This window comes from Cupressus sempervirens, chromosome 2 (genome assembly GCF_028749045.1).
Source record: "Cupressus sempervirens isolate cs-2001-9-10 chromosome 2, ASM2874904v1, whole genome shotgun sequence".
NCBI lineage: Eukaryota > Viridiplantae > Streptophyta > Pinopsida > Cupressales > Cupressaceae > Cupressus > Cupressus sempervirens.
Genome location: NC_143119.1, coordinates 644291193 through 644363281, shown reverse-complemented (window position 1 = coordinate 644363281; position 72089 = coordinate 644291193). Strand labels below are relative to the sequence as shown.

The 72089-nt window shown below is 34.5% G+C and overlaps 1 protein-coding gene across 2 annotated transcripts; it reads right to left on the bottom strand.

Moving 5' to 3' along the window:
* Positions 1–57529: 57529 nt before the first annotated feature.
* On the bottom strand, positions 57530–64365 carry LOC149575023 (ferredoxin-like protein). Of its 2 annotated transcripts, XM_089814882.1 has the most exons (3): positions 64162–64365; positions 63840–63892; positions 57530–58445 (listed from the first exon to the last, which is right to left on the bottom strand). In XM_089814882.1, the coding sequence occupies exons 2-3, from the start codon at positions 63865–63867 to the stop codon at positions 57859–57861; spliced, it is 615 nt and encodes a 204-aa protein (XP_089671008.1). In that variant the 5' UTR covers positions 63868–63892; positions 64162–64365; the 3' UTR covers positions 57530–57858. The 2 variants fall into 2 exon arrangements, with proteins under 2 accessions (XP_089671008.1, XP_089671007.1); XM_089814881.1 differs by lacking the exon at positions 63840–63892 and having other exon boundaries at positions 64162–64362.
* Between the last annotated feature and the right edge of the window lie 7724 nt (positions 64366–72089).

Below are 72089 nucleotides of genomic sequence, written 5' to 3'. Positions count from 1 at the left end.
CACCAGCTTAAGGTGTCTGCTACCTTATTCTCCTTGCCCTTAATGTAGTTAATTTCAAAATTGTAATCTACTAGAAATTCCAACAATCTCCTTTGTTTGACATTAAGGTTGGGTTGAGTGAAAATATACTTCAAGCCATGGTGATCTGATCAAAGTTTAAAAGGTTTCCCTATCAAATAATATCTCCACATTTGGAGGGCATGCATAATGGAGGCTAATTCTAAATCATGTATGGCATAATTTTGTTCATAAATTTTCAGCTTCCTTGACTCATATTCAACAACTTGATCTTCTTGCATCAACACACCTCCTAATCCTTCCCCATATGCATCAGTTATAACCACAAATTCCTTTTGGGGATCTAGTACTCTAAGTATTGGTGTAGGAGTTAACTTCTCCTTCAAATACTTAAAGTTTGTTTGACATTTCTCATTCCAAATTAATCTTTCCTTTTCTTTGAAGCAAGGTGATATGGTAGGCGATCTTAGAAAAATCTCTAACAAACTTTCTATAAAATCCTGCTAGACCCATGAAACTCCTAACTTTTGCCACATTCCTAGGTATAGGCCATTCTTTGATTGCTTTAATCTTTGTAGGGTCTATAACTATCCCTTGAGCTTACATAATATGTCCTAAGTACTGGATCTCCTTTTGATAAAATCACACTTAAATAACTTTCTGTATAGTTTATGTTCTCGTAACCTTTGTAGAACTATTTCTAAAAGCTCTTGACGTTCTCTTTCATTTTGTGAGTAGATAAATATGCCATCAATAAAGGCCAATAAAAATTTATCCAAACAATCTTGAAATGTGTTATTCACCAAGTTTATGAAGGGTACCAAAGAATTGGCTAGCCTGAAAGGTAGTACAATAAATTCATAATGTCCATATCTATTTCTGAACGTAATCTTGTAAATGTCTTCCTCTTTGATGTAGAGGTGATGATATCCTAATCTTAAGGTCATTTTTTTGAGAATACACTTACCCATCTCATTTGATCAAATAGATCATCTATTCTAGGAAGCGAGTACCAATTTTTAATGGTGACCTTGTTGAGAATCTTGTAAGCTATGCATAATCTCATGGTCCCATGCATCCCTTTTCCTGAAAAGCAACACCAGGGCTCCCTAGGGTGAGACACTGGGTCGAATAATTTTCTTATCTAGCATATCTTGTAATTTTATTTGTAATTCCATCAATTCTGTGGTGGTCATTCAGTAAGGAGCTTGGGATATAGGTTATGACCCAAGTACCAAGTCTATAGTAAACTCAAACACTATAGATGGAGTTAGTCCTAGAAGTTCTTTTGGAAACACATCCTGAAACTTATTGAGGTATGGATATGTCTCCTTGAAGGATTCCCTCAAATTTTCCCTAATTTCTCCATCTTTAAAGATGTAGTCATCACCATAAGTAGTATCTATAGGTTCTCTCAAGTCTTTAATCTAAATTGCAAAAATATCTCATCCTTTTCTTGCACATCTCTTGAGTTGCATGATAGATATCTGACATGGTTTGATTTAATGCAAAACTCCCTTGATGCTTACATGATTGCCTTGGTCATCCAAAAATTCTACTATTTTGGTGAGACAATAAACCTTGGCCCCGTGAACACTAATCCAATTGATGCTTATGATGATATCATAGGATCCAAGAGGTGCTACATATAGATTCAATTCTATAGAGAAATTTGGAAAGTCAACCCGAGGCTCAAACATACACTAGTCTACCTTAGCCCTTGAATGGTTTGCATACTCGATTGTCCATGGTTTTTACATTAAACTAGACCTTTTTGGAAATCTACTTAACAACTTTGGGGATATAAAACATTTTGTGCTTTCGATATCTATTAATATGGAAATCAATTTTCCATTAATCTTACCTGGAGTTTCGATTGGACCTAGCTGTTGTTCTACTTGTCGATTGTCTAGTGCTACATGAATTCCTTGTTGGTAAATGTTATGTTGTGGCAGTAATGGAGGTTAGGGTGGCTGGTTGGTGCTTATCTTGTTAGGGAATTTTTTGGCATAGTGATCCCCACCACAGTTGAAACATCTTGATGGTCGTCCCTTCTTCTCGTTTCTATTACTATTCCCGTTTGCATTGAAATTGCCTTTGAATTCTTTATAATTGTTTCCTTTCGGTTATGGTTTATTGGGTTTGAAGTTCTTAAATTCATTTTTTTAGGACCCTGAATCTATTCCCTCTAAGTTCCAATTAGTTTTCCTTTTATTATCCCAGATAGAATCATCTCTTTTCACTTTATGTTCTGATGAACAACATTTTCTAGGGCTTCCTCAATGGTTCAAGGAGTAAGAACATCCACTGCTCCTCTAATCCTATTATTTAATCCCATGATAAACTTTCTAAATTTTAGGTTCTTGTCTCGCTAATATAAAGGTATGCACTCAAAAAGTGAGTGAATTTTTCCCAGTATTTGTGTATAGACATATCCCCTTGTTTAAGGTTCTAGAAGTTTGAAAACTTCTAGTCATAGAAGGTTTGGGGTAACCATCAGTTGTCTTGATATTTAGTTCCACCTTGGTGTTTCCCCACCAAGTAGCTGCTTCACCTAAGAAATGATATATTCTCCAAACCACCTTAGAGGTTTATGAGAAATTCCTAATCTCAAACTATTGTTCCATTTCTATTAGCCAGGCTTCTACATCCTTGCCAGATTCAGAACCTTACAAAATTGGGAAGTTTGATCTTTTTGATATTTGAGAAAAGGTCATTAACTATCTTAAGTTTCTTTCGGTTCTCAGTTTGTGTGAGTGAGGCTGGAGCATTTCTCTCACTGTGTTTAGATTTTTAGGTTCAATCTGGGAGGAGGCAAGGATTGCATTTCTTCTCAACCTTTCCCTATCTAGGCTGCTAAATCATTCATTCTCTTTTCCATATTTTCTAGCTTTGTTTGTGTGTCTTGCAAAACCTGAAGCAATAGATCCGAGGGAAAGGGTGGATTGCTTTCATTAGCTATTTCATGGTTTGCAGTGTTCCCATTGTTGTTCATGTTTCCTATTTAATTTGCCTGAAACTAAATACAAGCTTTGAGTCAATTTCATGTTCATGTTTTTTTTTGAGAAGAGAAGAGAAGAAAAACACAAGAATAGATAGGAATTCAACTAATTATTTATTTATCTTATTAATTTCTTAGCTACATTTGTAGCAGATTTTATTTACAAAACTCCCTCTTCTAAGGGTAGTACAATGAAATACAAATTTGATCATTTCGATGTCTTATTCTGGGGTTTCTTCTTTAGTTTAAGATTTGTGCATATCCCACACCATCCAAGTTTTATGGAAGAGCATAAGGGGGTTAGCCTGGTGGGCATTTCATGCTTGGATGAGCTTGTCCCTATAAGTTGCCTTCCTGGCAAGAGTCCATCTGACCCTTTCCTTCTTCATTCATTGCAGTGCTCATGTTAAGGTTTCATCATCCTAGGGCATGGAATAATAAGAGTAGTCATACTTTGGCATGTTCTTAATCAAGTAGGAAAATATGGGATGCTGCACTTTTTTGTGAGGAGTATTCTGTATATACATCCTACTACATTTAGATCTAAAAAATTTCAAGTTCATTGATTTGCTAATTGATGAGCCCAAGGTTCAATGTTGAAACCAACACTTTGATACCATATGAAACATACCATTTTTTACTAAGTTAAAATTAAGTACATATTTTAGGGTTTATAACTGAACATTATAATGGAATGATAGTTGTGAAATAATACATCATAACTATATTTTAACAATTAAAACCATTTCATATGATGATAACTAAAATAAATTTCTAAATCAAATTCTATGATAACTAAAAATAAATATATTCATTTCAATCTCTTCTACGACTATACAATAAGTAATATAAATGTACTCACAAGTAAAAGATTCAAAATACATACTGAGCTAATTGAAATAATTGACGGCGTTGTTCAAGCCTTAACATCTGGTAAAGAGGAGAAGCATTGACATAGGATTAACCTCCCAACCTCAGACCTTATAAATCCCCACATGATATTTTAACAAGAAAGGCCTTACCTACCCCAGGTTAGGCTTGGGGCACTATAGTCCAATCATCCAAGAATATCAGTATTTAGAGTGTCTGCTTAGTAATAGGCAAGTATGTTTGATTAACTGGCACCACTAACATCTTGTGATCAAAATAGGAAATCATGTCTCTAATCAACCTTGGCCAAGGATTTAAATGGGTTTCAAATACTCAATCACCACTGCTTGACTTGACAACATAATACTATTTGGACAATCATGAGCTGACTTGGATTTTTTTAATAACCATCTTAAAGTTAAATGTTCATACATGGAAGTTTTGATTTTGTTGTTACTTTTCTTTTGCAAGAACCCTCTCCTCTCTACCCTCGTTCATTGGCTTCACTAGCCCAGGGCAAGTCCTTGGAGACTATTACATCATATTGAGATTTTACCACATGTTGATCTTGGAATGATTTACAATAGCTGATATAAAACGAGTACTAACATGTACATTCGTATATCTTGCTTTGATAACCAGACTTTGTTACACAACTCTCTTAAAGAAGATACTTAATTTTTAGAAAAAGGAAAATATATGAGGTCTTTGCATATCGAGCCTCAGAGATGTACAACTATAAATATTGACAGAGATGTTTTCAATGCAACCATAACATATTCACATAGCTAGAACACTATTAAAGAGACTTAGAATGTAAAGAAAACATAACTTGATCGAAAGAGTCAATGTCTATGGTAATTTTGGTTCTGTAAATGCCACCAATGTGTGGCTTCAAATGGCCTAATATTTGATATAAATGTGAGAAGGAAGAATGAGGAGGAGTCGATTGGTAGTATTTGCTCAGTCTATTGTATGCACATAAGGAATGCTATTCCACAGAGCCTTGTAGCTCCGGACTCAGTTTCAAGATGATAATTTTTTTTAAAGGATCATTGGTTTTATAAAGGTTTTTGATTTGAAAGGAAGGCACCAACTGGAGATGGCTGCCTCTCAACAAATGAAATTATATGAATTAGATTTATGATAAGTTCTATTTCTTTAAGATATATATATATATATATATATATATATATATATATATATATATATATATATATATATATATATATATATATATATTCAAATTTTAAATATAAGATATCATCATGCCATTGTTATATCTAAAATTTTACCTATAAGTATACATATATCTATATACATGTGTAATTTAGAGAAATATGGTTTATTTCTAGCATCATACTCCCTTTGTATACACACACGTATATGTATATATATAATAACTCTTGATGATAAGATTGTTGGTGTCTCATAACAACAAAGAGGTACTAGTTTTAAACAAGCATTTTAGATTTTTTATATATTTTTAAAAATATTTGACCAAATAGCTCATGACTGTCCAATGGTGTACTCTATTGTTGTCATGCCCACTTTTTTCCTACCAAAAACATACTTAAATTTAAGATATAGAAGATAAGATTTAGATTCAATGTTTTAGATCTATAATAGATATTTTGATAACATGATTTTGAATATTAGTTAATAGTCTCTAAATTAAACCATCTGCAAATTTTACATCCAAAACAATTTCTTAATTAGCAAAAGATCAACTAAAAATATCATAAATAACAATAGCTTTTTTAGAAAAGTTTTACAATTCCTCACATAACAATAGCATCATTTCTATATTTTTTTTATCACAAACTTCTCCTCTCATACACAAGTTTAGATCTATTAATAAAAACTTTAAGATCTAATCTCCATTCATATTTATTTATAAGATTACAACAATAATTATTAAAACCATTCATACAAGTCCCTGTTTCCACCCTACCATAATGGCATCATGAGGCCTTTTGTGCCCTAGCCATACCCTCGGGCAAGAGACTCGTTTCAACCAAGAGATCATGGATGCAATCCTAAGAGTTCTCTCTCTAAAACATTATGAAATAATCCATCTAACATTATTTCATCTCAATCAATAAAAACTACTGTAGATGCATATAAGTTACTTATCTTTTCAAGAGCTCTCTCTTTAGATAGATCTTCATCTTCAATCAAGAGCCATTCCTCCTCCTCCTCCTCCATCTCCTTCTTCCTCCCATATTTCTACCATTCTCCCTCCCATCAAAAATATGAATCCCCCCTTCCATGTCTTCCTACCTTCTTCTTAAAATCCTAACTATCACTTTCTATCTCTATTATTTTAATGATGGCACAAGGCTCTATGTCCTCCATTGTCTCCCACTCAAATGTCACAAATTCTAAAAAGGGGAGAAGGCATGGATTGTGTCTCCCACTTTTCATTTTCGTCACTTTTGGGAAGTGGTACCTTTGAGGTGTCATAATGAAAGCTTTAACCATGATTTGACCTTCAACTAACCCCCAACTCTAGGTAGTATAAGTGGGTTAGGTTATTTGAACCCAAAATGCACTTTATGGTCTATTTTAACCCCTCTAAAGTCCAACTTTAGTTTACATCCGATTTTACAATAATTTTGCATTGAGGCAAACTTTGATTGTTGTACAAGAGTTGGCATAGATTCTTTGAAGGTCTTCATAATCATCCTCTGCATAATTCAATTTAAACATCAATAACCCAAACATACATACATATATATATGATTGTAAACATTAATACATATTCCTAATTAAACCATAGATCAATACATTAGATCGATATCATATTTCAACATCATTTTCGTATGATCATTTGCATATGAAAATCATTAACAAATATGTATCATTCATTTTACTATAACCCCTTCTTTAAGTACAATCTTTTCATGAGTAGTAGCCACATTAATAATTCATAACATGTGTATCATAACACCTTACACCTTACACATACATTAATCAAATTCTTACAATTGAGTCTAAGTCTATAATGAGGTGGGGTATTACATACTTCCTCCCTTGTCCTTGACTTCCTCCTGGAAGTCACCAATGTTTATAACATTCCTATCTTTAGATTATTATTCACATCAATGATCTTTTTATTTAAATTGATTGGTAAATTTTTACACATTTATAATTTCATCAGGCATAAGTACTTACTCTCACTAATTATTGGATTCAAATCATAACATCCCCTAGAATAAAATAACAAGTGTCACTAATATTCAATGTGTTATCTACATTCTAATATTTTTTGTACTTCTTTATTTTGAATTATATGCTACTTAATTCACTTCAACACAATAATCACATACCAAGGAAAGATTTATAGAAAATCGCAAAGAGACTCTTCTTAATCATGTTATTGCATGAGTCATGTAATGTTTTCTAATGACAAAATAAATATGATTACTTCTAAACCAAACAAATTATATTGAAATCAAATTAATATTTTTTTAAAGTTCTTACTTGGACAGGACCTTACATTCCCCTCCACTATTCTTTGACTTCCTCCTAGAAGTTAGCAATGTTTTATGTATTTTTCTTTATCTATCAAATTGTACTTATGTAAGTGATCTTTCCAACATTTATCAATTTATAATTGTATGAGCATACATAAACATGATATATTAAACATAATTGAAACACTCATCTTAGTTCATAATTTTTTCTTTGAAAGTTACATACTAAATCCATGAAATAAAGAAAGGTAGGAAATATTTATTTATTTACTATATTAATAATTTCTTCTTGTAGCCATAAAATAACTCACACTATCCACATGTAAAATTTCACTACTAATTTACTGAACCCAACAATATAAATGTACCAACACATATACTTTCATTCATTGAGACTTCTACCACATAATTTTGACAACTAATTATTTATTTATCTACAATAATAATTTTGACAATTAATTATTTCTTTATCTACAATAATACTAGATATGCACCCTATACACTCATACACAAGCCACATCACTGGGATAAATACATCACAAGGTTCAGGAATGGTCATAGAGGTAAAATGTTAATCTCATCTTGGTCTGTAGTCCACTATACCATATAATTGTCTGAAATCCATATACATAACCATAGTTTATAATCCATAGTCCAAAATCAATAATCTATGATCCAAGCCTCACTTGGTGGTTTGATGGTAAATAGACCCATCAGACTAAGAGGTCATCCATATGAAACCACGTGTCATATCCCTTGTTTATGTAAGGTGGTTAGCCTCCAAGGAATATACACCACACACATAGGAAGGTAGTGGATAATAGCTACATAACAACCTCACATACCCCCATCCTCAAGGGTTCCCTACATTTACTTCCTCATATACACTCATCATGTTTGTCCCCACCATCCTTGATGAGGAATCACATTACAACACAAGACCAATATTCAAAAACACCAAAGAAACTAGTCTAGCCACATAAATTTTCCAATAAAAGAAGCTAAATCATATATTTCAACAACAATAAAATAAGAAATTTTCAATGTATTGCAACAATAAGCTAAGTGAAAAATGAAGATCAAGGTTGTGGCTAAACTATCTAAGACAAAGTAAATAAACTTATTAGTCTACACAATAAAATAAATCATAAGGTGCACATTACATCACTATGTGACTATATCTAGCCAGCTCACAAGGAAGGAGGGAACAACGTCTGCCTAGTGCAATAGCCCTTCATCTGGGCACTCTAGGTGCACTAACCACATGGCATGGGGTGTTCACCTTGGCAACACCTCACATTGAGTGGTATATACTAAGCACATTGACTCACCCGGCATGACCATACACCAAGTGGATAACACACACTCTGGTCATATATCAAATGGCAGTGTTCCTCATGGAGAAGGCACGTGTAGGACACACTCCACATAGCGATCTTATGTTAGCATCATCATAGCTAGAGGTGTACATGGCTAGGGTCCACCCATATGCACTTTCACGTACACATGACTAAGCATCCATGGGCACCCCTACACAAAATGCAAGCATCTCCCATATGCTCTACATCAAGTGGAAATGAAAACATACAAAAATAATAGAGTCTTCATGTAACTATGTACATGGCATCGTGCTCTTGAGCTCGGCTTGCTACCATCAGCAGCATGACATCATCACCCCATATTAGGTTAAACCATTAGTAGAGTGTGGCATCAAACCCATTACATCAGGTCAGAACATGTGCGAGAATGGTATCTATCACAACATGGGAAATCCTTCCTCCACATGTTGGATCTCATAGGAAAGTATACATAAATCTATCTAAGGAATCTCATTCTGAGTTCTGTTTTTTTTTTTAAATTATGGGAATTAGTAACAATATTATCCTTTTAGGTGGTACTTAGTAGGGCTACATACAAGAAAGAAACACATATGAGGTATGACTTCCACATACTTATGTACAAACAATTTCCAAAAATGTTTATTTTTAATTCCCCATGGCACACATGAAAATTACTGGTTTTACTCAACCCTTTAACACAAATGACAACATTGGTTTAATCACATGGATGAGGAAATACAAGATGACATGATCCATAGCTTCACATGGATTAGCGACACCTATTAAAGAAAAGTATTACATCTTTTATTGCTTCATGAACCCATAAGCTTGCATCAACATAACCACATATAATACCAACAGTAATCACTGTGCTCATCTAACCCTCCTTAGATGAGGATATCGAACACTATCAAGATATTCCCACACTACCAATCTTGTCAACACAAGAACATATTAACCCATGAACATTGTTGCATGATTTTATTTCCCATTTGATCTCTACTCCACTCATTATTTCAGCTACTAGTTTATTATTGAAAAAAAATACCTCACATTGTTATTACCATATCGTACAAATTATGCAAATACATATAAATTTCATCTCTTACAAAATTAAGCAAGGAGAATCTATTGGGAACTTGCATAGCCAACATTTTAAATCAATAATATAAGATGCTACACATAAATATTCAATTGTTGAATACCCACCTAAATAGGGTAAATAGAGAAAATAAACCAAGTAACATGGTATATCACTAATTAAAATGCGAGAGTGAAAATGACATATAACTTATATTCCAATTTCCTCTATAGGTACTTATTATCCTCATACTAAGGCCTTACTAAAGGTTTTAAGTACTTTTAGCAATCTAATTCCTATAAGAAGTTTCTTAATACATCCTTCAAAATTCAAAAACTATGAACGACTATATTAAAAAAAAATGATGTTGGTTTTCTATAGTCTTAATCCTTTGGTCTAGAACCCCTTTATATCTATCACAAGAAAATATCATAAAGCTTTATTTATCTTGTAAATGTACCAATCCTAATTTAATTATACTCCTTGAAATTATGTTTCTTAGTAAAACATGAAAAGTGGAATTTTCTCTCATAGTTTAGACTTTTACCACTTGAACTAAAGTTCTCATGATATCCACTATTTTTGATAATCTTGTAGGTTAAACATGGAATCTTATATTCAGTAGTTGCTTGAATATAATAGTGTTATTTTTACACTAACCTTTTGTTGCATAAGATTATTCTTAAAACATTAATCCTAGGGTTTTATTTCAAAGAAAATAATTTAATAAAATTCACGCTTGACTAATTTTATGGCATTCAATAACTTAAAATTCAAACAAACTTGAACATCTAGTGTCTTCACTTCCAAGTTCTACTACTTAATATAGGATTTTATTTTTATTTAATTACCAAATTTTATTGAGTTTAAATTTACCTTCAAAAGTAGATGACAAACCATTAGATAATATTGTTCAAAGAAATGACCTAAACAAAATATTTGCATTTGGCATAATATGAGCTTTATTTCTTTAATTCCTAGATGATGATTATACTTCAAGTATAAAATGTTGTCCTAATTCATTGTTTCCTCTTAATGTAAGAATGAAGCAAATTGACCACTAATAGAATTACCTCTCTACCATCCATTCAAATGTCCTATGCATTATCAGTACAATATCATGTAAAGCTATAAAAATAAAGTGAAAGAGCAACAACTATTACTATTTTAACAATATAACATAATGAATGCTCAAAACAATTAAGTTGCCAATTCATATATATATATATACATACATAACTTACACCAGAGTTACCATTTACACAAGCTTCTATGCAAGGTCACTTTATATTATTTCCTTATTGATAGCTCCCCATTACTTTGTTCTACAACATAGCAATAAATTTTCATTTATTGACTTTAGACTAACTTTAATAAGGTGAAATAATATTTTTATTTGCAATGCTATTTTTGTTTTATTTTGAGACACATGGTGGATCGAGACATACGGGAGCATGAGATGAAACAATTCAAAGATGAAGTACCTATATATATTTTAAATTATTTTTTTCTATTTTCTCTAGGGATATGGTACTTTTTCTTTTAGTAATCGCTAGTAGGGCTAGCCACAAAGGCTTTTTGTCTTGGGCTTATCTTCACATCTCAAGTGCTTTATGGTATTGTATGAGGAATAATTTTACAATGACTTGTCAATGTCTCCATTAACTATAAGATGGAAGACAAGGTACAAGGTCATTAATGATAATCTCCATGTTATCCTAGTATAATCTTGCTACTATGTACTAATCAAATTCTATAGAACATTCTCTGAAGAATAGATTTGCAAGCAACTCTATTGTCCAACTAAAAGAATTAATTGAATTCTCATAAAAGAAAATCTAACTTGTTCAGGATTCCGATTATACAGAATCTTCTTATGTAAACCCCCTTGTAAAATCACCTCTAAAGTTTAAGTAATATTCTTCATAGCATTTTCTACCCATATTAGGATATCAATAAGACTACGTAATTCATCATAATGTCATTTTCATAAGGTAAGAAGACAATATTACCTCTCTTTCTTCAATACAATATAAAATTATATTAATATTTCCTCCAAATTTTATCTATTGTCTTTAACATCCTTCAATAACTATCTTTATATATATTAGGTTGGATCTAAAAATGAATCTAATGTCCATCTAGAATGCCTTCAAGGGAAACATTTAACATTATTAATACCTCAATCATTTTGGAATAACTCATATCATACATAACCACTCCTTATATATATATATATAACAATATATATTATTATTATTATAAAATAAAAATTAACTTTTTTAGTTATTTCTTACATACTGAAATCAAATCATAATAACCCAAATTCTACGGAACCACTAAAGATAGAAATTCATTTTATACTTATACATCCCTTTTCTTATGCTAATAAATCACTAATGAAAATAATTTTAACCACAATTTAAAAATAAAATATCTTAAAAAAGAAGTAATCTTAGTTAAAATAAAATATCCACTAAAAAAAAAAGTGATGAGAGTGGAATTTGAACACATAACCTTTTATCTACTAACATTTTCCCCAATCCATCTAACCAACTTTCTCTCTTTAAGTTCATGCCTTTAAATGCAAAAATTGCTAATAGAGGGTCCCATTCAAAATTGGGTCAAAGAGTCAACTTGGATTTTCCCTCCAAAAGGGTGATCCAAAGTTAGTTCGAATTAACTCATGGGTGAGAGGGTTAGCCCTTAGTTCTAATTAACTCATGGGTGAGAGGGTTAGCCCTAACCCTAATTCGAATTAGGGTTTTTTAACCAAATATAAAATAGTTGTTTGTCATTTCAATTGGGTTTCTTGTCTAGTTTTCTTCATTGGTTCCCAAACCTTATAATTTTCTTTGTTTCTTATTTGTTTTGTTGTAGGTTGAAAGTGGAGCTTTGATGAAGGATTCATGGTTTGCATATGCTTCATGCATATTTTCACATGCGTTCAGTGTGTATATATGCATAAAACATATACATCCATTTAGGGTTGAACATCTGAATCAATGCATGCACTCTCTTGGTATTTCGTCACATTATAATGCCCATATTTTCTTGTTTTGTAGAGATTTATTATGCAAATTTATTTATAGTGTACATATGTGTTGTTTGATATTAATTTTCCTTGTCATGAGGCTTCAACAATAGATCTGGTTATTGTGCATTTTGTTTTAATTTCTTCATTCATCTCGAATCTGGTGTTTGCAGGGATAAATATGGAACAATGTTCTTGAGTTATTCTTTCATTTTGTTGTAAACTTCCTTTCATTTTGTTGTAAACTTCCTTAGTCCTACCTCTTAGTTAATGGCAGCTTCATCAAAGATTTTTTTTTTGTTATCCTTTACAGTTGCGGGGAGAGTGTTGTGTCCTCTCCTCCCTTTCATGTCATAACCATGAGGAAGTGTGGCGGGTGGCTGGGTCAATGCCCATTCACCTCCTCACTACCCTATCGTAGTAGAGAGAAAGTGTGAAGTGGCTGGGCTGTTGCCCATTCTTTCCCCCCTTCGGGAGTGTGGGGTTGTTGTACTGTCACGTATGTCATTCGTGTACATATGTGAGGGAGATGGGGTATGGTTTTGACCCGCCCCCTCTTCTTCAATTTTTTTTTTGCCTTAACATATGTTGCAACTTTTGTGTCATGGTGAGCATTTGAATGCATTTTTGGAGAGGATCTACATTTTTGTTATATTGTCTTATGATCACGACCCCCCTGGCGTTTCATCTAACTATATGATGGAGGTTGCAAAGCTGTGGACTGTCCTCTTTATTGTGGAGCAACCAAGCCGTAACTCTACCTTCCTCTAGTGTAGATGGTGATGATCACAATCTCGCGCCCCCACCCCTTACACTTGCGATGGGCACCATAGGTTGTAACCACAGCTCCCTATGGTACACAGGTCTGTCACAGGAGTGGGAGATGAGGTCCACACCTGACATCTCTTTATTTTTTTATTTTTTCAAAAGAAAGTAAATATAGTTACAATATTATACATGTTATATATATATTTTATCTCATATATAGTCTTTCTAATCATGTATGAAATGCTACATATATATATATATAATATGTTGCAGTATTGTAACCATGTTGAGATTTGTCTTTAAACAAAATTTTAAATTGCAGGTTATATATTTCTGAAATTATATTATAAATTGACTTATTATGGAAATTAATTGTATGCACTATTAATGGTACCTTTTAACTTGGAGACTTCATATGTTCAAATTAAATTTCAGTCTTATCTCATAATACCCTTTTCATAGGAATAGGTTAGGTTCTATTTTCTAATCTTTAAATAGAAAGGTCCATTGAAGATAAAATATTTTCCAATTGTATAGTTAATCACATGTAAAGTATGGATGAATGATAAATCAAAATAGTGATCTATTTTAAATGATTGGCTATCTTTTCGCGAAGGAAATCCTTGTAACTATTAACAGTTCTATGTTATTTTTATGTTATGTAAATTCTGAAATAAAATAATAAATCAGATTTCTTATATCTTCTACATGAATGTAGTAATAAAAGTTACAAATTTACAACTTTTGTTTCATTTCCCCCCTTTTTAAAAATAAAACCAAAAACATAATGAACCTAGGTCCTAGTATTGAGAACCTGGCTCTGATAGCAGATGTCATGCCCACTTTTTTCCTACCAAAAACATACTTAAATTTAAAATATAGAAGATAAGATTTAGACTCAATGTTTTAGATCTGTAATAGATATTTTGATATCATGATTTTGAAAATTAGTTAATAGTCTCTAAATTAAATCATTTGCAAATTTTACATCCAAAACAATTTCTTAATTAGCAAAAGATCAACTAACAATATCATAAATAACAATAGCTTTTTAGAAAAGTTTTACAACTCCTCAAATAACAATAGCATCATTTCTATATATTTTTATCACAAACTTCTCCTCTCATACACAAGTTTAGATATACTAACAAAACTTTAAGATCTAATTTCCATTCATATTTATTTATAAGATTACAACAATAATTATCAAAACCATTCACACAAGTGTTTGTTTCCACCCTACCATAATGGCATCATGAGGCCTCTTGTGCCCTAGCCATACCCTCGGGCAAGAGAAATCATTTCAACCAAGACATCATGGATGCAATCCTAAGAGTTCTCTCTCTAAAACATTATGAAATAATCCCTCTAACTTTATTTCATCTCAATCAATAAGAACTACTCTAGATGCATATAAGTTACTTATCTTTTCAAGAGCTCTCCCTTTAGATAGATCTTCATCTTCAACTAAGAGCCGTTCCTCCTCCTCCATATCCTTCCTCCTCCCATATTTTTACATTCTCTCTCCCATCAAAAATATGAATCCCCCCTTCCATGTCTTCCTACCTTCTTAAAACCCTAACTATCACTTTCTATCCCTATTATTTTAATGATGGAACAAGGCTCTATGTCCTCCATGTCTCCCACTCAAATGCCACATCTCCTAAAAAGGGGAGAAGGCATGGATTGTGTCTCCCACTTTTCATTTTTGTCACTCTTGGGAAATGGTACCTTTGAGGTGTCATAATGAAAGCTTTAACTATGATTTGATCTTCAACTAACCCCCAACCCTAGGTAGTGTAAGTGGGTTAGGTTATTTTAACCCAAAATGCACTTTAGGGTACATTTTAACCCCTCTGAAGTCCAACTTTAGTTTACATACAATTTTATAATAATTTTGTATTGAGGCAAACTTTGATTGTTGTACAAGAATTGGCATAAATTCTTTGAAGCTCTTTGTAATCATCCTCTGCATAATTCAATTTAAACATCAGTAACCCAAACATATATATAAATATATGATTGTAAATATTAATACATATCCCTAATTAAACCATAAATTAATACATTAGATCGATATCATATTTCAACATCATTTTCCTACGAATCATTTGCATATGAAAATTATTTATAAATACGTATAATTCATTTTACTATAACCCCTTCTTTAAGTACAATCTTTTCAAGAATAGTAGCCACATTAATAATTCATAACGTGTGTATCATAACACCTTACACCTTATACATACATTAATCAAATTCTTAGAATTGAGTCTGTCTATAATGAGGTGGGGTATTACAATTGTGAAGTCGTTAAATCCTTATCAAGGTAGTTAGAGGTCATACCTAGCAATTGGACAATGGACTAGGATAGTGCCTCATTCCTTGAATCTTGTTTAGCAATGCTTTCTCCCCTTCATCTGCTCCTGCAACCACTAGAGCAATATTTCCACAATAATAACAAGTTCCTCTATTTAAATCAACATTGGAATATATATTACTGATAAATGTAACAACAACTAACTACCATTATCAATAAACAAGTAAACATGATAATTAGTTAACCAATTTCTAATATACAAAATTATAAAAACCATTTTCACTTGAAATAAATGGTTAACTATAATTTCCCTTTCCACATGACCATGACAATGAAAGTTTTAACTAATCATCTAAATGTTTGTAACTTATTTTAATTAGCTCAAAATTTTGGTATGTAATAGTAATTATATGTGAAGTACAAAAAGAACGAGTGTTCAATAACATTGTTACATGCACTTTGTCTGCATCGTTGTTTCCAACTTATATGTCAAATATATATGGGAGCCTAATTGTCATCTTGCAACTACTTGTGCACCTAATGTTCCAATGGCATGGTTACTTGTGCTCAGGAGTAGCTATTTGATTTTGGTTTTCGATATGAATTTGTATTCTTGATAGAGTTATGGTATAGTTTTAATGGTGGTTGAATCTTTAATATTAATATGTAATCATAGGCACCATTTGAAACTGTGATATTGAAATGGATGTTCCTAACACTTTTTATCTTTATATTGTTGTACAAGATTCCCTGTGTTGTTATTATCATTTATGCTACGAAGTCTGTCAATTTTGTTTGCAACATTCCTTGTGTTTTGTTTTCCTTATCCAATGTTGTTGTATATATGGTAAGGATATCTCCTTCAAAAGTGACACCTTCTTTTGTTGCATTTTAATATTTTAAAGTATTGATAATCAATATTAGGAGAAACAATATATGAGTTTATGTATTAATGGTCCACTCTGTATTGAATATAACATATAAGAATTACTAATATTTAAAACAAGAAAAGATTATTACCTTTTTGTTGTTTAGTCTTGCCTAATTTGCATTCCTCTTCTAGTTCTTTTGCTTACTTCCATTATTTTGCTACACACAAGTTGTAGAATGTTGCAATATGCATCATTAAGTTAGAATTATTATTTTGGATGGGAAAAGCCATCACTTGTGAAATGTATTTGCGTTATTGTAGATTTTTTTTTTGATTCGTAAATGACCACGACCTTGATTATATTGATTAATAAAAATTAATAAATTACAATAGAGTACCTCCATTCAAATGGACACTGATAAGAAATAATGGAGAAGAAAACTTCTAATCTAGCCCAGGATGTTACTCCTTTATTATTACACCGTAAAAGGGGCATACCCCAGTCAAATTACCTCAATTTCTATTATTACAAAAGAGAAGATTGTAATTCAATTGAATAGAATGATCAAAGGTTCTTAAATGAAACTGAGACCAATTATAGATGAACCATTCCAGCCACTGCAGTTTACATCCTTCCACTACTGAGTGATACACTCATCCCTACCTTGCTAACTTAATAATTAGATTGGTTAGTGATAGTACTGCAATTATCTTTCTAAATATAAAGGATACCTTGGAGAAAATAACTAATTCCCTTTCTTTTGATTTATTAATACTACCTCCTACAATACTTAAAATAAGGCTTACCGTCTCATCAAAATAATTATTTTCTATTTCTTTATTAACAAAATCCTTAAAGTTATCAACAAAATTGTTAATATTTAATACCTGCCAAACAATTACCTTTTAAACTATATTTGAAATTAATACTTATCTTAAATCTTCCCTACTATACTAAGCTATATTAAAATTTAGTTCTCTCATTATAATTCCTATACTGTTCAAAGACAAAATCTAAACCTCCACTTCCTCTAAAGAATCGAATGAGTTAGTCTAAACAACCAACACCTTAAGCTACTATTGAAAAGATTACCAGAACTTAAACATAACTAACTGGATTAACCTCTACTTAATACCACTCAGAACCTCTGATACTCATCTCCTCAACCCAGTATACCAGTCTCGATCATCTGACAATTGAGCTAAAATGAAGTTGAATCCTAATCCATCAAACCCTTCCAAATAGGGATTTTAAAATAGAGTGCCCTTCTAAATGTGAATATTTTTTTGCCATACAGATAATTAGTTTTTGTGTGAAGTTTATTAAACTAGTCATCTAAGAAACAGATTGCCATTTCTAAATTTCTAAAACAATTCTAAATGAATATATAAAGTTACATTGCTTAGATAACTCATAACGAATTGCAAATCTTGATAAACATATCACAAAAATTGTACTCGTCAAATGTATAAAATAAAATATACTATTCATTATAATCTGTGTTCAAACTGAGTGCAAAGAATTATAAGTATGCACAAACACATTTTCATCCAAAGGCAACTAAACTACCCATTCCTTGACCACATTTTTCTATCGACCTACTAAAACTTTACATTCAAACCAAAACCCTAATGTAGACTAACACAAGCTTATACAGGATAGTGTTAAATGAAACACAAACTTATAGACCGATAGCTTTTTTGAAAACAAAATAAACCTTTTACAAAATCTCCCAATTTCTGAGGGAGACTATACATCATGGCCCAACCATCTTACTTGAATAGAGCAGACAAAAAACCTAAATCAACAAATCCTTGACACACCTTACTTCTTCCAAAACATTATGATTACTTCTACAACATCATTCAGGTTTTCTGATTGAAAGTAGGGAGGAAATTTGAAAGAAGACCTTTCTCTGCTGGACTTCTCAATATTGGGGGTACAAAAATCCAACATGTCTAGATTACCAAATCCCACTCCCGGGTGAATATAAGCCTTAAAAAGGTCAAGGTAATTGCTGAACCATTCATGTCCACCATCCATCATGATCTTTCTCCAATGTAAGAGGAAGTGAAAACAGGATTCCATCTTGGGCCAAACCATATTGAAATCTGCCATATCCCTTATTATTAGGTCAAGTCTCATGGGTAAATTTTCCACAAGAAGGCTCCTCAGAGGGTGATTCATGTACATCTCAGGAAGGGGCACTCTCAAATATTCATCCAAACTCATGATGGCTTCTATTATGCCTTGAAACCAAGTGGAATAAAAAATATTCAAACAAAGTCTTACCATGGCCAATTTGTTGATCTTAGCTCTGGCCATACATCTGAGGAATGTGTCTATGATGTCACTATTCATCCTCCAAGTGTACTCATAATTGATAACACCTTCACCAATTGCCCTGCTAACCGTAATGCAGGTCATCCCATCAACTGACCTGAGAATTCAATTCCATTTTTAGGTTTGATATTGCCTCGAAGGGCCATAGTATAGGCCTTGACGGTATGAAAAATGCAGATATTTTGTCCATCTCTATAAAATAGCAAACCAAATGATAGAGACTAGAACTTTCATTAGTATGAATAAATCCAAATGGAAAAGTCTCTAGAAGCTCCTCAACTATCCTGCATTATTGAAGAAGCTTGACATCACCTAAGAATAATGACGGGAACATGCTTCAGTTGAGAGACAATACATATATCATTATAAGGAATGACATAAACTTAAATATCTATTTCAATCCTAGATATAATTATTAGAGATGTTTTAGAATAACAGAGGGGGGGGGGGGGGGGTGGTGAATCAATTATTCAAGGTCCAAATGTCCTATTCAAACTTTTCACTAAGTATAGTGAGCTCATTCAATCATTCAGTCACCCAAGCTTTGACTTATCTAATCAACAAGTTGTTGTAAATCAATATGCAAACATAACACATAACACAGTGATTTACATGGAAACCCAATTTGGGAAAAACCACCAGTAACATGCTACTCAATTCTCACTCTTCTGAAGTGATGCCCTATGAAAGCCCTGCTCTGTTAAAGGCTTACAAAACACTGTCAAATGTGACCTTGTTAGAGGATTTATCCACCTTGTTAGAAGTGGACCTGGTTAGAGGACTTTAGAACATTCACTTGGAATGCCACCCTGTTATAGGATTTACAAATGGCTGTTAGGCCAACCTAAGTCCATAGGATTTTAAGATCTAATACAATTTCTAGAGAGTATTAGAAAATCTTGACCTGACTAAAACATACAACTTATCCTGTAGATCTCAGATCACTTCTCAACTCATACCCTTGCCTGGCCTTCAATCTTTGCAACTTTGACAGCTTGCCCTCCTTTCAAGCTTAGTCTCCTTGAGTCTCCATGCTCAATGTACTAGTGCAATCATCTCTTCATGACCACTCATAGAAGCAGAGCCTCTATGCTCTTCCTTCTCCTAGATGTCTCCCCCTTGACACCCTTTTTAACCACTTTACAGACTTGGCTCTTTAGCAGCAATAGTATTAGCAGCTCTTTTCTTCTTGGTCTATGACTCCTTAAATAGAAGTCTTAGAGTTCCTTTTCCCACTCAATTCTTCCATTCTTTATTTTCAATTTGCATGGATTAGGTAGGATTCATTGCATCTAACCCATATTTTGTTTCCTCCAGAAACTTCTTGAACAATCCTTTAGAATTCACCTAGAAACAGTTTACATAGGATTTTGTGCCAACAACTCATCATCCTTATCTTCCAATTCATTCACAAAATTCAATGTAACCACCATGTCGGCTCAGATTTGGTGAATCTTCATCACTTGAAATAATGGAGCAGCTCGACACTATTGAAATGTTGGTGCTCGGCACATACTGTGTTACTCGAAACTCACTATGTTTTTCCTGATGCTCAGCACTTGAAGATCACTCGGCACACACTAGAATTTCCTGTTACTCGGCTCCAACTGAGAATTTTCTTGGCTTCAACTAACTTGCTTAACATCCACTAATGATCTTAGTTTAAGCTTTGCAGTCAACATTGTTACAACTTCTTCCACCAAATTTTCTAAGTGTGACCAACCTCTGTATGCTTGAGTATGTTATCAATACATCATTTAACCATTGTCTTAATTGATCCTTGCACTTCATTACAACATCATGACTCAACCTTTCCCTTAGGTTCTCTTGTCACATCTTGTTGATCAAATCCTCTTCATCAATCATCTAAGTGACAATACTTGGATCATATAAGAAAATGTCATTCCTTCAAGTAGTAGGTTTGACATCAATGACAAAACAATGATTGAAAAAATTCTCTTCCTTCTTTCCAACAATCTCCCTCTTTGGTATTGATGGAAAACCAAACTGATCAACCATCAGACTATACTATTCAACCATAGGCTAACTAGGTGAGAATAGTAAGTCAAATGCCAAAAAGTATATTGTAGCTTCACATCTCCTTTTACTATTCTGATTGCTTCATTTCTGCTTCTCCCTTTTTGTTGCTGATCCTCCTTATTCTTTGTCTTTCTCCCTCTGTATTTCTTACCTTCTACTATTCTGATCAACCTCTGATTATTTCTATCAACTTCTCCCTCTATCTTCATTTGATCAGTTTTCTACTATTTCTCTCTTGATCCTTTTCCCGTTGATCAGTTTCAAACATCTTCTCCCTCTTTGACAACAATGCCAAAGACATATAAGCATCTTAGTATGCAGGTGTAGCTTTTGTAGATTCATTTAATGTCTCCCTTTGTCACCTTGCTTGTGACTGATTTGGAATTTCAGCACTTTTGCTACTTCAGGCATGAATCCTAAAGTAAACATCCTCTGCATCAATGTGTAAGGTCTTTAATAATCAACTTTATTTGATGCAGGGCATACTTGCTTGCACTTCAAGTAGCCTTAGCTAGGGGTATCACCCTTAACTTGCCTCTAAGATATTCAAAAGCATCCTTAGGTAGTGCTTTTGTGAAGATGTTAGCAATATGTTCCTTTGAGCTAACATATTCCATCTTCACTTGTTTGTCTTCCACCAACTCTCTTATATAGTGATACTTGATTGCAATATGCTTGGTTTTGGCATGCATTACTAGATTCTTTGATATGTTAATAACATTTTTATTATCACAATAAAGTATCATAGGCTTAGTTACTTCTTCCTTCATAATTTGCAACAAATAATTGATCCATACAATATTGGTGCAGTTTATAACAGCTGCCACATATTCAGCTTCAGCAGTGGACTATGAGGTGTAGCTTTGCTTTTTATTGGTCCATGTAATTAATCTCTTTCCTAAGAAAAGTGCTCCTCTACTGGTGCTTTTTATATCATCAATATTATTGCCCCAATTTGCATCAGTGTATGCTCTTAGTTCAAATTTCTCACTTTTCTTTTAGTACAAACCAAAGTCATCAGTTCCTTTCAGGTATCTCAATATTCTCTTCACTATCATTAAGTGATTTTCTTTTGGATTTGCAGAAAAACTTGCCACTATTCCAACAACTAATGCAATGTTTGGTCTACTATGTACAACATATTGCAGCTTTCCAATCATTGACCTATACAATGTCTGATTTACTTCAACAGATTCATCATTCTTGGATAGCTTATGGCCTATTGTCATTGGTGTGCTAATTGATTTTGATTCTTCCAAACCAAATGTTTTGAGTACTTCTTTGATGTATTTGGATTGGATCACAAATATGCCATGCTTCAATTGATGTACTTGTAATCCAACAAAGAATTTGATTTCTCCAAACATTGACATCTCAAATTCATGCTTCATTTGATCAGAAAAATCTTTGCATAAATCATCTTTTCCTCCAAATATTATATCATCAACAAAGATTTCTAATATCAAAATGTCTTTACGTTCTTCAGCTTTGATGTACAAGTTGTTGTTGTCACTTGTTCTCTCAAATCCAATCTTCACAAGATGTTTGTGCAGTCTCTCACACCATGCTCTAGGTGCTTGCTTCAATCCATAAAGTGCTTTGTGTAGTTTGCAAACCATTTCCTTGTTCTTCTCATCTACAAATCCCTGTGGTTGTTCTATGTAAACTTCTTCTTTTAGTATACCATTCAGAAAAGTAGACTTCACATAAATTTGGTAGACTTTGAAACCTTTGTATGCAACATATGCAAGTAATGTTCTTACTCCTTCCATTCTTGCAACAGGGGCAAATGTTTCCCATTTATCCAGTCCCTCTTCTTGTGCATAGCCTTTGCAAACTAGTCTAGCTTTGTTTCTTGTTATCTCTCCATTCTTATCTAGTTTATTTTTGAACACCCATTTGGTACCAATTACATTCTTATCAACTGGTCTAGGAACTAGAGACCATGTTTTATTCTTCTCAATCTGATCTATCTCTTCTTCCATGGCTTTATACCAGTCATCATCTTATAGTGCATCTTTTAGTATTTTATTTTCAACCTTGCTTAGCAGACATGATTCATTCCTAAGCCTATTCCTTATCATTGGTCTGGCATCCTTGTCACCAATGATTTGATCTGCAGGGTGATGTCTTCTCACATACTTGGCTAATCTTGGTTTTGTCCTTCTTTCCATGTTTGATCCTTCAGCTTCAGAGTCATTTTGTTCTTCTTCATTTGACACTTCATCATTCCTTTCATGTGTATGATTTTTAGAGTCAGAATGAGTATTTTCTACATTCTACAACTCGACTTTTGGATGTAGCTCGACATTCACAGGTTGAGACTCGAAAGATACTGAAGTTTGTTGCTGATGCTCAACTTGATTTGCAACATTGTCTTCAATAGTCATTCCTTCATAGAAGTATACAAAGGATCTATAATCCTCTGATTAATTGGACTCATCAACTTAAACTTCTACATGCTCATCAAAGTTTACATTTGCACACTCCACAATCTTGTTAGTGTTAGTATTTAAACACTTATATGCCTTACTTCTAGTGGAGTATCCAAGGAATATGCCTTCATCACTCTTTCCATCACACTTGTCTTTTCTAGTATCCTTTAGAATATAGCATTTACAACCAAATAATTTAAAATGTTTAACATTGGGTAAGTGACCATACCATAATTCAAAAGGTGTTGCATTTGTACCTTTCTTGACTTGAACTCTATTCAGTGTGTAGACTGCAGTACTTAAAGCTTCTCTCTAGTATTTGAGTGCAACATTTTTCTCCATCATCAAGGTTCTAGCACAGTCAATCACTGACCTATTCCTCCTTTTAGCAATACCGTTCTATGGTGGAGTTCTTGGTGTTGATGTTTTCCTTTTGATACCTTTGTCATTGCAAAATATTTCAAATTATTTTGATGTAAACTCACCTCCTCTGTCTGACCTTAGGAATTTCAGGTTCTTTCCTATTTCCTTCTCAACTTTGGCCAAATACCACTTAAATATTTGAAATGTATCAGACTTTTTATTTAAGAACATAGCAGACATCATCCTGGAATAATCATCTACAAATAACATTATGTATCTGTCTCCTAGGTAGCTTTGTACTTCTATTGGACCACATAAGTCTGTATGGACTAACTCTAGTACTTCACTGAAAGTATATGTTTTAGTTTTGAAAGTAGACTTAGTCATCTTCCCTAGTTGACATTGTTTGCACATTGTGTTTTCAGGTTTCTTCAACTTGAGCAACCCTTTGACCTTCTTCTTCTTGTTGATGCTGATTAGATGATCAAAGTTAACATGATAGCCTTTTATGCCACAACCACACATCATCAAGTCTAACAACAAGACATGTTGCATCTTCCATATCAAGATAAAATAGATTACTCCTAGTTTGTTCACCCTTTCCTATAAGATTTCCATCAGTGTCATAGATCTTGGTAGTTTTTTTTCCAAATTCAACTTTGCAACCTACATTGCCTAACTATGATACACTCAACAAGTTGTAGTTTAATCCTTCAACATAGCATGCATTATCACATGAAATTTTCTCTATGAGTTTAATAGAACCTTTTCCTTGGATTTGACATGGGGCATCATTACCAAGTCTAACACTATTTCCATCATATCGAGTAAAGGTAATGAACTTACTTTTATCTCCTGTCATGTGATGTGAGCATCCACTATCTATGATCCATTTGCCATTCTTGTTCACACAGGTAACCAATGTTGTTGCTTCATCTTCATCTAATTCATCCTTCATGGCTGCATAGACTACTTCATCATCATTCTCATCAGAATCGTCTTGAACAATGTAACATCTCTTACCTTTCTCTTTGTAGTCCTTGCTATAATATTCTCTCTTGTTCTTGTACTTGTTTCCTTCTTTGTAATTCTTCTTCCGTGGACATCTTGTAGCAATATGACCTACTTCATTGCAATTGAAACATATAATAGGGAGCTTACCTTTGAATTTACCTTTGCCTCTATGGAATCTCCTAGCTAGTAGTGCTTCCAACTATTCCACATCTTCCTCATCCGTGCTGCTATCATTGGATGCATGTTTTCCTTTTCTTCTCTTCTTGTTTGATGTGTCTTCCTCAATGTCTTTTATTGTCATCTTGGCCTTGAAAGTAGATTCAAGGTTCTCAAGTTTGTAGTTATCAAAATTGGATAGCTCAAACGTAGTAAGTCTTCTCACTATTCCTTTAAAGGTCAGTGTGTTCCCTTGTACACATCTTAGCTCTTGAATGGCTGAAACTCTAATAGCATAGATAGGGAGTAGAGTTCTCAAGTATTTGTTGATGGTTGTTTCTTCTTCCAATTGACCACCTAGAATTCTTATTTCACTTACCACTTCTTCCATTCTTGCAGCATACTAGGCAACATTTTCACCTTCCTCCATTTTCATGTCATCAAACTTTCCTCTTAGGCTTTCTCTTTTTGCTCTCTGGACATTTTGATCTCCTCCATAGACTTCTGATAAGGTTTTCCACATTTTGAATGTAGTGTCACAATCTTTGATGTCATCATATTCTGCATAATTAAGTGCAGAGGCAATTTCTAGCATTGCTTGATTGTGCTCCTTCTTTTTGTTCAAATCATCTGCAGTAAGAGGTTCTGCTGGAGTTACATATTCTGTTCCAATTGAGGTTTGTGCATTGTTACCTATTGATCCAAGGTACAGTTTCATTAGACTTTGCCATGCAACAAAGTTATCTTTGTTGAGCTTGGGAACTTCTCTCTTGGACATCTTGATCTTCCTGCTTCTAGTACCTTGAAACTAAATCAACATATGGTTCTGATACCAATTGTTAGAGATGTTTTAGAATAATTGAGAGGGGTGGGGGGTGAATCAGTTATTCAAGGTCCAAACGTCCTATTCAAACTTTTCACTAAGTATAGTGAGCTCATTCAATCATTCATTCATCCAAGCTTTGACTTATCTAATCAGAAAGTTACTATAAATCAATATGCAAACATAACACATAAGAAATCAACACATAACATAGTGATTTACGTGGAAACCCAATTTGGAAAAAACCACCAGTAACATGCTACTCAATTCTCACTCTTCTGAAGTGATGCCCTATGAAAGGGCTACCCTGTTAAAGGCTTACAACACACTGTCAAATGTGACCTTATTAGAGGATTTTTCCACCCTGTTAGAAGTGAGCCTGGTTAGAGGACTTTAGAACATTCACTTGGAATACCACCCTGTTAAAGGATTTACAAACGGTTGTTAGGCCAACCTAAGTCCATAGGATTTTTAGATCTAATACAATTACTAGAGAGTATTAGAAAGTCTTGACCTGACTACAACATACAACTTATCTTGCAGATCTCAGATCACTTCTCAACTCATACCCTTGCTTGGCCTTCAATCTCTGCAACTTTGACAACTTGCCCTCCTTTCAAGCTTAGTCTCCTTGAGTCTCCATGCTCAATGTACTAGTGCAATCATCTCTTCATGACCACTCATAGAAGCAAAGCCTCTATGCTCTTCCTTCTCCTAGATGTCTCCCCCCTGACACCCTTTTTAACCACTTTGAAGACTTGGCTCTTTAACAACAACAATATCAACAACTCTTTGCTTCTTGGTTTATGAATCCTTAAATAGAAGTCTTGGAGTTCCTTTTCCCACTCAATTTTTCCATTCTTTGTTTTTAATTCACTTGGATTAGGTAGGATTCATTGCATCTAACCCATATTCTGTTTCCTCTAGAAACTTCTTGAACAATCCTTTAGAATTCACCTAGAAATAGTTTACATAGGATTCTGTGCCAATAGGTCATCATCCTTATCTTCTATTTCATTCAAAAAATTCAATGTAACCACTATGTTAGCTCAGATTTGGCGAATCTTCATCACTTGAAATAATGCAGCAGCTTGGCACTATTCAAATGCTGGTGCTCGACACATATTGTATTACTCGGCACTCACTATGTTTTTCCTGATGCTCAGCACCTGAAGATCACTCAGCACACACTAGAATTTCCTGTTACTCGGCTCCAACTGAGAATTTTCTCTGCTTTAACTAACTTTATTGACATCCACTAATGATCTTAGTTTAAGCTTTGCAATCAACCTTGTTACAACTTCTTCCACCAATGTTTCTAAGTGTGACCAACCTCTGTATGCTTGAGTACGTTATCAATACATCATTTAACTATTGTTTTAACTAATCCTTGCACTTCATTACAACATCATGACTCAACCTTTCCCTTAGGTTCTCTTGTCACATCTTGATCAAATCCTCTTCATTAATCAACTAAGTGATAGTACTTGGATCATATAAGAAAATGTCATTCCTTCAACTAGCAGGTTTAAAATCAATGACAAAATAATGATTGAAAACATTCTCTTCCTTCTTTCCAACAATCTCCCTCTTTGATCTTCAACAATGAGCTTTTCAATTAGATTTTCAACAATAATCTATTGCTACATAGCCGGTGACCTATTGAAAGCGCCCTGAGGGTTCATTTAAATCCCACAGTGTCTTTAAAATACCAACTCTTAATAACCTAACTGCTATGTAACCCACATGAAGTTTATAAAGTAGGAAATACTATAAATTGCTAAAATTCCAATATAACCTATCCTTATATATGGTTTGCCTAATCTAGCTATCCTAGGCAAAATCTATATCAAAATACTGGATGCATCTATCATATTGAAGAAACTTAAAGCTAACAGTGAAAGAAAACTTAAAGTTCATCACCCATCTCTGATTTCCAAGAAGTTGACACCATCAACACCTTTGTTAGCCAAAAGGTTTGCCTTCTGGTTACCTTCTTGATATATATGGTAGATCCTGATATCCTAAAACCTATCTATCAAATAAATAACTTCTTCTAACTTGGAATTAAGGACCCAATTTGGAGTAACTCTATTCCTTATTGCATTTAAAACTATTTGAGAATCACCTTCAATGAATATTTTTGATAGTCCTAAATGATGACATAGCTTCAACCCTTCTTCTAGTGCTTCGAGCTCTGCCAGGTTATTAGAAGTAGGGCTAATGGACATTGCTTTTTTTAGCAATCCACTGACCTATGTCATCATTGATGATGCATCCAACTCTAGCTGTCCTTGGATTACCTCTAGTTGTTGCATCAAAGTTAAGCTTTGCCCATCCCTTCGGAGGGGGGGGTCCATTTGCACCTTTTTCTTGCCTCTTTGCTTTTCTTAACATAAATGAATGGAGGATTTATCAAATTAGGCCATACCTTTTTGATTTGGTCATCCTAGATAGAAAAGGAACCTTCTTCTATTCTAATTTTCCTAAGATGGGAGTTATTTGTTTCAACTATGCTAGCTTCTATTTTTGGACTAGCTCTTCTGATTTCAACTCTATATCGCAAAAACTTCTTCTACTCCTTTTTTCCTAGACTTCCCACACAAGGATGGAGGGAAAAATGCTCCATAATTTACTATAGATGCCCTTGCATAGGTTGGTGGGCCAACCTTTGAGAAAATTAGTTAATTATTTAGGTAACAGAGAGTACCAACCTAACCTCTAACTAAGCCAGTCCCAACAAACTCGAGAGTATGGGCAGCTATATAGTTGATGGTGAATATTCTCACTGTCGTGCTTACAAAGAACACACCTTGAAGGGCCTTCAATACCTAGTTTACCGAGTCTGTCTGCCATCAAAATCGTATTTTGAAATGCTAGCCATAAGAAAAATCCTGCCTTCGGCAAACAAGCAGGATCCCAACAAAGTTTAAGTGGGATTTCCACTTCCTCCCATCTCTTTGAGTTTATCAGTGCTTTATATCCATTTTTCACACTATACTTACCATCATTTGATGTCACCTAGATGAGCTTGTCATTCCTCTCAAGCTGCTTAACTTTCCTATCTTGTATGATCTTTTCATATGCCTTAATAGTAGCTGGATCCATCTCTATATCTTTCAGAGGTTTCCAAATCCATCTAGAATATTCTTCCATAGTGATCTTTGTTTTATAATCACTCACTTTTCTACCCCACAAACTAATTAGATTTTCTTTAAGATTTCCCGATATTAGATTGCTATCTATCAGAGGTTGCCCATCCCAAGAGTCTTCCCAAAAAAGGGCTTCATCACCCTTACCAACATCCTAGGTTAGGTATTTGCCAATGAGGTGGCGACACTTAACCATGAAATTCCAACTTTTTGATCCTTTAGGAAGGGTCTTCATTCTAAAAAATTGAAGTAGGATCTTCTGCATTCAGATACTTATTATACATAATCTTGGCCCATTTATGTCCTCTTTCCATGTAGAGACACCATGTTAATTTAGCCCCCAACGCTTCATTTTGCCATTGTAGGTTCTTAATACCTAATCCTCCACATTCCTTGGGTTTGCAAATATTATCCCATTTTATGAGGACCAATTTTTTGGATTCCTCACAATCCAAAGGAAATTTCTAAGTTTTGACTCTAACTTATGATGGAGATACTTGGGGAGAGGGAGGTAGGAGAGTGGGTACGTTGGGATGGCCGATAAAATCGAGCTTATCTTGATACTCTTTCCTACTTTTGTGAGCCATTTATCTTTCCAGCAACCAATCCTTGCTTCCAATTTCTCCAATATATTATACCAAACCTTACTGGACTTCACACCCTTCTCTAACTCAATGCCAAGATACTTACATGGGAATGAACCTTTGTTGTATCCCATAATATGATAGATCTAGTTTTCCACCTTAGAATCCATATTAATAAAATATATCTCTAATTTTGATTCGTTCACTTTCTGGCTAGATGCACTCATGTATTGCTCTATGATGGATTTTAATGCAATCACCTCTTTCATTGTACTTTCACCTAGCAAAATAGTGTCATTTGCATGTTGTCGGTGAGTTATATTAAGGATATTTCTGGTGACGATGATACCTTTAATTTTTTTTTGTTATAAGCCTTAGTAAGAGATCTCCCGAAGGCTTCGACCATAACTATATACATGAATGAGGATAACGGATCTCCTTGCCTTATGCCCCTCAAAATTTCAAAAAAATCCTTAGAGGACCCATTAAGAAGGATAGAAATTTTGGTAGAGGAGATATATTTGAAAATAAAGTAAATCTATTGGTGGGAGAAACCAAAAGCTTTTAGGGTTTTGCAAAGGAACCGCCAGTCCACCATATCATAGGCTTTTTGGATGTAAAGCTTCATGAACATACATGCCTCTTTATTCTTTTGGGCCGAGTGAATAGTTTCTTGAATAGTAAGAATGCCATCTAGAATAGATCTGCCCGGTACAAAACCTATTTGTTCCTCAAAGATAATCTTTAGGAGGGTTAATTTAAGTCTATTTGCTAATATCTTTGAAATATTTTATAAATGGTATTACACAGTGCGATGGGCCTAAAGTCTCTTGGACTCTTAGGCTCTAGATTTTTGGGAATCAAAGTGAGAACGAAATAATTAATTTCGGATAACAAAGATCCACCCTTCCTAGATGCTTCAATTGCTTCCCAAAGATCTATACCAATAATGTCCCAACATCTTTGATAGAAAAATGCCTAAAATCCATTTGAACCTTGTGATTTATCTAGATTCATGTTGAAAACCACCGTTCTGATTTCTTCTAACATTATGGGTTTATTTAATGCTTTATTGTCCTCCACTGTGACTAGTTTAGGGATTACTTCAAGCAAGTTAGCTTGAGCTTCTCTGTTTGACCCTTAAAATTTATTTAATGTTTTTTGAAAATGATCCACAAAAATCTCTGCAATTTAGTTTGATTTATCAGTTGAGATACCCAAATGATTTCTAATACTCGATATTTTACTTTTAGCTCTGTTATAGAGGGTAGAGTTATGAAAAAAAATTAGTGTTCCGATCTCCCTCCTCTAGCCATGCACCTTTCTCGTGACTTTTGTCTCCAAAAAATTTCTTCTTTGGATAGTATATCCTCTCGTTTAGTGAGAAATTCTTTTTCTAAAAGATAGCTATCATTATTCATACCATTCTTAATAATTTCTAGATTTAATTCCTTTTATCTATCATCGATATCCATTTTTTCTTTAAAAATGTTGTTGAAGTGTTCTTTGTTCCATCTAAGAATCTTTTCTTTGAGCATCTTCATTTTGGACATAAAAATAAACATTCTAGGTCCTTCAAAATTACCTTGTGATCACCACTCTTTGATATTATCTAGAAAACTAGAATCTAAAACCACATTTTTTTTGCATTTAAATGAATTCCTAACAGGTTTATGAGGCTCAAAAAGTTCAATTCTGATTGGGAAATGGTCAGCACCAAAAATCAGTAGAATCGAACATTGAATATTTAAATTATTTACATCTAAATCTCCTTTAATAAAAAACCTATCTAATTTTTCAGCTATATACACAAAATCCTTTTGTTTGTTGTTCCACGTAAAATTTCCATTATTAAGTAGGATATCAATCAGATTATGAAAATCAAACCATTTAAAAAAATCTTTAGAAGATTGAGGGATCTATTGAGATCCCTCTATTTTTTCATTCTAGTTTAAAATAGTATTGAAATCTCCTTCTAGTAATATTAGACTATTTTGATGATCTTTTATGAATTGATTGATTTCTTCCCAGATTGATTTTTTCTCTAGATTGCTGGATGAGCCATAAATGTTAATTAGAATAAACTTGAGGTTATATTTCAAGCTTTTGACTGTACCACTGATCCAATTATTGTTTGATCTTAATATATCTAAGGTTACTTTCCTAATATTTCAAATGACACCAAAACCCCCAGATGCACCTATAGATTCTTGCATAGTAATACTCCAATTGCCTAGCTTCTTCCCTAATTTAATTCCTTCTGTCTTATTTAGTTTAGTTTCCTGTAATAAAATAATTTTAGATTCAAATAATTTTATATATTTTTTTAGTAATCTTTTTTGGCTAGGGGCATTTAAGCCCCTAGCGTTCCATGTGGTGATCTTCATGGTTCCTTAGGAAGGATCTTCCCCTTCCTTATGTTAAAAAACTGGCTGATTTTTTGCTGCTCTTGATCCTGACCATCCACTTCTTTGAGTTCCTTGAGTGATTTTCTTCCCTTCTAGATTTTATCCTGCCAAAATTAGGGGATTTAACCCCTTCCTGATTCATTATTATGCCCAACTGTTCCAGATTCTCTTGTGCACTTTTTACTGTCTTAGACTGATTATTCTTCTTGACCTCCTTTTCTTCATTACCTAGCTCTTGTAGTATCTGTTCTATTATGATTTGGTGTTCCAAGGTAACTCTATCCTCAACCTCACATAACCTTCTGGCTGCCATGTCAACAATGTCTTTTTTTGGCTTATTTTCTTCTTCAAAATATAATAGGTCCCTTCTAAGATCTTTAAAAATATAATTATCTCCTCCCAACTGTAGTACTTGCTGCAAAAGTTCTTCTTTCTATGAAATACTGCAATTGTCTTCATTTTTGAAGTCAAATACCTATATCAGTTCCTCTAAGAGCCTTTCTATATTTTCCTTTTCCTCCTCGTTTAAAGCTTCTGCTTCCATGTCTTCATTCTCCTCCAGTTCCTTATTTAAATATACTAGAAGTCTTGCACTGGGATGTCTTTAGGCTTGTTTCCTCCTGATATGCTTTGTATTGAGTTTATCTTCAGGGGACTCTCTCCTTGGGGTGGGAGTTTGCCAAACTTTGGTTAGCCACTTTGGAGTCTTCTTGTTATAAGTTAAGATCACCAAAGAGGGTTCTTCAACTTGTTGCCTTTGTGCCTTCATATTGTTTTCAGTATGTTTAATGTTTTCATTCGCTGAAGCTTCTCTGTATAAGGATGAGTGTTCCATGTCATCAATATTTTTGAGTGAAATAGCTAAGCTCTTATTACCCGCCAAATTGGTTTATGAAAAATTCTTTTGTTCATTATCTAACTTCATAGGACCTTCCCTTTCCTTGGCTTTCTTTTCTTTCCTTTTAAATTTTTTACTGTAAACAATTATGCTTTGTATTTTGGACCTCTTATCTGATTTGGTGGACTTTTCCAAATTGAGGATGAGATCTTTCTACTCCAGCATATCTAATGAATACAATTTATCTTTGCTCTTGTCTGTACTTTTGGGCATTTTTGATTGAAGACTTCCTTTGCTATTCTCTTGTGTTGTTATGATTCTTTCATTCTGATTTCCATTGATTTGAAGTGTTGGGCTATCATCATTTTCTACTTTAGCCTTATTTGACTTTTCTACCCTTTCATTGCCTGAGTTATCTTTTGTGCTCATTAAGACAACTCCCTCAGTTGAACACTCCTTTTGATTCATTCTTTCGTGCCTTATTCTGATCATGGGAAGGGAGACATTGAGATCTGATGTAGCTTGCAATGTTCTGAAGGAGAACTTTTGCTCATCATCAAGCCTGATTATCTCTATAATTTTGCCTTCATACCTCTGAAATTTTAGTTTGTATGTCGATCTATTGGTAATAATTTTGATTGGTTTGAGAGTCATATTGTTTGCTCTACATTTGATTAGGAGTTTTATGTTGTTACAACACTCAAAGGAGGCATCTAATCCAATCAAGTCTCCCATTGAGCATCCTATCCTTTTAATAATACTTATTTGTTTTAACTCCAAAGATGTTGGAATTAAAAAAATTAAATTATCTTCATTACAGTTTGGTATCCATTCAAAAAATTTAACTACACGACCCTTGAAAAAATAGTCAGAATCAAATAGAAAGTCTTTTTTCACATCCTCCTCACTACAATGTATGAAAACCAATCTATCAGTATAGTGAGAAATACTTACCTGATAGTTGCAGTAGTCCTCCAACTGCCAATTAGATTATGCAGCTTTTCTTTAGGGCCATTATAGGAAGTGAACAGTTCGACCTCCTGGCATTCCTACCAACAATCTTCACTATCGTAGTTGCTAATAATTAGGACATATCTCCTTGATCTGATGGTGCGATGTTGTGGGGTTGAGGGGGTAAAGAAGTCGGGTGAATAGAGGGGCAAAAGGGTGGCGACCTACGATGAGGAGGAATGTAGGCTTTCTGGGTGCTTGGAGCTAGGGATTCCTGAATAGGGATTGAATGATCAATAGATGGTTTAATGGAAAAACTTGTCTGCTAGATATAAATGGGGTTAAGGTTGGAGCTTGCATATTTCGTTAAGTTAAAGAAGTAAATTTTCTTATCTAACCTAAATGTCGAATGGATTAGGAGTAGATCTTTTCCCAGGAGTTGATGAGGATGGGGGAGGCTTTCGTGAATGATGGCTCCCCATTTAGGGCCAAGATCCTAAACATCACTTGCCTCCAGATCTTGCAAACAAGCTAATGTGGTGAAATAGTTTGAAGTCTTTACTACATAAGTCGAATTCGCTTGAAGTTTGTTGCCCAAAGGTTCTAGTGTCTATATGCTTCTAAATGTAGAATTATTTGATCTATTGGCTAGTAGAGACTTAAGGCAAGATTTTAAAAACCCTAGTTTTTTAGGGTATACATATTTGCGATTATATTGACTAACTACTTTTGAATGAAACGTCTCTACATTTTTTGCTTTTCTACTTTTTGTTCTGCTCACCATTTTTTTATTTCTATGCTTTTTATTATTATTGTGTATATTGTTATTATATTTGTCTTTGTTGGTATATGTGTTATAGTCTAGAGTGGAGTCAATTTTTTGTGTGGCATGGAACTTTATGAATGTAACATATATTAGAAAATTAAAAGAATATAATGTACATTTTTTCTCTTTATTGCAAAAAAAAAGTTGTATGTATAAAAGAAATTGTTTAATTCAAAAAAAAAAGGGAATTTTTTTTTACTTAATTTCAAACAATTTGCATGCAAAAAGAGAAAAAAGAATAGGAATGTTTCTTATATATATCTTAAAAGTAAGATACACAAATTTTTTTGGTGATGTTTATTGACATCAACTCAGTACATCAACTATTTTTTTAGAAATGTTATGAAAAAATGATGTTATGTTACAAATCAGCAATCCTATCGACTAATTGTTGCATGCCCAAAAGCATGTGACAACTAGTTATTTTGGATAGGAAAAACCATTACTTGTGAAATGTATTTTCATTATCGTAGATCTTGTTATTATATTTGTCTTTGTTGGTATATACATTAGTAGTCTAGAGTGGAGTCAATTTTCTGTGTGGGATGAAACTTTATGAATGTAGCAAGGTGGTCGGTCCAATATGCCTTTGCTTTGTAATACAACAAATATTTGTACTTGAATTGGTCCAAATGTGATCAATTGATGGGTTGTATACATTGAGTGCTTTGTCAATGATGTAATTCATTTTGTGGTTTTGCATATATTTTTCAAGAATGCCTTTCCTTTTGTTTTTTGTTGACATGTCAATATTGAAATCACCTAAAATGTATACAATTTTTTTTTATTGACACATATGGTTACTCCTTGAATAATGGTACAATATTCTTGAATGGGAGCGTCAGGCTTTGCATAAATATTAAATACATTTAGCTCATTGCTTTCAATAATTTTTTTTTATTGTAGTAGCTTCAATATTTGTTGTGATGTGTTATTTTATTTTTTAATGACTAGTTTTTTTTTTGTCAAGGCATTATACCACATATGTTTTGAGCATTGAAGTTGTTGGATTTGAACATGTATTTCAAGGAGGTGCATGTCTACCTCTTGTAAGCACAAGATATTAGATGACATTATATCATTGTCATTAATGATATCATTTATGTGAACCTTCAAGTTGAGTGTGTTTAGTGTACAAAAGAGCATGGATAATGTGTTATGAGAACAAGTATTGTCATTCACGAATTGCCATTTTGCATATGATTCTAGGTGGCACATTTCAAGGTGTTTTTTTTCTTTGATTTAAAAAAAATACCTCTAGCCTAGTTGCAACTACAATCATTCAAGGTGAGACCACAAACTCCTATCTCCCTACCTTCACCTTGCCACCTAACTAGGAATTAGTGAACTTTGAGGTTAGGGTGTCAATGAATCATGTCATGGAATAACAAAATAGTGCCAAACAAGTCACCACAAACAAGTCCCATAATTCAACATTCTTTTTCAAAGATTTGCAATTGATTGGCTCCAGTTTCTTTTTATACACACCATGATCTCAAGCTGAAATTGGCTCTGCTACTTTTCTTTTTTTCTAAAAGTTAACAACCCAATGGCAAAAAACAACTTCAAATAAACCAAATAAATAATTTTTTGACTTAAAATAGATTTAGAATGGCAAGTGAAGAATATCAAAGCACTATTTAAAGCCACAACTTCCCACATTAGGAACGCGATGTTCTTCCTAGGTTACATGTACAACATTTTAGAAGTGGTGCAAACAATATTAGGGATGCCCAAACATACCCCCATAGAGAAAAATAATTAAGGGTAATAATTTAAAATATCATGCCCAAGTTGGGCCACTTTGGAATTATAAGAAGAAATATATCTATCACATCAAAGTTTAACACACAATAGTCGGTTAACTTATAATTATTGTTGTTATTTTTATTTAGAGAAAATAGGTTTTGAAGGGTCCCTAAAACCTGATACAAAGATCAAGAGAAAATAAACATTGAGCACAATCTAGACAAAGAAATAGAAATAGAAGTGTTGACAGAAAGATGAAAGCCAACAGACACAAAGAGAACAAGCCAAACATTTTTCCTCACCAAAACAAGAAGTCACAATTTGAAAAAATTATATAATAGACTCCATATTGCAGCCCAAAACTAACCCAACTATGATTTTCTTTTTGTCTCACCATTACGGGAATGAAGGGTCATGTCAAAAGGGGACTGAGGAGATTTTGGTTTTTTGCATTTTTACAGTATTTCAACCCTCTTCCACCCTTGTTGCAACATCCTACCAAGAAATAACTTCAATTATAGGAGTACTCCCTCCTTAAGAGGGTAAATGAGTAATCAAGAAAGGACCAACATAATTAATAGGTACATCAATAATATGAGAAGGTGAAACAAGACCAACCAAAATAGTCTTGTAAACCCCTGTCCAAATAGTAACATTAGTCACATTAGGGACAACCCTAATAGTTTCAACAATATTACTTGCAGAATTTAATCTTGTGACACCAACTTTCTTAACAATGCCAACAACAAAATTCTTATCAATTATCTAGATAGGACCAATAGACTTAAGTCCAAGAATCTTATGCTGAGAAAAGTTAAATCATTATTTGTAATATGGCCAAGAGTATAGTCCACTTGTTTTTGAACCACACCAAAAGGAACCACAATTTCTGTTATTTCTGGGATAGAAATAATAGTAGGAGCCTGCACTTGATATGAAACACAATCTATAAGATTTGCTTCCCTTTAGAGAAATTCTTAACCAACATATAATGATGTGAAGAGGCTCCCTTTTACCAAGAGGAAGACTTTTTATGTTTAACTTTTTCAAGCCCGAATTTAGCCGCAACATGCCCTCTCATAAAGCACTTTTGACATCTAAAAGGGATGCTCTCACAGTCCAAATACTAGATCCAAGTACCTATAGGAGACTTGAGCTGGATTTCAATAGGCATCCCTTTAGAAGCATTAATGTCCACCAAAATGCAAGCAAAGGTAGAGAGCATAATATCACATGATTCCCCATCAACCATGAGAAAATCTCCAAGAGCACTACTAACTTCTTCAAAGAGAGAATCCACCTAGAGGTAAAGGGGTGGATATGGAAGCCTAACCCAAGTAGGCATCTTGCAAAAGGATTTCATATAAAGGTTGAAATCCTCATGCCAAGGCTTCATCATCAAAGGAAAATAATTCTCCCAAGTATAAAAATGCTTGGCAAAGGAAAGATGTGTCTATCTAGAACTTCATTGAACTTGGAAACAAAAAAAACCCTAGCTAAAGGAAAGATATGTACCAAGGTGGAAATGAGGGGCTCCCAATGGATGATAATACACTTATGGAGTTTGGGAAGAGAGGGCCAAAAAGCCCTAAATCTGCAAATAATTGTTTGATATGACAGGTCAAAAACTACGCAATTAATCTCAGTAGTATTCTCCTCTAGCATAATGGAAATAGATTGACAAACTGGAAATGGCACCATCTTACCTCTAAAAATTCAAGCCCCAGTCTTCTCCGCATAACTACCAATGGGAAAAGAGAGTCCACCACCATCTAGAGCATCTAATTTGGGATCCAATGGTGCACCCTTCTGCAACATGGCTACCTTAGAAGATTGACCATGAAGACCTCGCCCAACACCAGCTGTACACTCAAAAGTGTCCCACTCTAAACCCTTCTATCCAAACAATTCCATGAGTTCGGAATGCTTGGATGCCGGCTTAGAGCTCCCTATCCATGGAGTGCAAGAGAGTGTATTTCAAGTTCAAGGGCTCTCAGATGAGCCTTAGAGATACTCTTCTTGCTAGTAAACCATGCAATGGGAGGTTCCAAAGACAAGATGCAAGAATGCAAATGTCCCAAGGAGTTCCTCAAGGATGCAATGCAAATGAAAATTAAGCTAGAATGAGATGCAAAGTGGAGCTATGCTAAAACATGTATGAGAGTGTTACAATCCAAATATTAAGCTATGTGAGATAGATTATTGCAAAATAGAAGCTAAACTAACATGCAACATGAATCTAAGCTAAAATGCTATGGTATGAGAGAATGTAGACAAGAAATAGAAGTTCTCCACAAAGCTCCAAAGAAACCTGCTAGAAAACCTGCAGCATAACAATATTCAAAAATGAGGATGGGTTGAGGGGGAAAGCTCCCTCGCTTTTAAAGTCGTACGGACGGTAGAGATCAAGATGAAGATGGTGGATGATCAACGGTGGAATTCGAAAAGAGAAGTGATCCATGTGCACACACAAGTCAACCAATAGAATATAAGTTGACTTGTCACATAAGACAAAAGTCTCACAAGCCTTTTCTTTTAATTGTAAAATAGAAAAAGGACTTTATGTGTGCACTTTAAGTGGGTTAGAAGAATGGGGTGTTTTATTTAATTAAAAGGGGACATGTTCTTTTAATCAAATAATGAACTTAGGATAGCATAGTCAAACTATAGGTTATAATCAAATAAATTGATTATTAGCAATTTGGCTTAGGTAAATGATTAAATTAATTTAGCCAAAATGTTGAAAAGGGGGCTAATAGTCTAGATGACCATTTTTAGGTGATTACATTTGCCCCTCTTTGACTAATGCGTGATCAATCTGGGAACACATTATGTCAAAGAAAATCGAACCCAAGTAGGCAGTGGTAGATATAGATGTTTGATTTTGAAAAGTGAAATGCAGAAATAGATAGCAAGTCCTGAATGCACAACTTGATAGCGGTAGTATTGAACACTAGGAAGATGATGTTAGGATCCGAAAAGAATTCTAACACCTAGCAAAGCGAATAGATCGAGAGCAAGTGATAAGATCAAACAAATGCTCCTAAAAAATAGATACTTGTAGCAATCAGTGATAGAGTATTTCTGCCCCCTCGGGATCGAAATTGAAATGAGGTAAGGGGATGCAAAAACTGGCTAGACATGAGAAAATTAGAATATAGCAATGTCCAAGATGACAGATAGATGATTAGAACCCAAGAATGACTATAACAAAAATTGATAAAATGCCCCAGTTTGACCAAAGTTGACCGCGAAGGATATAGCATAAAAATTAGGTCAAAACGAGTAGAAAGGTGATTTTAGACATGAAACAGTGAATTGAAGTAGATATGAAGTATGGAAATGATGAAGACATGAAGAAATGAAGATGCCCCAGTGATGATTCAGAGATTAGACCTCAAAAGGTCAGCTAATTGCTCAAAAGAAAGTAGAATTTTAAAAGACAATTTTGACCATCAAGATGAACTCGAATTTGGATTTCGATCTCGAAAATGAATCTAGGACGTTGAAATTATTTAAGAGGTCAAAATTTTATATAATGTGATGATAAGATAGAAAAGAGATGAAGGGAAAGATTAAGAAGGTGAAAAGACATGAACAAGAAGAAAGTAAAGAAATATATGAAAGGAGTTAGCTGATATGTCCAAAAAAAAGATGAAGAGAGAGCTCTCCCCATATGCAAGAATGCAAGACTAATCTAGAAAATGAACCTAAAATGCAAGCTAATATGCAAAGTGGTTTACTAGCAAGAAGTGCATAACATTTAGACTCTTAATTTCATCATTGAGCATTTATTAGGGACATCATGAGATCATACAACCATCACTAGTATAACTATGAGGATATGAATATGATCGATATTAGATAGGTATGTGGAAATCCAATCTAAGCATTAGAGACATGTAAGTCAAGATAACTACACGATTAGATTCCCTAAGTTTAATTTAGCAAGATTACACCTGTATCAAGGCATAAGCGACAGGATAAACCCTGAGTGCGGTCTTGCAAAATAGTCAAGGATGATACATTTGTAAGTCAACGTGTTGAATAGGACCAGCATAAATGCTTACAACACTATAGAAAAACAAAAGTATACCCACAAGCAGAAATCAAGAAAATATGTCCCATGCCCCGAGTCTTCTAGTCAATGACATCCTTGAAAGACTATTAGGGAGGGAACACATGGCAAAGAAATCATCATAGACAACACACAAAGTAGATAAAGATCAGCATAGCTCAGTCGTTTAAGTGTTAAAGTGCGTGTGTGCAAGTCACTTGGCGATTTCTTCAAGACTTGATTCTGATAGTGAGAAATATCGCGACATCAAAGACCGTAGGTAAACTATTTGTAAAGTGTTAAAAAAAAACACTTGATGTCAAAGTGGGGGAAGTGTTGAGAAACACTATTTTGTGAGTTGTCAAAGAAACCCTAATGCACACGAATACCTCAATAGGCTAAGTAGCTATGCCCTCGAGATGAGGACAAGAAACAATTCCAAGCCAAGAAATGTGTAGCAAAGTGGATGATTGAGACTGATAGACATAGGTGCAAGGATTTCAAGTAGCACCTGTTTCCAAGTTTTCACCACTTGACAGATTTTTTCAGGACTTTTTTTTTTTTTTTTTGGGTGATACATCAAAGTGCCTATTGCTAGGTTTTCACTAAGATGATATATTTTTTTTAGGACATTTTCTAATTTTTAGGAATTTTTTAGGAGGTTTAAGATATTACTAGTTCTCAAGCAAGATCACATCATTTTCTCCCAATGTCTAGCAAGGTATAGGATATGATGGAGCAATGAGCCAATGAATAAGCAAAGATGGATGAAAAAAGAGTATGAAGCAAGTGAAAGTGATCCTCAAGAGTACCCAAGCTAGGGAAAGAGGTGAAATAGTCATATGAAGCATATTTTGGATAAGCAATGGAAGTAATGAGAAAGATAGCATGTAGGATAAGCAATGAATCCAACAAGTGAGATAGCATGAAGTGTGTAGTCCAAAAGAGTAGCCATGTCAAGAGACCTATGAGAACCATGTTTCATTTATTATGATCAAGACCAAGTTGTCAACTAGATAGGATAGGGATGGGATAGAGCAATGAGAATAAAGCTCAAGATAAAAGCTATGAGTGAATGGGAGAGCACAATAGAAAGTCTCGTAGATAAGATAGCCAATATGCAAAGATAGCTCAACATTGTCAAGATCAAAGAGAGAAGAGGGGATAAATGGATGATGGAAGAATTACGCATGATGCCTGTTTTCCAGGTTTTCATCATGGTACTTATCTAAGGTGCCACAAGAAGTAGTTTTCACCATAGGATAAATTTATTTCTCTTTACTTTTGCTACCAAGGTGCCACAAGAAGTAGTTTCCACCAAGGCGCATTTTCACTCATTTCATTTTTTTAAAATTTTTTTTGAATTTTTAGAAAGAGTTGAAGCTATTTGAATGTAGATAATGCTCTTATAGAAAAGATAAGTCATGATAAGCCAAGACCATAGAAAGGTATGCTCAAAGATGTTGATAAGGTGATGAAAGAGAAATGGTAGTAGGAAGAGTATATGGAGGATAACAGTTCATGCATAGAAAGTTAGTGTAAGCTTTAGAGGATTTCATGAGGGTAGTTGAAATATTGTACAAGATCAACATTGACACACACCTTGAAGGGTATTGGAATGATGGAGGAATCATGGATGAAGTAGCTTGAGGTTTAGATGTATGAGGTGGTAGAAGAGATTTGGAAAAAAGTGGAGTGGAAGGATTTGGAATAATTTTAGGAAGATTTTTGGAAGAAGATGGAATGGAAGCCTTTGGAAGCTTGAATGTCAACTTTGAAATATTTTCAATATTCAAGTCTTTTAAAAAAGACTTGGGAATCCACATAGCTTTAGATTTTCCTCTTTCTTTGGGTGCTTGAGAGTGCATTTGTATAATGATGGATTTAGGAACCCATATTTTCTTTGGTTTAGCTCTTTGGGTAGTGGACCTTTGCGGTCTCTTTTGTGTATTCTCCTTCTTAGCATTCACATGTCGATTAGATGGGACATAGTGATCTTTCTTTTTCAATGGATTCTTATGTTTATTCTCACTTCCAAAGGACTTGGGATTTGTGGATGAATAAGGATGATATGACTGGTTTAGATGTATAGATGGGTGAAAAGTCATCAAGGATGAGTGTCTTTGTTGATCTTGAGGTAATATAGGAGAGCTAGGGAATGAGCTAGGAGTGAATGTAGGAGATGGAGGAACATAAGGCCCCAATATGGATGGAAGGTTTGAATGCTTTACCTTAGATGGATAAGGACCAAGGATAGATTTAGAAGATGCAAAGGGATAGTGGGAAGGGATATCAACATCTTTAGAATGAGCAACATGGTCAAAGCCATCAATAGACTCATAAGTACCTTTGATAGGAACAACAATTTTAATAAAAGCACTTGAAGCTTGAGCACAATTTTGAAGTGGATGTGGAGAAGTAGAACATGAGGGGATGCTTTGATCTTGACAGGTAGCTTTGGATAGCATATGAAGAGAACTTTTCTCATATTTTCCAATAAGCTCAAGGGAGATAATGGAAGTGGTATCTTCATCATACTTAGGAGGTGGACAAGATATAGGATATGGAGGGGAAAAATCTTGAAAGAGATGAAAGGGTGCTTGATCTTGATCTTTCTTGACATTTATAGCTTTTTCTTTTTGAGAGTCCTCTTGACATGGAGCCACTTCTAAGGACAAGGGAGAATGAAGAGTGAATGGAGTAGTTCTTGGATTAGGCATAGCAGTGCATGAAGGTTGAGGATGTTTAGGATTGGTAGCATGGAAAATTTTTGCTGCCAAGTGAAGGTTAGCTTGAGTTTCTTTTAGAGGTAGCCCTTGAGGATACACGTAGTCAATGTGGAAGCATTAGGTTCTTTATTTGATGGAGGCATGTTGGAAAGATTTGAAGTGTTGGGAGATGCACGAGTGTTGGAAGAAGTGGAAGATGTAATAGAGTTGCTACTAGACATAGGTTCATTAATGTAATCTTGCTCAAGACAAGTATCCTCATCGCATGAATCATTAGATGTATCAATAATTCCATTATCAATAAGATCTTGGATTTTATGTTTTAGCTCAATGCAATCTGAAGTACTATGCTCATTATGTTGATGATAAGCACAATATATATCCAAGAATGGGTTTCCATATGAGCTAGACTTAGGTAACATGATGATCTTAGTGCCAAGAAATGTTCTCAAAATGTCATCATAAGAATTCCCCAAGGGAGTAAAATTTCTCTCAAAAGTATGTCTAGAGTCCTTTGGTTGCTTCTCAAGTGAATAGAATGCATTCATGTCTTCATTATTATCTTCGTCAAAGATAGGTCCATCATGAAATTTTGGCATAGGCTCAAAGAAGGTATCACTTGCTTGTTCTGTAAAGAGGTCTTTAGATCTAGAAGATGAAGACATTTGATGTCTTGAAGTAGAGCATGTAGACCTAGAAGAAGAGGATGACCTCAAAGAAGGTGACTCACATGCATATAAAGACCTTAAGGAAGATTCATGTAACAATGTAATCTTCTCCTCCAACCTTTTCTCAAGTTTAGACTTCATTTTCATCATGCGCTTAGAGAGATGAAGGTAAGAAAGATCATTTGTCTCTTCTAGTTCTTTGTACTATGCATATAGATCTTGAAACTCTTTAGTGACATGGAGGATATCATGATCATCTAGATTTGGTTGAAGTTTGGTAGCACAAGTTTTAGATCCCATAGTTTTAGATGCAAAGCCAAGCATAAAAGAGCCTACAAGATAACTTGATGTTGAAACTATAGGAGGTAGAGTGTTCACTTGCCAAGATAGTAGAGAGAGATTAAAGTGACTTGTCAAACAATATGTCCAAGAAACTTACGACATGAATGACTCAAGTCAATGGCTAGGCAAGATGCCCAAATAGCCAAATAGATAGAGCAAGTAGGGTGACAAGTGAACAACTCTCCAACCCAAGAGTGTAGTCAAGAAATCAAGGCAACCATTTCAGCAAAAGGATAACTAGCAAGTAAACATAGACCATGAAGACAAAAAGACCAAGAGCACTAAGACCAAAGAGTCAATTTAAGCATGTTCAAGCACTAGAGACATATAAAAGAAAAGTCAAATGATGAGACTCCTCTTAGCAAGAAACTCAAGAAAATGTTTGCACTTGATGTTTTGACTTGGTTGACAAAGTTTGACAATAATTGATAGCATAGCAAGTTTGATGTTCAAAAGCAATTTCTTTCCAAGCAAGATAGTGACACATGGAGTATTCTTCAAACAATCAAGCAAGGGACAAAGCAACCTTGCATGATACAAGCATATGTGAGGTCTTAAAAGAAATCTCTAGAATTATCATCATGTTTATGTTCCAAATATTTTCACAGGTCTAGCACATTCAAGAACACATCAAGCAATATCTACCTAAATGTCATGGTTCATTACTCAACAACTTGGCCCACGCTTGATGCTCCTTTGCCTCACACCAAGTGGTTTCCCACAAGAGATATTGGCTTTGTCATGGAAATGCCATAAGCATAACCAAGAGAACACAAATGGTGAGTGTAAAATCTTGGGGTGATCCGGGTAGTCCACTAGGATCGATCCTTGCACCAAGAAGTTGAGCGGCTAAAAAAGGTAGTTACTAACTTACGGTGTTTAGATACAGATTCTGTTCATAGTGTTCCTCTTGCTCCCAATTACAAGACACCTCACCTTGCGATGAGTAACTGATCTCGCGACCACAAGAGTACCTTAAGCATTCTTGCCTAGAGATCTCCGTATGGTTGAAATCCCATAAGCGATCACACTAGGCGAAGACAATCACTATGTCTACCAAAGTTTTGTGTCCTTAATAGCCTTGAGTTTATAGTTGGTTGGAAGAGCCAGGTAATCTACTTGTCCCCACTTGGGTCGTTCCTCTTAGGTTATCCGAGAGCAGGCCCTCTAAAGGATCTTAACTACCACAAAATAGATCCACTCTCAAGGGTCAAGATTTCTGATTCACCTCAAGGGTGAAGAGCATACTCTCCTACCTTGATTGCTTCCCACAAACACACCAAGAAGATTCAGTTGCCTCTTACTCTTGAAATTAAATGGTAAGTCAAGATTTCTGATTCACCACAAGGGTGAAGAGCATACTCTCCTATCACCAAAAGATCCCAATTGTAAGTTTTAATGTGCCTAAAAGTAAACAACTAGTATATGCTGCACATGTAAAAGTAAAGAATAAGAAAAATTGGGTTTTTATGCATTGGGCAGCCCTGCAAACAATCGTTAGTAGCTCTTGTGCATTTGAAGCTTTGACATGCATTTTTTTAATGCAATGTTTCAATTTTTTTCATAAGGATGGCAACCTGCAATCACAACTTGTTAGCACCACAAGTTAGTGTAAAATAACATAAAATAATGCAATAAAAAGTGGTTAGTTGATTCAAAAATCTAATTTATCTTCCAACCAAGTGCATGCAAAGAAAGTGCAAGATAATCACAAATGCTCTCATTTTTACTCTTTGATTTTGACCTAGTCAACAAGATTGGACTTGTTTGCTATTATTTCGGATCCAAAAAAAAAAATTTAAACAATATACCCCTAATAAAAATCAGAGAGCTTTTCAAAAATGCAAGAAATTCAAAAAAATCTCCTCATTTGTGCCCTAGAGACCCATTTTGTCAAAACAGGCCAAATTTATCAAATAAAGTTTTTGATCCTTAATACGACCTCAAAAATCAAAACACAAAGAAATTACCCCCTTTAAAATTCAAAAACCTTTCTGAAAATATAAGTTTTTCTAAAAAATGCACTGATTTGTGATCAGAAATGGCTTTTTATGAAAAACAAAGAAAAAATCATAACTCCCGAAAATCTCGTCAAAATGCTCTAAAAATTGGACTGAGACATTTTGGATAGATACCCAACCTAAAAAACAATTTTCAGAATCAAAATCTAAGTGGTTTAAAAGATATGATCAAATCTTTAAACCAACTAGATTTTTGGCCTTCAAACCAATCTACTTATGGGTTGTCCTTAAAACCAAAGTGATAATTCTACAAAAGCACTTGATTAGATCCAATATGCTGTTGTAAAAAACTAGAGATGAAAAATAAAAGCAAATGGAGCTAAAAACTTGATTCAAGCCCCACGGTGAGTGCAAAAAATGTACAATCGAAAGTGTCCCACTCTAAACCCTTCTATCCAAACGATTCCATGAGTTCGGAATGCTTGGATGCCGGCTTAGAGCTCCCTATCCATGGAGTGCAAGAGAGTGTATTTCAAGTTCAAGGGCTCTCAGATGAGCGTTAGAGATACTCTTCTTGCTAGTAAACCATGCAATGGGAGGTTCCAAAGACAAGATGCAAGAATGCAAATGTCCCAAAGAGTTTCTCAAGGATGCAATGCAAATGAAAATTAAGCTAGAATGAGATGCAAAGTGGAGCTATGCTAAAACATGTATGAGAGTGTTACAATCCAAATATTAAGCTATGTGAGATAGATTATTGCAAAATAGAAGCTAAACTAACATGCAACATGAATCTAAGCTAAAATGCTATGGTATGAGAGAATGTAGACAAGAAATAGAAGTTCTCCACAAAGCTCCAAAGAAACCTGTTAGAAAACCTGCAGCATAACAATATTCAAAAATAAGGATGGGTTGAGGGGGAAAGCTCCCTCCCTTTTAAAGTCGTACAGATGGTAGAGATCAAGATGAAGATGGTGGATGATCAACGGTGGAATTCGAAAAGAGGAGTGATCCATGTGCACACACAAGTCAACCAATAGAATATAAGTTGACTTGTCACATAAGACAAAAGTCTCACAAGCCTTTTCTTTTAATTGTAAAATAGAAAAAGGACTTTATGTGTGCACTTTAAGTGGGTTAGAAGAATGGGGTGTTTTATTTAATTAAAAGGGGACATGTTCTTTTAATCAAATAATGAACTTAGGATAGCATAGTCAAACTATAGGTTATAATCAAATAAATTGATTATTAGCAATTTGGCTTAGGTAAATGATTAAATTAATTTAGCCAAAATGTTGAAAAGGGGGCTAATAGTCTAGATGACCATTTTTAGGTGATTACACCAGCAGAGGTAAGAGACTAATTTAATGAACCCCCCACCACTGCAAAAGAGGGGCCAACAGAGATCCCCAACCTTGCTAACATCATGCCACTACTACATAGAGAGGGAAAAAATGCTCGTGACTATTCCTTGGGCTATTAATTATTATTGATTTAGAGGTTTCCCTAAAAGAATTGTTATTGCATTCCTTCCACACCCTGCTAATAACTTATAATTATTGTTTTTATTCATAAGGCTATTCATTATTATTTTATTATAAAGCTCTAACTTTTAAGTTATTCCATGTCATCATTTACATAGCCCGAGTTCTCATTTTTTTCTATCCTCTTCATAATCCTAGTCAACATAATTTTCTAATTTTGCATCAATCTCATTTAAAATGATATTTTTGATGTTTTGGGTGACATTATTCATATTCCAGTGGCTCCAAGTATGAAAATTCACACCTTCATTTTCTAAATAGTCTAGAATAGGATTTCCTTTTCAATATATATGTTTAACATTGTAATGGAGTAAGTTTTTAAGAGAGTTAAGGAAATCTCTCAGCAAAGCACAAATATGTCATGGTTCTTTAATCATCTCCTCAAGGGTATCAATGACTTGTTTAGAGTCCCTCTCAACCTCGAGTACAGTGACACCAAGCTCCTTAGCTATTTGAATACCTCTCCAAACAACAATAACTTCTACATAGCTAATTGATTTAACTCTTGGGGATTCTTTTGAACAAACAATATGTATTCCATTATGATCCCTTGGAATAGCCCCCACAATACCTTACCCTAGATTTTTTTTCAGCATCCATCAAAATTACATTTGATCCATCCTTGGTCTAGGAGCTTCCACTTAGTATTCAACCTATTATACTTATTAGTATAGTTTATTTTGTAAGGTCTTGAGTTAGGACCCAAGTTTGCTTTATTCTTAGTTCCCCAAGATTGGGAAGTTCTTTAAACTTTGTGAAAGAGATAACATTGATATTCTCCATTATATGGTGTTTAATAGTCATGCAAACTTTGTTGTAGGATTTTGAAAATTCCCTAAAAAAAGTCATCATTGCATTCCTTCCAAAACTCCTAGGCAAACACGAGGAGGATTTTCTGCATAGTTTTTAATAAACTGTAGTTATAGGGACTCATGTTCCACAATCAATAAATTGGGTTAGAGAATTAGGCATAACCCAATCCATAAGGGTTAGGGGAATTATCAATGACTACACTTCCCTAGCAAAAGAACAGTAGAAGAATAGGTGGTCCATACTATTACAACACAAGATGCATCAATTGACAATTTGAAACTCCTTTTTGGGTGATGAAGGGTGCTCCCCTTAAAACCATAAACTTGTAATAGAAACAAAGAAACAACAACAAATGCGAGAACAAAATATGGACTTCTTATTTGCACCGCAAACGCAAAATTATAGAATTCACAAGTACAAAATGCTAACCCACATGGGCGCCTTCATTATAGTAATATGCAAGACTAAGTTGCGAACTACCACCCAAAGCTATTCTAGACAATGTTTGGGTCTTTCTTAAATAGGCAATTTTATGCTGCCTGGGAAGGTTCTAGACATTGAAACTTAATACCTAGGGCTGACTAACCCTAACAATACATGTAGAGTCATCCAAATACATCTTTGACAATTATTTTAGATATTTCGAGTAGCCCAACTTTGAAAGGCCATAACTCACGAACTGTTGCTTTGATTACCTATTATAACCACTTTTCAAAAATGCTAGCTCCTGATCTACAAGCTCAGAACTCTACAAACACTCTTCCATCGAGTTTTCTGACCTCATCTAGGCACTCTAAGGCCTCCAACGATGAGCCTGAAGAATTTTCTGCAAATATTTCTACCGAAAATCCACAATAATTTCTTCAATACTTAAGCTAGAGAAATGAGATTTTTATGTAGACTTATAACTCTAAAATGAACCTTCATGTAGAAAATGAGAACATTTCGAGCTTGTATGACAAAGTTACTAAAAATAGCAAGTTCCCATAAATAGTAACCACCTTGTCTACTAGACCTTATTAAAATAAAAAAGATTGAAAAAAAAATATTTTTGGGTGATGCAAGATTGCTCTTACACCCAGATGCTCCTGTATCAGACACTTGGGGTAATTTGAGAAGTGATTTTTTCACGTGTTATGTGTTTAGAGGAAAGCCAAGACGGTGAACCTCCTCCCTTGCTAGCCATGATGAGTCTTCTACTGGCCTCCCTTTCTATTTGACCAGGTATTCCTCATAAGTTTTGTTCCTTGTACTTTTTCCAACATGACTGTCCAGTATCTCCTCAATCTCCTTTGTAGTTGAATTAGCTGCTGGAATACTCTATTGTGCTTCTGCAACTTCATCTTCATCACCTCCTTCATAATACTCTGTCAAATCTGAAATGTTAAATACTGGTAAAATATTCAATCCAACAAGCAACTCCACTTCATAAGCATTCTAGAATCATGCCTTTTCACTATCGTGCACAGTCCAAATTTCTTCATCTTCAAATTATTATATGTCCCCATTGGAAAACACACTTTTCTCAAATGAACCATGACTTCATCTCCAATCTGAAATTCCTTATACATCCTTTTCACATCTATCTTAGCCTTGTACTATGTATTCATCTTTATAATGTGTTTCCTCACCTCCTCATGGATGTTCTTCAAATGTTCAACAAATTCTTCTGCTTCAACACTACTTATCTCTCCTTTATCTAACTGCCTCAATTCAGAAGCATTTCTGGGACTACTCCCATATACAATCTGAAATGGTGATTTACTAGTACTCCTATTCACATAAATATTATATGCAAATTCTGCCTGTGGTAAAATCAGATCCCATCCTTTTGGCTTGTCTCCAACCAAACATCTCAACAAGTTTCCCAAATTGTGATTCGCAACTTCTAGCTGTCCATTAGTATATGGATGATGTGATGAACTAAAGTTCAACTCTGTCTTCAATTTCTTCCACAATGTACACCAGAAATACCCAACAAATTTGGTATGTCCATCTAAAACTATACTCTTTGGAAGACCATGTGGTCTCACCACTTCTCTAAAAAATAACTCTGCTACATGAATGACATCATTAGTCTTCTTGCAAGGAATAAAATGTGTCATCTTTGAGAACTTGTCAACCACTACAAAAATCAAATCATGCCCATGTTGAGTCCTCAGTAATCTAAGAACAAAATCCATGCTAACATTCTCCCATGACTTCTCTGGTATAGGTAATGGTTGATACAACCATGTATTCTACTTCACTCCTTTCGCCATCTGACATACTCTGAAACTTTGTACAAACTTCTTCACATCTTGTTGCAACTATGGCCAGTAATAACTCTTAGCAACCAAAGCAATGGTCTTATCTTTGCCAAAATGTCCAACCAATTCTCCACTATGCTTCTCCTTGATGAGATTATATCTCATTGAACTTCTAGGAATGCACAATTGGCTGCCTTTGAACAACATACTATCTTGGATCATGAAATCCAACCACTTTGTCCTGTCAAGTGTAATAGGTTATGTACAAGACTTCCACACTTCACCAAAATCAGGATCATTTAGATACAAAGTATTGAGTTCCTTGAACCCAACCACCTCTATCTACATTTCTATCAGCAAAAGTTGTCTTCTACTAAGAGCATCTGCAACTCTATTAGACTTCCCACTCCTATGTTTCAAAACAAATATATTACTCTGCAAAAACTCAACCCACTTCAAATGCCTTTGGTTCAAATTTTCCTAACTATTCAAATATTGCAAAGCTTGATGATTAGTATACAAAACAAACTCCTTAGGAAGAAGATAGTGTCTCCACTTCTTTAATGGTTGAATTATAGCATAAAATTCCTGATCATAAACATAATATTTTCTTTTGGCATCATTCAATGTCTCACTAAAGTAAACAACATATCTACCTTCTTGGCTCATAACAACTCTTATTGCAATATCACTAGCATCATAGTCTACTTGAAACTCCTTGTTAAAATCAGGAAGTGCTAAAATAGGCTACTTAGTAACTTTCTATTTCAATAGATTAAAACTCTTATCTACCCCTATAGTCCACTTAAATTTTTTCGTATCTTGTCTCATTGTTTCAGTCAGGTGTCCACAAATATTGCTAAAACCTCTTATGAACTTTCTATAAAAGCTAGCCAGTCCATGAAAAGATCTTACCTCTATCACACTCCTTGGAGTAGGCCATTCAAGGATAGCCTTCACTTTCTTTATGTCCATTTTCAAACCTTCTGCTTAGATTACAAATCCTAGGTACACTAACTCTTGCTTTACAAAATTGCACTTCTTCAGGTTTATCAACAACTTTTCTTCCCTCAACTTATCAAACACCTTGTGAATATGGATCAATTGCTTCTTCAATGTCTTACTAAAGATCAAAATATCATCTAGGTAAACAATAATAAACTTACCCAGAAACTCCTTCAGTACCTCATTCATGAGCCTCATAAAAGTGCTCAATGCATTGGCTAGCCCAAAAGGCATGACTAACCATTCGTATAGTCCTTCTTTTGTCTTGAAAGAAGTCTTCCACTCATCACCTTCTCTTATGCAAATTTGATGGTATCCACTCTTTAGATCTATCTTTGTGAAATACTCAGCTCCACTCAAACAGTCCATAATATCATTCATCCTTGGCAATGGAAATCTATACTTGATTGTGATCTTGTTGATAGTGCGAGAATCTGTACACATCCTTCATTTGCTATTCTTCTTTGGTGCTAATATGATTGGTACAACACATGGACTTAGACTATCTCAAATCAACCCCTTCTGCAACAACTCATGAACTTGTTTGTTCAACTCTTCATTTTTTGCTGGTGTCATTCTGTGCACTACCTTGTTTGGAAAACTAGCTCCTAGAACCAAATCCATCTGGTGACTGATCTTCCTCATTGGGAGAAATCCATCAGGTACATTATCTGATACAATATCAGAAAACTCTCCCAACATATCTCCAACTTCTACAGGTACCTCGTTTACTTCTTCTTTACTATCTTTTGGAATTATAGCAAAACAAATATGCTCACACTTCATACCTTTGAGAAACTCTTTTCTATCAACAAAACATATTCTGGCAGCACTACCTACCTTTTCTTCTTTCTCCTTCAACGACTTCAACTTATGTTTCACTCCATCCTTGGTTATAGTGTGGGTATTTGCTTGCCCATCGTGTATACCATGCCTGACAAACTACCACAGCCTACCCAACAACATATGACATATGTCCATAGGTATGATATCACATAGTACCTCATCCTAGTAGCTTCCAATCTTGAACTTCACAGAGCATTGCTCATTGACCATGACCTTATGGTCATCTTGCACCCAAGCAATACGGTATGGACATAGGTGTTTCTATCTCTTCAGCTTCAACTTGGTGACCATCGTTTTTGACACCAGATTGTCAGTACTTCCACCATCAATGATCACATCACAACACTTATTTTCACATTTTCACCTTGTGCAAAACAAGCTCCTTCTTTGATCAGGTTCATTCTCACCACTCAACAGGACTCTTCTGTTAACTAGGACTTCTCCTCTTTCAACATCTTCAAAATGTGAGGATCTGGCATTTTTATCAACATGTGCAACTTTGGCCTGGCCTTCAGCTCTTTGATCTGTCCTTCCTTGGCATTGGGTACATTCAAATACTCTATGCCCTTCTTCTCCACAGTGAAAACATTTCCCACAAAAGCCTCCTCTTCCAGATCCTTTTCCTTTGCCTCTTTCTCTCCGATCTCTATTGTTCTGATCATGGAAACGATTGGAATTGTTTCCCCTCTAGTTCCAATTGCTACTCCTAGCCTCATCCTTTTTTTTTTATCATCATTACGACCTCCATAATATCGTCCACCAGATCTTCCACCGCTACCTCTTTCGCTATTCTTGTTGTCAAACTTCTTGCTTAGTTTCTCCTCAACTTTTAGGGAAAATTGGTATGCCTCCTCAATATTGTTCATTTGAACCAGACTTAGCTTGTCCTAAATGCTTGGCCTTAACCCATAAAGATAATGGGCCACTTTCTCCTTATCAGGTGTAACACCTACAACTCTTCCACCATGCTCTCTTCGTGGAGGCATTTTCACGGTTCCGTTGAAACCCTAGTGCAAATTGCCTCACAATCGACAATCTATCTACATGCTCAACCCAAACCACGGTCCTGGTGCGAACTATCTCACAGTCGGTGATTTGTCCACATACTCAAGAACTCTAGCTCTGATACCACTGGATGAAGGGCGCTCCCCTTAAAACCACAAACTCATAATAGAAACAAAAAAACAACAACAAATGTGAGAACAAAATATGGACTTCTTATTTGTGCCACAATTGCGAAATTACATAATTCACAAATACAAAATGCTAACCCACATGGGCACCTTCATTATAGTAATCTGTACGACTAAGCTATGAACTAACACCCAGAGTTGTTTTAGACAATGCTTGGGCCTTTCTTAAATAGGCAATTTTACTACTAGTCCTTATTAAAATAGAAAAAGATAGAAAATAAAATATTTTTTGGGTGATGCAAGATTGCTCTTACACCTAGGATGTTCTTGCATCATTAGGAAGGTTGTCAAGGGTGACGATCTTGTTATGAGCAACTAAACACCAAAAATAGTTAACTTTAGGAATTAGCTTCTTTAACCACACTTTTCTCCATTCTAAAAATTGTTGTCTATTTGGAGGGGTTTGTATGAGGAAATAGACAAATCTAACAAAGAACTCTCCCAAGGGGTTAGGATGCCACACCCATTCATCATCTTTATCCTCTTGTGAAAAAGAACATTCATCAAGAGTTTTTATAAGATTATTAATGCTTATATCCCAATTAGAATGTCTCATGAAGGGTATCAATGACTAGTTCAGAGTCCCTCTCAACCTCAAGTTTGGTGACACCAAGTTCCTTAGCCATTTGAATACTTCTCCAAATAGTAGCTTCTGCATAGTTAGTTGATTTAACTCTTAGGGATTTTTTTTGAATATGCAATAAGTCTTCCATTATGATCCCTTGGAATAACCCCTACAATAGCCTACCCTAGATTTTGTTTGGAGCATCCATCAAAATTATACTTGATATGTCCTTGGTCTAGGGGGTCTCACTTAGTATTCAGCCTATTATACTTCTTAGTATAGTTTATTTTGTACGGTCTTGAGTTAGGGCCCAAGTTTTCTTTATTTTTAGTTCTCTGAGATTGGGAATTTTTTTAGGAAAGGTTGTCAAGGGTGAGGATCTTTTTGTGAGCAGCTAAACACCAAAAATAGTCAACTTTAGAAATCAACTTCTTTAACCTTACTTTTCTCCATCCTAAAATTTGTTGTCTATTTGGAGGGGCTTGTATGAGGAATTAGGCACATCTAATAAAGAACTCTCCCACGGGGTTAGGATGCCACACCCGTTCATCATCTTTATCCTCTTCTGAAAAAGAATATTCATCAAGAGTTTTTATAAGATTATTAATGCTTCTATTCCAATTAGGATGCCGGTTCTTCCTTTTATGTGTGTATGTGGGTGTGCATGTGTGCGTAAGAGTGTGTGTGTGTGCATGTTTCTTAAAAGGAGATTCTTTATATCAATCACTGTTGGGTAACCATTCTCTCGTTTAACATATTCATTAACTTTCCTTTTAACAAGAAGGCAACAATCTTCTTGTAAACATTCATTTGAGCATACCAAAGAGAGAAAGGACACACCTTTTCACACCTCTACAAAAAACAAAGTATCTTTGTCATCCCGATCACCTTTCTGACTCCCATCCTTAAAATCTCTTTGCAGTTGAGAAGGTTGTTCCATATAATAGAGCCATTTGAAAGAACTTCCTCATGGAGTAAGGGAATAACATCTTCTCCTCTGAGGTACTTAACCTTTAATATATACTCTCAATCTTTTAAGCCCTATAGGAATTGTCAACCAATTTTTGAGGGAAGGGTCTTGTTGAAAGGTTTGATTCTTATTATGCTTAGACCACGAGTTAACTTTGTGGGGTAAACATTATCCCACATAACTAAGGAGACTTTAGCTCTGTCTTCTATCCTGACTCAAAGAAAACTTCTTTGTATGTGTCCTATCTAGAATGCAACATAAACTAGGTTAAACAAAGGAAAACATTACACATGTATATTATAGAGATGGGCCTTAAGAAATTGAATTTCACCTCCTTGGCTAAGTAGTTTTCCTTTCCATCTTGCCAATTTCTTATGGATTTTTTCTACCAAACTATTCTAGAGGTTATTAGTGGGGGACTTAGTTATTAAAGGAAGGCCAATATATGAAGCAGGGAGATCCACCTTTTGTCTTCCAATAATATTCATCACTTTTTTAATCATTGTATCACCCAAATTGTACTAAATATTGTTATTGTTATTGTTTATAAATTAGCCTAAAGCATCTACATAATTATCTAATAAAGCATTCCATTTCATAGCTTCTACAATAAAGGCTTCACCAAAAAAAGTCATCAACAAATTGTTGATGAGATTCAACCTACAAGGAAGAAGCTACCTTGACCCCTCTAATAAGACCATTATTGAACAATCTTATACAATTTCCCCTCATAGCTTCATTAACCAAAATGAATAAATATGATGAAAGAGGATTGCATTGTCTTAGGCCTCTACTACATGAAAAATACCCTTTAGGAGGGAAAACCATTCACCAAAATAGAGCAAGGAGCAGTATAACAAGCTTCTAACATTTTGAGAAATGTGCCTTTAAACCCAAACCTTTTAAAATCTTTAAATAAGAAAATCTAGCAAAACATGTCATTAGCCTTTTAAATATCTATTTTTAGCACCAAGCATGACTTTTTGTTGACTTCCACAAAGTGAATAATTTCTTGTGTGATGAGAATGGCATCCGTTAAATGCCTCCCTTGGACAAAGTCTTTTTAATTTGGTGGAACCAATTTATCTAGGACTAATTTAAATCCTTAAGGCCACCAATTTAGACACAATTTTGTATATTGTATTGTAGAGGCTATTGTGGCAGAAGCACTCCAATGAAAGCATCCACTTTCTTAGGAATTAAAGCTATAAAAGTGGTATTAATCTAATTAGAGGCTCTCCTAGACCTTAACAAATCTCTTGCCATCTAAAACACATCATCTCTACAAGATCTCAATGGTCTTCAAAAAAAAGTTGGGGGAAAGCCATCTAGATGAGGAACTTTAAAGGCTCCAAAAGAGAAAACAACCTTCTTCACTTCTTCTAAAGTCACCAATTTAAGCTTACCTTTTAAGTCTAAGTCAATAATCAAACTTGGGATGATTTGTAAGATTTGATCCGTTTTGACTCGTTGATAAAGGTGTGAAGAGAAAGAAATAGCTTCACTACCTGTCTAAGAATGATGGCAATTTTCAACTAAGCATCTAATGATAGTTTTGGTTCACCTTCACCTTCTAATATATTCTTTAGTAATAATTTAATCTAGTTAAAACATTATAAAGAGAATGTTATTTCTAGACCAATTTTAAGGCTATCAATATTTATTTTTCTAATCTATTATTTTGTGTCTAGTTATTTTAGATTTAGATTTGAAATCAATTAAAACAAACCTCAATTTTATGAAACAAATAAAATTTAATTGATTGAAATTTTACAAGACAAGTTTTCACCATATTTCCACTTTAAGATCAATACTTATCCTTAATTTTATTTCGAAGAAGTTCATACATTTTTAAAAAGCATTTTATATTTTGATAATATTCTATTTTATATTATTCTTAAAGCTAAGAGAAATTCTCCTCATCACACTAGTTTTTGAAACTACAATTTGAATCCTTTGCATACATCTTTAGATATGAAATTTATCATCAATCATTTATTTAATAACCCTCAAACATGTCACAAATTGTTTTTAAGAATAAATTTATTGGCAACCAAAAGGACAGACAGAAATTTGAAATTTGAAATTACCCTCAAACACCCCATAAACTGTTTTCGAAAGATTAAATGAATGAGCCAATTATATTTCATATTCAATATGAGGACTACAAGTGCATTGTAGATCATAGAATTCAACCAGTAGAATCCTTTCCCTAGTACTCTCTGAATGGCTGTCCAAATCAAGGTTAAAATACACTTATGGAAAAATTAAAAAGAATGTGATAAATAAAAAAATAGAATCACATTAGGCAAGAGCCTACAATACATAGGCAAATTGTGAATAATTAATCTTGGTTTCAGCCCTTATCGATCAAAAAATAGAATCACATTAAATGGTGTGTAATGACTGAGGACTTGCAAAAGTTCAATGGTGAGTAATAACAGAGGTGGTTCAAGAAAGAGAAATGAAAGCACCAGTGAGAATGAGAAGAAACAAAGCCATTAAAATGGACAAGTTTGCAGATCTTGTTGAGGAGCTGCAGGCGTCATTGGTTCCACTGTAGCAACCAGTCTTCTGCTTAATGGCGGTACCCCCACTGAGTTTGAAGGATGTTTTTGGGTTTCCACTGCTAAATAACACACACCAAAAGTATGGAGCTCCTCCATCAGTTCCTTGCACACCTACACCCACTTCAGTATGGGTTTTATTATATAAAATAGTCAGGCTTCTCTCATTTTGAATAAGAACCTTGGAGAAGGCTTCTTCAGCTTTAACATACTTTGATTGACATGCCAATAGACGACCCGTTATAGGACCCAATGTTGAGACTTCTACCCCGCAGTTGGGTGCAAATTTTTCAGCAAAATCTGATTGGTAAGGCTTTTTTCCATCAGGACCAACCTCGTCACATTGCCCTTGATAGGCTTTGATGTACTGCAATGCCATACATGCCAATCCTGGATTATCAGTCAAGCTTGATGAGTTGTGAGCGGTCCTATTGCTGTTTATTACATCTACTATTGCATCAGCAGGGTTCTCTGCAAAAGCCCAATTGAGGAGGCAATTTTAATGAAAGCCTTGGATGAATATAATGTGTACAAGCACAAATTCACCCCCAAACAAGCCAATCAAATACTGGCAAGAATATGCATACATGCATTCTAAATGACTGAAAATTTGTCTACCAATGAGTGTTTCAAATTTCAAGAGTAACTACAACATGAATGAGATTTCTAAAATGTAGTGACTGCTGAGCATCTAAAATGCATCTAACATAAGAGCTAGTAAATTTCCACAATCTATAAGATCTACCAATGTAGTTTCTGGAATCTAAAGTAAGAGCTAATAAATTTTCACAATCTATAAGATCTGTCAAATGTAGTTTTTTGATTTGATTGTATAAGTTTTGAATCACACACTGTGATCCATCATCGGGATGAAAGAAACTTACACAATCAAATCTAGAAACTAGTAAATTTCCACAATCTATAAGATCTACCAATGTAGTTTCTGGAATCTAACTTAAGAGCTAATAAATTTTCACAATCCATAAGATCTGTCAAATGTAGTTTCTTGATTTGATTGTATAAGTTTTTTTTGGATCAACGTTTTGAATCACACACTGTGATCCATCATCGGGATGAAAGAAACTTACACAATCAAATCTAGAAACTACATTGATGTGTCTAACATCATGTATCTGAAACAGGTAAAAATTGCAAATAGCTTTTAATATTGTTCTGACCACCATTATGGCTTTGAATGCTCCACTACTCTGTAACATGCCTACCCACCACAGGAAGTAACTGTAAAATATGATAGCTCGAGTAACTATATAGAATCTCATGTATAAACGCTTTCCCCAATATTCTGCAACAAGACAATTTATATTTTGCAGATGCTTGTAGATTAAAAAACAAGAATACTATTGGGTGCTCAGCATGAAAGCAGGTGAAATGATATGCCATCATTAGATATTTATACATTCATGTCCCTGGGATGAGAAGTGTAATATCAGCATGCTTAATATGGCCAGTGTGGCCAACCATAGGAAGAAAGCTTCTTGCCCTATCCTTCATGAAGGCCTCATCCTTCTTTTCGCTGAGTACTGCAAAGCTAGAACCCTTACAGCGAGCCCAAAAATTAAATATGAAAGTGGGTTGGGGAGTAAAAGCAAAACATTTGCCAATAAGAAGAAAAAAGAAGTGGAGAATGAAGATTTTAGGATGGAAACGGAAGATGAAGAAGAAGCCGCGTCTATGGGCACCCAGAAGGATAGGGTTTCTAAAGATTTTTGGGGCGAAAAAGGTAAAGGGATGGAAACAGGGGAAGATAGCAAAGAGTCCCCCCATGTAAAAAAATAAATAATTCCCCTGCCCCAGCTGAAAAACCGAAGACACCAAAAGAGGAGATCAAGCTGAATCTATCTCGGGAAGATGAAAAGGGCAAGAACATTGAAAGGGTGGATCCCCTATCATGAATATTGTGGGGTACTCGGTGTCGGAGTCTGAAGAGGAGCCCGCGGAAAAGAGTGAAGGAGAAGGGAGATCTTGTGTCCACTCCTAACCAGGGTGCTCGGAACAATATTGATAGGGTTAAGGAGAAAGCGGAGGCCTCGATTGCTTTTGATAGTTGGGTATTTAACAAAATTAATGTCATTAAAGAGGTGGTGGGAAAACTGAACAAAGATTTGCAGAAGGAGGCTGAGGCCAGGAAAAGGTTGGAAGATGGCATCCCAGGCCAAATGCAGACTTGAAGAAAGTCATTGGGGATAGCGACACAAAAATCCAAGAGCTGGTGTAGAAGTTGATTGCTGGTACAGGTAAAACGGACACAGATGGCATCGAGCTCAAGGTGGACCTGACTGGCGAGGATAGAGAGCAACAGGAGGAAGTCATGGGAGGGCTTGATAAAAGAACAAGGGGCAAACTGAACAGGACCAAAGCGACTGCTACGCCGAAGAATACGGAGGAGGATCCGGAGGTTGCTGAGATCCAGGCAACCAAACTTCTTAATGAGTTGGCTTAGCTCTAGTTGTATATTAGTTTTTTGTGTTTTGTGTTTCTGGTCTGGTCTTTCTGCTGGTTTTTTGGTATTGTCCTAGTTACTGGTCTTTCAAGCGCTGGAGTTTATAATGTTTTATCATTTTTCCAACATAGTTTTAGCTTTGGATTTAAACAATTATATTGTAACTTGATACTATTGGGTTTCGGGTCTCTGTAAAACCTGCTTTTACCTTAATCCAAAAACATAATTAAAATTTAGTTAAGTAATTAAAAGGTCAAAAGGAATGGAATGACTCCGTCAAATTTGAGATATAAGAAGGGAGAAGAGAACATTTAGATGGAGATGAGAGGAAGCAAGACAAAAGGGAAGGTGGAATAAAGGGAAAAATAATAGAAAAATAAAAAGGAATAACAAAGGAGATGACTCCCTCATAAGGCAAAAGTTACGAAGGGTAGTGACTCTTCTAAAGGGTGGTAATTATGGACACAGACTCTTTCAAAGGGCAGAAATAATGAAGGGTTGTGACTCTTCCAAAGTGTGGTAATTATAAGAGTTGTGACTCATCCAAAGAGTGACAATTATAAAAGGTTACGACTCTCTCGAAAGGTGGAAATGTGAAGGGTTGTCAATATTCAGACTTCAATCTAAGAGATCAACCTGATATGAGAAATCAGACTTCAGATGCGTATACAATTGTTGGCATTGCATCCATGAGCCAGTATGGAGCTTGCAGTGTTTATGCATTCAATCTGTCTGTGTGCAATAATAAAATAATAGTGCATTCAGTATCTTGGCATATGCATTCCTAGTTATTTATTGCATTAGGGTTAATACTTAAAAGATAAATCGTGTTCATAAATGAGTTGGAGGAAATAAGATAGGAAGATGTGATCTACTCCCTCATAAGGCAAAAGTTACGAAGGGTAGTGACTCTTCTAAAGGGTGGTAATTATGGACACAGACTCTTTCAAAGGGCAGAAATAATGAAGGGTTGTGACTCTTCCAAAGTGTGGTAATTATAAGAGTTGTGACTCATCCAAAGAGTGACAATTATAAAAGGTTACGACTCTCTCGAAAGGTGGAAATGTGAAGGGTTGTCAATATTCAGACTTCAATCTAAAGAGATCAACCTGATATGAGAAATCAGACTTCAGATGCGTATACAATTGTTGGCATTGCATCCATGAGCCAGTATGGAGCTTGCAGTGTTTATGCATTCAATCTGTCTGTGTGCAATAATAAAATAATAGTGCATTCAGTATCTTGGCATATGCATTCCTAGTTATTTATTGCATTAGGGTTAATACTTAAAAGATAAATCGTGTTCATAAATGAGTTGGAGGAAATAAGATAGGAAGATGTGATCTACCAGATCTTCCAAACTAAATATGCCACCCCAAGAGATGGAATTGGTCCATTGTTGGAGATTCTTGCCTCTTGTGGGTCGAGAGGCAATTTGATTGGCCCAAGGGCTGGTCCGCAATTGGATATTCCTACTACTTGCGAAATGTTTGACCCATGGGGGACTTGGTCCACAGTTCGATATCCTTGCCACTTGTAGAATTTGTGACCTAAGGGATGAATTGGTCCATAGTTGGATATTCCTGCTGCTTGTGGGATGTGGGAAAGTTTGCTATAATGTGAATATGGCATGCTCTTGGGCTTAGTTAAACTGGCAAGTTTACTAGAGCCCTCTCAAAGCTCCTACCAAGATGAATTTATGATGGATTATGTGATGGCAAGCCCCAATTTGAGGACATTACAAAGGAATTCCAACAATTAGATTAGTCAAATCATATGACTGAGATGATATTCCTAATCCTAATGGGAAATATATATTTTATGAATTATGCTGGAATTGTAATTTACAAATATACATTTCCTGACCGTAGAATTAGATATGAGTTATATCTACATTATCATCTTATCTGATAGCAGTTTTCCAAAATAGGCTCATCTCATCTTATTATTAAGAATTGTATCTTTAATTACATTTTGCTCTTGTTCATTTTGGTTAATTTGCTCTTGTTCATTTTGGTTTGTGAGTTAAGCGAAAACCGTTAAGGCGGTCCAAGAAAAGGACAATTAACACTAAAACAGATTGGCAATGTTCAGTCAGAACTTCAGAGACAGGGGCATTGGATCCATTCCTGTCATTATCAGAGAAGGAAATAATGCAGATATATGAATCCACTGTTGTAATAAAGAGGCCCTAGGTTAAATTGGGAAAATACAGGTCAGAGGAAACATAGTACAGAATATCAACTCAATAAGACGATAAAAGTCTTTCATGAACAAATCTAAACAAATTTAATCAATAAAGAGTTTGGTATTGTTTGAGGCATTCTTAGAATAATTTTGCTGAGAATCCTGCAGTCCTCTCTATGAGGCAGCTCTAGACCATACTGCACTTGTAAACTCTATTCTTGTTGCTTTCCTTAAGAAAACGTGTATAAGTGATTAGAAGTCTATCTTGTATTGGTAATAATAATGGTATTATAGAAAGCAATCTACCAATGTTTAAATTTCTCGAGGCGCATTCAGATCAAATTTGATATCTGGGAAAGTTTGGACAAGATTCTTCTGTAGGTATATAAGGACAGAAATGTGAACATCTATGTATGCCGGTATAAATCCATTTTAAAAAAACTTGAAATTTGCAAAACCCTATTAAGAGAACAAGGTAGGGAGGCAGAGACGGAGAAGAACGAGATCTATCAAATTTTCACAATCCATGAATATAATGCAGCTACTTCTGGAATTGATTGTGTGAGAGCTTTTCCATCAACATTTCAAATCAAACACAGCATGATCTATCATCAGAATGTAAAAGAACAATGCCATAGCAAAGCAAATCAAAATATCGGAAGAAATGAATAAGGTTGTTGGGAGGGAAGAGGGACAAGAACTGGACTAATTTCCTGGTAACTATATGATTTTGGATACAATAACCTAAAACGCCTATATAATAGATCAAATATACAAGGCCAGCACACATTAGAGATCTTAAGGTTTACAATCCCACGCATCTAGATACTGGGGAGCAACTTCTAACCCCGCTTTAAAAGATTCTTTTATTTCCTCAACCCCAACAAGCTTGAAAATTCAAGGAGAAAACCTGCACCAGTGATGTGGACCTTGAAGAAGGCTAGAGAAACTACCCCTTAAAACTTATCCTCACCCTTGTGTGATCTGCATTTCCCAAATGTTCCTTACTAAATGCACATTTCTTGATGACGGCATTATGCTGTGTCTCAATTCCAGAAAGAAATCAAACATACTTCAGCTTAGATCTATGACAATCAATTCGTTAACATTTTAACAAGAAGTACTCAATGTCATATTTGAAAAAAAAGTGTACTTCTTTATGGTTTACATCTTCACACCATTCTTGCTAACATCTGGGAGACGGTAATCATTATTACCTCCAGCATTGCTCAAACACACCCACATTATAGATCTGTGTCACTATAAGTACCTGCATTTGTACAGATGAGTTTTTTAACCAAAATTCATGTTGATAGAAACAGATGTAAGGAAGAAACAACCACATTGTCCTTTGAAGCAAACAATAAACTAAACTGGTTCGTCCATATGAATTGGTCAATAGAACAGAGCAAAAACCGGATTTGTCGATATAAATTTATTTGTGAACTCAAAAAAAAGTCGGGAGCAGATTGCATCGGAAAATACCACAATGCCTAACAAAAAAAATAGTGCTGAAAGTGGATCCATGGAAAATATTACCTGGGCTTTTAGCAGAAGCAATACCCACTAGCAGAATCGAGATAAAAATTAATCTCATGGCTGCCATCGCCAGATCTTGGTAAACAAGGAAGAAGAAACTCCTATCGAAAAGAATTCCCTCTTTTAATAGCTATACGGTGATCTCTACACATACCCAGAGAGTATGTAGCTTTCTTCTCTGGAAGACTTGACATTGCACCATATAAATTGTTTCGAGAAGGTTTATGCTTTTTAATTAAGTTTTGCTGGTAGAAAACAACAAAAGTGCAGTTATCAGAAAGCGATGTATTAACAGGATTTTAACTTCGATAGAAAATCTTTTTTTTTCATAGAAAAATCTTATTAATTTTATGGATGAAAAAAAATTAACTATGATAAAAAAAGATTTATGTATTAATTATAATTTGACTTATAGAGTTAAGTTAATGGTGGATAATTTGAAATCTTGAAACAATAGTCACAAGTAATGGTGTAAGAGGTAGGATATGTACATTTCCTATGGTACATTTTTAATGCATAATTAGGTGCCTCTTACATATTGATAATGGAAGGAGTCTCATATACTTTGTTTCTAAATCTTAAAATATAATTTATATAAAGGAGAATGATGCACTCAAAGTTTAAACAAAGAGGTGCACATAATAAAATAGTTTTTTATGATTGATCTTTATTTATATGTTTAGATTTTATATCAAAGAGATATGCGCCAATAATTACATAAAATATTCTCGTTTGGAGAGCAGTTGTAGATGCATGCTTTAGTCTTACAATATATTTATACTATTTAAAAAAAAAAAATTCGTACATTGGTTATTATACTTATTATAATTATATCTTTATTTTCATTTACTTCTACATATTTTGTCTAATCCTTGAAATCATCATCTTGATTTTAAGATTAGATTTGTAGTAGCTCAAAATTTAAAAGATTTAAAATTCAAATTCCAAAATTTCTCACCCCAACTTAGTAACCATAATCAATATTTAGTTTTATATGAAATGGCAATTAGAGTATGCTTAAACTTCTAAGCGAATCAAAGAATCAAATATGCAACCATCATCATTTGGACCTTTGTGTGTGTGTGTGTGTGTGTTGTCTTTGACATCTTATTATCATTAATCTAACATGCCAAATGGATTTGGTCTAGGAGAAACCATTCTTCTATAAAGTCAATACACTTCTACATAGTGTCCCTATACACCACCTTGACATTTCATACGCAAGTGCGACCTCAAAATATTATGAAAGAATTTAATATTGTCTCTTTAGCCAACAAATTTTTTGATAATAGGATGTAGATCAAGCATCTAATTCCTCTTGCTAAGGGGGGCTAGTTTCACCTTGCTTTCCCCAAAGGGGAGTGTTGGGCAAATAGCATAAACACCCCCTTGGTTGAAAAATACATAAAAATTTGATAAAGAAATATAGACCAATATTCTAGTTTCTCTTGCTAATGATGTTCCTAGTTTCTTCTCGCAAGGCTATCACTCTAAGAGTCAAGGGAGTTGCACGAGACAAGTTTCTCTTAATCATGATTCATATAGCATCAATGATAGGCCAACTACTTTTACTCCAATTCAAGTGGTTAACACTCATAATCCTACCATTGGCAATGATTCTAAAGTCAGACATCTTCTTTACTATTCCTCTAGGTCTTTTTTTTAACAATTTGCTGCTAATAAACCCAAGAAATGGATACCATGTAGGAAGAAGATAGTGGTTCTCAAATTAAAAATTGTGGCACTTAGTGTATTGTTTGGATTTTCTTTTGGCAACCTAGCAAGCCTTTCAAACCTACCAAACAAGTGAATACTTTTGGAATCTTTTATAAATGTAATCATTTTATAGATGAGAGATATTAAAAATAGACTTTATGCACTTTATCATCTTAATGGTAGTGTATCAGAAATTTCAAAGCTTGTGACTAGTTTACTTGTCTTGTGTGATACTTACATGATGTTTTGATTGTTCTCTCTAGTACTTTTGCTCTATTTTAAAATTGACTCCTAACTTCTATTGTGTAGTAATTTCTCTAGAGATATTTTTGCAAATGTTTTGTGTAATTCACTTTATTTAATCTAACAAAAACTAGTTAAGGAGAGTAAATTTTAGGCATATATTTTGTCATATCATTCTAATATGACATATACCAATTCTATAGACCAAGTCAAATTCACATCACACAATTTTTTCCCTACATAACTCAAAATTAAGCTATAGAGATTTTGAGATAGTAATTTTTTTAAGACAAACTTTAATCTTCAAACAACGATAAATTAATCATGGAAAACTTCACTATTATTCTTCATCGTTGATTCTAGAATTACTAACTCTCATGTTTACTTTTTTTGACATATATTATGATTATATGTTTTGAATATATTATCCAAAGTTTTGAACTTGATTACTTTGTATGATAAAATAAATTAATCTTAATAGTCAATCAAGATTATGACGAACGTTTTTTGCGATTTTTCTTCTTGATCTGGGATCGATTGGAGTCTTGTAGTGCTTCTCTCCTTCCATCCAAGCATTCATCCTCTATATGGAGGATGAAGACATTTTTTTCCCCCCAAAACACCCCTTGTTACCCTCCCTGATAGAACATCCTTGGTTCTAACTTATCAACAAAAGATGAAAGAAATCCCTTTTCTACAACGCAAGAAGCGCCATCTTGCAATCAAATTGGTCTAAGAGGAAGCACAAGCCTCCAATTATGTCTAGGCAAGAGAGGTAAGACAAATCTAAAAGGAGAAGGAATATCCCCTAAGCTCCCTCCATTCCCTTTAACTAGTCCCTCCCAAGGAAAGTTGAAGGGATTTGGGCAATCTCATTGTCTTCCTCCATTTTGCATATAGTGCTAACAAGATCCCTCTAGGTGGAGCTTTGAAATCTAGCAACAAATCCCTTGTCTCAATTCATAAATATGCTTCCCAAAACCTTAATACCCCTATTCATGTTTTAGGTAAGTATTACCACTTCCAAATGCATTTTTTTACATCAAATTCTATTTATTATCGCTCAAGAATTATCTTAATGAAGAAGGCAAGATTTCCTTTGAAGGTTGTCCACTCCATTTTATGGATCTCCCCACTAATGTTAACCCCCATTCTTGTAAATTACTTAGAACAACAAACTAGTTCAACCTGGGAACCTTACCAATTTCAGTCCATAAAAAGGAAATATCCAAAGTATTAGAAATTGCCTTAGTTATTTTTTGGGTTATGAATACCCCTCATCTCCGACCAAAGGATAGAAGATCCTTCTATTGTCCAACCCCTGCATGAAACTCGTTAAAATGACATTTCATAATAATAATACTTCTTTTATTTTTTCCCTAATCCTATATCATGGAGAAATCAATGAGTGTAGGGTTTGGCTTTTGGAAAAATATTCTTCCCCCCAAGCAACACTTTAGTCTTTGAACCTCAACACTCCCACCCCAATTTTTTGAAGTTGATGGAAGATCAACCCCACAACTCCCAAGAATCACCTGCATACAAACACCTATCACAGAAAGAGAGAAGCAAAAGCTATGGAGGCTGGAATTCCCAAATCCATAGATGAGACATTCTTAATGAGAAAAAAAGAGATTGTTATTATCAAAAGTGAATGAATGAATTATTATAAAGAGATCAATCCTTACAAAGGAGATCAAAACCCTAAAAGGTAAAACCTAGGTTACATGATATTAATTAATAAAAGAATTAACTATTATATGCCTAAAGTTTAGCTTAAGTAAACTATAGATAATAAGTGGCTTAATAATTAAATCAATATAATTTAATTAATAAGAAAATAATTTATTATGCTAACACCCCCACTTAAGATAATCTTAGGGAGTAGCTAAAAACCTAGAAACTACTACTGAAAGTAAATTTGGTTCCCAACAACAAAGCTTGATGAGGTACCCAAGCACAACCAACTCTCTAAAAAGAGGAGAAATAGATAAAACCACATGGGAAAAACCCTACTCCAAAAAGAGATGGAAAACGTGTTGAAAGAAACTAGTGAAGGACTAAAGAAGCCTCCAAACTAGGGAATGTCCTAGAAGATAATAACAAAAGAGATGATCATGAAGAACACCACTGAAGCATGAAGTTGCAAACACTGTCAAATTGCTGATTTGAAGAGCCTCCACTGCATAGACCATGACCAGGTAGAGAAGACTAAGAATGAAGAGATGATTAATCAAAGATGGAAGGTATCTTTGTGGCCTCCAAAAATATGAATGAAAGAATGTTTATATGTTAAATGACCCATCTCACTGAAATGCATAGGTATCCAACAATTGTGATCACCTAGTACATAGGATCAAATACTAAATACATAGCTCACTCCATCGAACCAAGAAATCAATAGAACCAACATAAGCCCCCTATAATGCTGAGAGGTAAGACATGAACATTGAAATTGAATGCGATATCTCCTATAGAAAGAAGAAGCAAGAACATCGAGAGTGCAAAAGAAGTAAAAACACCTATAATGGCACGTGTCATTGACACATCATGAGGCTAATTTCATAGAAGGAACACTCACTTGAAAAAGGAATATGGCGAATATGGCCAACATGAAAGCCCCCAAGACACTTTATAATGTAGTGTGAGTACAAAAAAATACAAAGATGTGCAAGATCCTGAAATGCAATAGAGTGGCACTTTATCTTAGTGCATTTGCAAAAATACTACAAAAGAATGTAAACAAATATCAAAAGAGACATAAGGATGATACAAGAGATAGTGCAACCCATGCAAAATCATTTGAAACAACAAAATCAATCTCTAGAATTGTAACAACCAAGATATCCACTAGAATGCAAAAAAATAAAAAAAATGGGATATGCCTGGAGTAGAATTGTAATGGGCACCCTGGTAATGCCCAAGAATTGAACCAACTGCTGATAAATATTCTAATGTTTTTGCATAGATTTTGAAACCATATAACATGGACAAGAAGGAATTTATGCAAACTAAAGATTGAACCACTACTGAAATAATATTAGTTCTCAAACTAATAAAATTAGATACATAGCAAACTCACTAATTACTCTAGCATCATAAGATCAATTACATATCAAACTCTTCAACTCACTTATTACACCCAATCTGCCTGTAGCCAGAAATACATCCAAGTTGCCTATTAATGAGTTGATAGCAATGAATTCCAAAGGACAAACCCCAAGGGAATGACATTTAGAATGCCATAAGAGAGGATAGATGTCCTCTAATGGCAAAAAAAAAATCTCTAACTCACACATCCAAGTTCTTATCAAATGCAATTCACAATAATCTAATGCTAAACAATGAGTCTCTCACCCCTATTTATTCATTTCCTTCACCTTTCTAGAAGGAAATGAAATATTAATTAATTGCATTCTCTAGAGGCTTCCCCCCTCCCAATAATTAATGCACTCTCTAGAGGATTCTACCTTGCAATACAATAATTAATTGTGCTTCTAGAAAATTAAATTACTAGAGGTTCCCCCTTTCCAATAATTAATGCACTTTCTAGAAGCTTCTCCCTTGCAATACAATAACTAATTGTGCTTCTAGAAAATTAAATAAATTAAATATAAAGTCACCTTTTAATTTTAATTTATTTAATGACTTTATAAGAAATTAATTTAATCAATTTCTCCTTATTTCTCTACTTAGCATTTGGAGAACGTAAAGGCTAAGAACTCCACTGAGTTGCTAAAAAGATGGGGACATTACAAGAATCTGGAAAATAGAATGTCTCAAAATATGTCTCCTATAGTGTAAAATAGAAACTTTGACTTTGATTACATAAAATAGCAACAAAAAAAATTAGAATTCCAAATAAACTTTACCATAATGACGAGCTTGGAATTAGCTTTCCGACTATATCTTGTTTGGGAAAAATAGAGTCTGAATGAGCAAGTTACGACCAACAAACCACATGTAGGTTAAAAAAAGTGCTAGAAAGGCAAACAAATCATTACTCAGGATACATGTGCCAAAATGCCTCGAGAAGTGTGCCCATCAATAGTATAAATTACCTCAAGATTCGTGCCAAAACTTTTTTTTATTTTTGCACCAAATTGCATCGATTTGCGTAAAAATCTCAATTTGCTTGAAAAAATCTCGATTTGCGTACTAAAAAATCTTGATATGCTGGCCAAAAATCTTGATTTGTGCACCAAAAATCTTGATTTGCATGCCAAAATATCATAATTTTCATAAAAATCTTCATTTGTGTGCCCAAAGATCCCAAATTTTGTACCAAAATATCACAAAATCACTGTCTCGAGAAATTTGTCAAATCTAGGAGCAATATTTTTTCCTCAAATTCAAAATATGTCCAAATTGGACAAATTTAATATGAAAATAGGGGTTCTGGGGCACTCTGAGCTCAATTATGATGTTTGTTTGGGCTCAAAGTGCATTGAAAAAGGTGACCCCCAGATCTAATACAAAATAACTCTAAAAAATGAAATCCTTTGAAAGAAAAAGTATGGATATGAAAGCCAAGCCAACTTCTCATAAACAAAATAGGGGCATGAATATTTAGAGCTCTGATACCATGTTGAAGTCAATGAAAGATCAACCCCACAACTCCTAAGAATCACTTGCATGCAAACAACTGCCACAGAAAGAGAGAAACAAAAGCTATGGAGATTGGAATTCCCAGATCCATAGATGAGACATTCTTGATGAGCAAAAAAGAGATTACTATTATCAAAAGTGAATGAATTAATTATTACAAAGAGATTAATCCTTACAAAGGAGATCAAAACCCTAAAAAGTAAAACCTAGGTTGCATGATAATAATAATAAAATAATTAATTATTATATGCCTAAAGTTTAGCTTAAGTAAACTAGAGATAATAAGTGAATTAATAATTAAATCAATATGATTTAATTAATAAGAAAATGATTTATTAGTCTAACACTATTCCCTTGACTCAGATACTCCTATCATCTATGGTCATGAAAATGTGATTGTGTATTCTCTATCGGCTCTTGAGCCCCCAATTAGAAATATAGTCTCACCCTCTCCCATCCAACACTTCACTCAATAATTATCTCAAATTTGATCATAGACAAATCTACATTCTCTCCCCTCCCCCTCACCACTCTCATTTATCTGGACAAAAGTGACAGTTCCACTTTGTCTAATAGCCAACCTCAAGTTCTCCCTTGTGATTTGTCTCTCTTAGATATGGACTTCATATCCCCTCCTCCCTTGGCTAACTTCCCCTGCCACTCAACCCCTCCCCTTAATAGATTAGAGCATGCTAGCATGGAAGAAGTTGTAGCTATTATAAATGCTCTTAGAACCAAAATGCATAATCTTGGTGATCTAATGGCATAATTAGCCTTCACCCATGAGGAAGTGCAAAAAGAATTACTTAGATGGCGAGAATTCCAAGCTCAATTCATGTCATCTCATATATTGCCTCCCCAAGCAACCAATATGTTGTTACCTCTTCTAAAACAATTCCTATGGAATCAAAAGTAGTTTATCACATGATCGGGCTAAACCATATGTCTAATATGGAAAATTTCCTACTTGTAAAATCTCCCTCGAGTCCAAATTTTGATGTATGTAATCAAATCTTGGATCATTACTCATACTTTGATACCTTCCCAAAGATCCCAATGGTTGGGATACCTAACTCTCAACCCACTTATGGATTAGCAGACAATATTCAAGGAGAGAAATCTCCTAACTATGCTAAAACATCTAGAAAAAGAGGCAGGAAATCCAAATCTAATCTTAGAAGATTGGATGGTGAGGTAGGGAACCAAGCCAAACTAACCTCTCTATTTTAGAATGGGAAAGGGAAGAGATTTCCACCCTCTCAATGTGAGTGACATCTTGGAACATTAGGGGTTTTAATGCCCTAGTAAAGAAATTCTTATTAAAGTGTTGCCTTAAAACTCTTGACTTTTACATTGTCCTC

Bases quoted from the DNA above. Each gene is read 5' to 3' on its own strand.
- LOC149575023 (XM_089814881.1), bottom strand. From the start codon at position 64,228: ATGGCAGCCATGAGATTAATTTTTATCTCGATTCTGCTAGTGGGTATT. The intron at 58,446-64,161 runs GTAATATTTTCC...GGGCTTTTGCAG, and splicing joins TGCTTCTGCTAAAAGCCCAG to AGAACCCTGCTGATGCAATA.